This window comes from Trichomycterus rosablanca, chromosome 5, assembly GCF_030014385.1.
Source record: "Trichomycterus rosablanca isolate fTriRos1 chromosome 5, fTriRos1.hap1, whole genome shotgun sequence".
In the NCBI taxonomy this organism is placed as follows: Eukaryota; Metazoa; Chordata; class Actinopteri; order Siluriformes; family Trichomycteridae; genus Trichomycterus; species Trichomycterus rosablanca.
In genome coordinates, this window is record NC_085992.1 from 23,188,152 (window position 1) to 23,247,133 (window position 58,982).

At 39.9% G+C, this 58,982-nt stretch overlaps 2 protein-coding genes across 2 annotated transcripts; one reads left to right on the forward strand and one right to left on the reverse strand.

The window, feature by feature from the left end:
- Positions 1-1,974: 1,974 nt before the first annotated feature.
- LOC134314998 (kelch-like protein 31) lies at positions 1,975-11,953 on the reverse strand. The gene is made up of 3 exons (XM_062995870.1): positions 11,869-11,953; positions 5,706-6,908; positions 1,975-5,014 (listed from the first exon to the last, which is right to left on the reverse strand). Exons 2-3 carry the CDS (start codon positions 6,878-6,880, stop codon positions 4,282-4,284), a joined length of 1,908 nt encoding a protein of 635 aa, XP_062851940.1. The 5' UTR covers positions 6,881-6,908; positions 11,869-11,953; the 3' UTR covers positions 1,975-4,281.
- A 4,388-nt stretch (positions 11,954-16,341) lies between these two features.
- LOC134314753 (elongin-A-like) lies at positions 16,342-48,092 on the forward strand. Its single transcript, XM_062995447.1, has 11 exons — positions 16,342-16,413; positions 24,195-24,251; positions 24,347-24,459; positions 27,109-27,787; positions 32,105-32,207; positions 34,223-34,381; positions 34,499-34,609; positions 44,192-44,199; positions 44,286-44,323; positions 46,367-46,473; positions 47,898-48,092. Exons 1-11 carry the CDS (start codon positions 16,342-16,344, stop codon positions 47,957-47,959), a joined length of 1,509 nt encoding a protein of 502 aa, XP_062851517.1. The 3' UTR covers positions 47,960-48,092.
- Positions 48,093-58,982: the final 10,890 nt, after the last annotated feature.

A 58,982-nucleotide genomic window follows, 5' to 3' on the forward strand; every position in this document is an offset into this window, starting at 1 on the left:
TCAGCATCCGAGTCTCCATGAAAATGTGTTAAAAGGAAAAACATCCAACACGTTTTCCTTTATATTTCTGAATGAAGAACTTAAGAGGACATTCATTAGACCTTACTTTATAATATACCAATTGAATGATTATATCATATTCCATTATTGTTTCATTTCTCTGTATTACTAAAATGTAATTTTATGCACTACGTGTGTCATGGTTGGTCCTACATGCATTTAAAATGCCTTAAAACAGTTTACTAAACATTTAAAAAAAAACTGTTTACACCATGCCACATTTCTAATACAATAGACCCTTGACTTACGAATGTAATTGGTTCTGAAGGGCTGAAGTCAAAGTGTTCGTTAGTTAAATCTATTTTTCCTATAAGCAATAATGTAAATAGAATTAATCCCAAACCACCCCCTTACCTAACCTTTCTAATGTCTTAAATGGTCTTTTTTGTTATAAATACAACTATATTTTCCCTTAAATCTTAAATGATAGAATCTACATTCCTGTAATAAACAATAATAAACAACAATACACAGTAGTACTGTACATAAAACACACACCACATTTCAGTACAGTATGTGTGCTGTACCATACATCATAATAAATTTCCTTCTTTTTATATAAAATGTATCTTCCAGAAACAACAATAACTCATATTTCCCTATTATTTCCCTCTTTATTTCAATAGTGATGTATTTTGTAGGTGTAATTGAACGAAAGAAAGAATACTTTACTGAGCCGAATTCCTTCTTCTCTCTCACTCACTGTCTTCTCTGTCTGATACACAGTGACAGCTACTGGCAGGAGTAATTATACAACACATCAAATAGTGATTTTTTCATTTTCTCACCACTGCACTTTCTCTGCATCTTCTTTGGGGACATTTTAATATAGAATTTTACAAAATATAAAGAAAACACTGGAAAAACACCGTCCGCTGTCCGAATGTTCGCTCACTATATATATATATACAGTATATATAGAGAGAGAGAGACGGTTGGAGTCAACTTGTTCGTGACGTCACGTGTTTCATGAATTTCTATTCGTAATCCGAAATTTGTTTGTACGTTAAGTTGAAAAAGATCGTTCGTAACCCAAAATGTTCGTATGGTAAACCATTCGTAACTCAAGGGTCTACTGTATGTATGTACTGCCTTTGTCTGTCCTGTATAAAAAGTTTGTAAGTGTGTAAAAAGTCTAATCAGCGACCTCTGTTCTCACAGGTTTACAGGACTTCTCAGCTACTAGGTATATTATCTCCTAAAAATGTGAGTGACAGTTCATCCAGGACCACTGATCACCAACCTCAGAATCACATTTTTGGCTCAACCTCTGGCTGATCCCATGTCCATTTCAGTCTCCCCCAATCTGACAATGACCAAGGGGGACCACGCAGACTCATTTTTAGTCAACAACCCCCAGAAGATCTTCTTTACCTACCATCATAAATGTTGGTAAGGTGGTTTGTTATATAAATTCAGTAGAATTTTAAATCTTAAGATTTGTCCACATTTTATCAAGTTTACTATACATATAAGTTAATTCAACTAGTAATGCTATTTTTTCATTACTAGTCTTTAATTCATTTTCACTCAGTCTATCCCATTTTGAGAAGTGTTGTTAATAGAACTGGTACTCTATTAATTAAATATTATTAACATAAAATAGTCTCTCATATTCTATTTATAGTAACAAAGTTTCCCTGCATTTACTAGAGGTTCAGTTATACTGGTATCTGAGTTGAAAATACTACACCTTTCTGTCTTCAGGGATGGCCAATTATGTCTAAGACTCATATTTGACTTCATCATAATTATGAAAACAATACACAAAACATTCTTTAAAGGTAAAATCATATAAAAATGCTGGAGAAAATCAGAGCTTTCGTATTTGGGTAACAAGTAAATTCTAAATGAGTAAGAAGATCTTGATAATATCTACATCAGAGAATCAACTACAAAAAAGACAACTAACACTTATAGGAACCTTTTAATAAATATGTAGAACTTGGACAAGTACAATGAATCGGCATAAATACAAAATGCTTTTCATTTAAAATGAGTCAGTTTAAAAAATCACAGTGGTGTGCAGTTGTCGCAATACTTTGTTTCCAAGAACCTACAATTAATAAAATCATGAGCTGTCAGGAGTTCATCATGACGATCCAGAAAGCTCAGGCACATAACTTAGATTTCAGTAGCCCTTCAAACGTTTTACAAAACATACCATCACTGTCACCCTTTGTGTCCCTATTCAACTTTCATCATGACTCTTGTAATGTTTCCTGTCTTTGATGTTTGATATTGCTATATCCAAAGCAGCCATCATGCACACTTCTACTCAAGTGTCAAGTGGGAGACACAACTTTCATCGCAACTACTTCTGGTAAGTGGGATTAAATTAATTAGCAGTGGATGTTTAGTGGTTTAGGTAGTAAACTAGTATTCAGAAGGTTGCTAGTTCAAGCCCAAACACCACCAAGTTGCCACTGTTGGGCCCCAGAGCCAAATAAGTCTCTCTGGATAAAAGTGTCTGCTAAATGTAAATTAAAATCCTCAATTCTCACCACATTCTTGAAAAGAAACATATATCATGATAAGCTTATCTCATTATGGAAAACAAAAATTTGTTAAATAATTGTTCACTTATGTCTATCATTGGCATCATTGAAAGTTCTTGTGTACAAACAATTTTGTATAGATTAGTTCTATGCACCCAATGCATGTTACATTATTGAGAAGGGCTGAATAAGCAATTATAGAACCCTTGGCCCCTTTCAAAAGTAACTGTATAATAAATAACCTCTAAATCATTTTTTTATTCTTTTCACATCCATTTTTCAAAATAAAAGACAAAAAAAAAACTACCTTCGAAAACAAACCTAATTATTTAATAGTATTCTCCCAACCTTTGAACCACTTTAATACTTTCAGATTCAGGCAACTAATTTAACACACAGGGTGCTCGGATGGCGCGGCATTCTAATGCGATGTGAAGACCCAAGTTCCAGTTCCAGACTGACAGCAGTGTCAGTCTTGTACTCTCTTGGTTGTGTTTTAGAGAAAGAGAGCTGGTAAATAACCTTGCTCCTGTAACATCAACTCCTGGTTTATAAGAGCGGCACAGTGGCTTGACATGTAGCACTGGGTTTGATTCCCAGGTGGAGCAGTCCAAGTCCTATTTGTGTGAAGTTTGCTTGTTTACCCAGCGTCTGTGTGGGTTTCCTCCAGGAGCTCCAGTTTCTTCCCACAGTCCAAAGACATGCAAGTTAAATGAATTGGAGATACAAAATTGCCCTTGACAGTGTTTGACATTGAACTTCAGCTGATGAATCATGTTTAACCTGTAACTACCTGTCCTGTCATTAATGTAACCAAGGTGTATGATATAACATTAAAATCCTAAGAAACAAACCAAGGTCCATTATGAAGTGATTATCACTATGCCCTAACACCAAAGAGCCTATAAGCTCACTCTGAAGGGGGAATAAAAATAACCATTTGTAACAGACTTCCAACTTTATTTTTAAAGTCTGTAAGTTATAATCACATTTTTTAATTCAAATTGCATCTCTGTTTAATCTTGCTGGTTGTCGTAGAACTTCTAAGGCCTAAAATGTTCAGTACGTTCCTTGAAAAACTGCTGATGCAAAATGCCTGTAAAAGATTGGAATGACTCCATCAAGCAGTCCCACTTCAAACTGCCACCTAATATTGGAGGATGATTACTTCAGATTGGACTGCAGCCCTACTGCCTGAATGAGGTGCCAGCACAAGCTGCAGTAAAGCTCTCTGTAAGAATCTGTCACCGACAGGTGTGAAGGAGCGGGTACAATTTTTATAGCAGGCACGTGCTAGCATGCTGTCCTTGGTCAGCGAGGCTGTTATGCAAGCAGCAGAGGTCACCAGAATGCATAAAAGTATGTACTAATTAACACAAAATGTGAATAACCTTGCATTCAGACTAGCAGCCACCATGTCACTGGTGTTGCTTAAAGTCTCCTTGATTGTGTATTGAACCACGGGCTCTGTCCAAGAATTAATAATGACCTAAATGTATATGGTCTGTTGTATGTGTAATTATGACATACCATTGTTACTTTCATTAGCTTATGTATGATTGTTTTCATTTCATTTGGGGCAGCAATAAATAAGAAATGGTTGGTCTTAATGTGAACAGTAACCTGAAGCAAACAGAAACCTTGGGAATTTATTATCTTTTTTAGAAGGATCAAGTGAAGTATATTTCCCTATTCTAAATCCTATATTAGCTTTATATGCCACCTATATACTGACAGGAGCAGATGATACTGAGCTAGCCCTTGATTCTCTTGTTTTTCGGGTGGGGATGGTAATAACACAGCATGAGATGCCCACTGTGGCCTCAGGCAGCTCATCCTCCTCAGTCCATTCATTAAGGTCAGGGTTGTACACCTGAATGCACTTCTTGTACTTCTTCTCCACCTCGTTCCATCCACCCAAGAGGTAAATCTTGTTATTCAGAGTGGAAACACCGGCTGTGCTCACTCCCGTGTGCAAGGGGGCAACATAGCTCCACTGACCCGAATGTGGGTTAAAACATTCGACTGGCAAGACATCTACCCTCTCTCCGCGCCCGCCAAGTTGGCTGCCACCAATAACATAAGCCCGATCACCAATAGTGGTGGAACAATGCCATCCTCTTGGGGTGCTAAGGCTGTTTTTATCTTGCCAGCTGTCTGTTGACGGGTCGTAAGAACATACTGCCCTAGAATAGGCGTTGTTTATGTAACCTCCGGTTACCAAGATCTTGCCATCAATGACTGTGCTAGCATGACAGCATCTGGATACTTCCATGGGGGCCTTCATCTGCCACTGATTCGAGGATGGAACATAGCACTCAACAGAGGCCTGGCAGCCATCCGAGTTACGGCCACCCACAGCAAACAGGAGACCATTGAACGTGTTGAGGCTGAAGTGTGTACGCTTTTGAATCATGCTGGTAAGATGGAGCCATGCGTTGAATCGGGGGTCATATCTGTAAATAAAAAACACAAGTAATTGCTTAGTCAAGGCAAAACACATGCAAAGAACCATTATAACTGTTCATGATGCACACAAAAAAGTACAACAGTGCCAGAAGGTTCCCACTGCCCAGAGAAACTGCCCTCTTCTTTTTTTTTATTTTTATTTTTTTTTTCCCCCTTTTTCTCCCCCTTTCTCCCCCTTCCAACTGTTCAATTTGCATCGTGCTTCCTCTCTGTCTATGCCGAATCCTGCCCTGACCGAGGAAATCAAAGCCAAGCCATATCCCCTCTGAAACATAGGCAGCAGCCGGATGCATTTTTGCCACCCACACATTGATGAGTTTGGCGCCACCTAGTGTTGCATGCGGAGAGACACACCCTAAGGGCACTCTTTCTCATCTCTGTGCAGGCGCCTCTAATCAGCCGGCAGAGGTCGTAATCGCATTCTGACAGAGAGAGACCCACATCCGGTTCTTTGTCCCACCCCCAACTGAGCAACCGGCCAATCGTTGCTCATACAGCCACTCAGCCTCGAACCGGTGAGGCAGAGCTGGATTCGATACGAGGTACTCAGAATCCAGCTCTGGTTGCAGCGTGTCTTTTTACCGCTGCGCCACCTGAGCAGCTTGAAACTGCCCTCTTCTAAATGTGAGTGTGTTACTAACCAGTTTCATGTAGTGCCAAAACTTGAGAAACATTTACCTGCAGAAATTGCTAACAGCATGTTTTGCTTGGTTCCTTGCATCATTCTGGTCTTCACCACCAGCCACATAGAGGAAGCCATCCAGGACAGCAACACATTGGTTAAAGCTCTTTGCAGGCATCTCACTCAGACGATTCCAAATGTTGTCCTCATCTCTATAAAGAATGTCCTTGCTGAGGGACTTTTCAGTCAAAGCAGGTCGTCCTCCCACCGTAAGCAGTACTTTCTGGCCACCGCGAACCTTGGTTCTTCTGGACTGAAGAATGTTCTGTTGATATGGCAGCAGATGGTAATTCATGGCATCTACCAGAAGACGGTGGCACTCTGCATCCTGCATCATCCTGGGAACGCTCTGCACGTGGCTAACCAGGTCCTGAGGAGAGATGGTACCAAAGCGAATGTGTGTCAGCAGGTCCGGTGCATATTTTAGTCTCTTCTCATCAAAGTCCAGCCACTTGACTGCAATCTGGAAGGCCGTGAGCTCAGACGGCAGCTGCAGGGAGTCATCTGTAAGAAAGTCGCTGATCTGTTCGTAGGTGAGCTTCAGGAATTGCTCCATCTCTGAGAACTCAATGAAGTTCTCATGCATAAACTTTTGAGCTGCTTCTTTGGTGTCTTTTAGGTTGTATGTATCAGCAATGTTGACTACATACATACAATTTTCCACACTTATTTCTTGCATTAGGAAGTCACTGCACATTTTGACCAGGGTTTGGATCTGCAGAAACATGGCTGCTGAAATCGTGCTACCGATGGTGTAGAGTGACAGGGTCAGTTTTCCAGAGTAGGCATATGTGATGGCTGTGGCCAAACCAACTGGGGAAATCTCATTAAGGTCAATTTTTTGAAGTGTTGGTTCCTTCTTTAACATGTTGTGTACATACTCACTACAAGAAGCCATTACAACTTTGTGAACGTCGAAGGCCTTGGATTTAGTTGCTAGTGTCAGATCACACAGGAAACTATCTTGTCTCATGTTACTGAGGCCCTGCAGGAGGTTAGGGGCATAGACAGCATCTGTAACCTCTGTCGAGATACAGCTAAAGCCATTTGCACCTTCTAAAAGAGTGTTCAGCCCATTGATTTTGTTTACCGGGCTGTCCTCCACCAAAATAGTCATCTCATTGATGTCTGCTTTATTCTTCTTTGCGGCCTTGTTCTTTTTGGGTGCCATGACTGTTGCAGCTGGTCACCGCCCAGACCTATAGATAAAGAGATGATAATACACAACTGATGAGCCAAAATATTAAAACAACGTGCACAGCAATGTCTGTTTTATAACAATAATGCATGCCATAGTCAAGACTATATAAAAAGTTGAGCTGATGGTAGTTACTGGTAATACGGTAGAATGAAACAGATTTTGGCAGCATAAAGACCTGAGTGACTTTGATGAGGGCCAAATCATTATGGCCAGATGACTGGGTGGAAGTATTTCTGAAACAGCTAGGGGTGTCCACAGGAAGCATTGGTGAGAACCCACTGACAGTGATATAATAAAGACAAGCCATATACTGACGACAGGTTTTTGGGCGGCCAAGACTCATTGATGCCAGAGGACATAAAGGCTATGGCGTCTGGTATGGAACTACATTGGCCTCAGTTGCAGATAATCTTAATACTGATGATGGAGGAATGTGTCATAACACAGTCAAAGTGCAGATGCTTTCTCCTGTCCACCTTCAAAACCATCTACAATAAGCACAGAGGCATCAGAACTGGACATCGGACCTGTTTTCTCTAAGACCATTTCCAGATTTTCAAATGCTGCTGGAACATCCATTGTTAAGTAAGCTTTACACTAATCATCCATAACATTAAAACCACCTCATTGTTTCTACACTCACTGTCCATTTGATCAGCTCCACTTACCATATAGAAGCACTACGATTACTGAGTGTAGTCTATATATTTCTCTGCATGCTTTGTTAGCCCATTTCATGCTGTTCTTCAATGGTCAGGACTCTCCCAGGACCACTACAGAGCAGGTATTATTTAGGTGGTGGATGATTCTCAGCACTGCAGTGACACTGACATGGTGGTGGTGTGTTAGTGTGTGTTGTGTTGGTATGAGTGGATCAGACATAGCAATGCTGATGGAGTTTTTAAACACCTCACTGTCACTGCAGTGCTGAGAATGATCCACCACCTAAATAATACCTGCTCTGTGGTGGTCCTGTGGGGGTCCTGACCATTGAAGAACAGGGTGAAAGCAGGCTAAAAGGTATGTAGAGAAATAGATGGACTACAGTCAGTAATTGTAGAACTACAAAGTGCTCCTATATGGTAAGTGGAGCTGATAAAATGGACAGTGTGTAGAAACCAGGAGGTGGTTTTAATGTTATGGCTTTTTTTTTTTCCCTTTTTCTCCCCCTTTAGCGCATCCAATTGTTCAATTTGCATCGTGCTTCATCTCTTCGTCTATGCCGAACCCTGCCCTGACAGAGGAGATCGAAGCTAACCCATATCCCCTCCGAAACATGAGCAGCAGCCGGATGCATTTTTGCCACCCACACATTTATGAGTTTGGCGCCACCTAGCGTTGCATGCGGAGTGACACACCCTAAGGGCACTCTTCCTCATCTCTGTGCAGGCGCCTCTAATCAGCCGGCAGAGGTCGTAATCGCATTCTGACAGAGAGAGACCCACATCCGGTTCTTTGTCCCACCCCCCAACTGAGCAACCAGCCAATCATTGCTCATACAGCCACTCAGCCTCGAACCGGTGAGGCAGAGCTGGATTCGATACGAGGTACTCAGAATCCAGCTATGGTTGCAGCGTGTCTTTTTACCGCTGCGCCACCTGAGCGGCCCTATTTAGTCTTTTGACTGGATTAGAAACATTTTCATTAGACACGCTCCAAAATCTATTTTAATATTCATGGTTATTAAATAGGGTGTTCAACAAGCTCATGGCCAGGTGTCCACTGTGCAAAAGCCTAGACATATTTTTTTTCTGGGGAAAATTTAAATTTAAAGTTGAAGAGAATTGTCTGGGCATTTAAGGAGACAATAATTAATTTAGTAGGTGTCTAGCTCAAAGCATGAATAAACAAATACAACAAACATGTTAAACAGGAGAACTGAGGTAAGCCCTCCAAACTGCCCAAAGCACATTAGCTGATTTACTTATTAAACTTCACCACACTATTAAAGGAGCAATAATGCTTTTCTTGAATGCAGATACACATTTTTGCACCTTACTATACACCGATCAGCCATAACATTAAAACCACCTCCTTGTTTCTACACTCACTGGCCATTTTTCAGCTCCACTTACCATATAGAAGCACTTTGTAGTTCTACTATTACTAACTGTAATCCATCTGTTTCTCTGAATGCTTTGTTAGCCCCCTTTCATGCTGTTCTTCAGTGGTCAGGACTCTCCCAAGACCACTACAGAGTAGGTATTATTTGGGTGGTAGATCATTCTCAGCACTGCACTGACATTCACATGGTGGTGGTGTGATAGTGTGTGTTGTGCTGGTATAAGTGGATAGGTCACAGCAGCGCTGATGGAGTTTTTAAACACCTCACTGTCACTGGGCAGTGTCCTGTGACCACTGATGAAGGTCTAGAAGATGACCAACTCAAACAGCAGCAATAGATAAGTGATCGTCTCTGACTTCACATCTACAGGGTGGACCAACTAGGTAGGAGTGTCTAATAGAGTGGACAGTGAGTGGACACTTTAAAAACTCCATCAGCGCTGCTGTGTTTGATCCACTCATACCAGCACAACACACACTAACACACCACCACCATGTCATTGTCACTGCAGTGCTGAGAATGATCCACCACCTAAATAATACCTGCTCTGTAGTGGTCCTGTGGGGGTCCTGACCATTGGAGAACAGGGTGAAAGTAGGCTAAAAAAGCATGCAGAGAAACAGATGGACTACAGTCAGTAATTGTAGAACTTCAAAGTGCTTCTATATGGTAAGTGGAGCTGATAAAATGGACAGTGAGTGTAGAAACAAGGAGGTGGTTTTAATGTTATGGCTGATCAGTGTAAATCATTCAGCAGAATTTTTGAAGAGGTATTTTTGGCTGCATACTGGCTAGACTGCCCTAAATGTACTTATTCCAGTATTTTATTAAAATATAAAAAAGTAACACATTTTTTTTTAATATGAAGATTTACTGAATTTATGTGATATGATAAATGTACGCTTGTACGGCCTGAGTAAAATTTCACTAGTACTGAGTGCTGAGCACATTATCAGACCATTCCCTCATGTTTTTGGCAGTGATGTAGGTTTTTCAAAAATATAAAAAGCTTGGCATCTTAACAGGGGTATTTAGACCTTTTAAAACCAATGTGAGTGGCCAAAGTCCTGCAATGGATTGGCACCAGGGTATTCCTGCCTTGCGTCAAGTGATTTCAGGTTGTTTTATTTATTCATTAAGATTTTAATGTCATGTTTTACGCTTTGGTTACATTTCTGACAGAAACGGTAGTTACTCGTAACACATGATTCATCAGTTCAACAGTTTAATGTTTTTTTTTTTTTTTTTCAATTTTCTCCCCTAATCTACCCTTCACTGCTGACTGAGGACGCCTCTCAACTGACATACGCCCCCTCCGGCACGTACAGTCAGTGCAGACTGCATTTTTTACCTGCACGAGTCAAATTTATACACCCACGGGCACTGTGTACGGAGGGCCACACCCCTATCAGCATTATTCCTCAGCCCTGTGCAGGCGCCATCAGTCAGCCAGCAGGGGCCACAGTTGCACCAGTTATGAGGACCTATGATCTGACTTTTTACCCCTAACACCGAACAACAGCCAATCGTTGTTCATGCTGCCGCCCAGCCCAGACGGAAGGCAGAGCTGAAGTTCGATACGATGTATTCGAATCCCCAACTCTGGTGCACTAGTGTACTTTACCACTGCGCCACCTGAGCAGCTCAACAGTTTAATGTTGAACTGATGTTTAGTGCAGCTGTAGCCTAGTGGTTAAGGTACTACACCAGTAACCATAAGGTTGTCTGTTCAAGTCCCACCACTGCCAGGTTACCCCTGCTGGGCCCTTGAGCAAGGCCCTTAACCCTTAATTGCTTAGATTGTATACTGTCACAACTTTAAGTAGCTTTGGATAAAAGCGTCTGCTAAATGCCGAAAATGTAAATGTTAAACACAGTCACAGGACAATTTAGTATCTCCAGTTCACCTCACTTGCATGTCTTTGGACTGTGGGAGGAAACCGGAGCTCCCGGAGGAAACCACACGGACACGGGAAGAACATGCAAACTCCACACAGAAAGGACCCGGACCGAACCCAGGACCTTCTTGCTGTGAGGAGACAGTGCTACCCACTGAGCCACTGATTTCAGGTTAATTGGACCCGCTGTGACATTGACCAGGATAAAGCGATTGATGAAAATGAAGTGAAAAACATGTTACACAAAAGAAAAATAAATTTTGTAAAACATAATTTAATTTACTTGAACATGCCTATCAAGATTGTGAAAAAGTAATTGCTCCCTTGGTTACTTGATTTGACTACCAGGACAGATTATAACTATATTATATAACTAGATTATATAACTATAAAACTATAAAATGCTAAAACTGAAACAAGGTCTGTCTATATTGTCCTCAGAATACACTTCTATGTTGTTTCAGCATGCTACAGCATATCAACAAGTCTTTCAGTGCATCTGTCACAGTTTATCACAGCTGTAGCCAGGAATAGCAGCCATGCATCTCTCCCCCCTCACACTCCTTTTATAGGCTTTCTGTCAGGAACCACAATCTCTCTAGTACTAGACCTTTTACTATTTAAAATATATTAATTCTATTAAGTCTTTTATTCTCTATTCTTCTATATTTGCCTTAACAATTACAATGATCTGTGATCGTTTAAACTCAAGCCTGAATACGTCTGCCTGTACGTCTTGTACTCATTTTATTGTAAATAATTATGATTTCAACAGTGACAGTTATTTTGAGAAATAAAATTTAAACATGAGGGTATTATCAGGATGGCTGCAGTCTGTTTCTATAAATAAGATCCATGTATTTGCAACAATTCAAGAATTTAAGTTCTTTAAGTCTACAAGTCCTCCCAATGCAAAAATTAAAAATCAAAACTTTATTAACAGCAGTCAATTATTTAAAAGTAGTGAAAAAGTAAAATATAAAAGTTAAACATACCTATACGAAGATAATATGGGTGCCGGTAAGGAAAGGACTTGCACCTCCACGTTGGTGTGCAGGAGAAGAGAGAGACAGAGACAGAGACAGACAGAAACACTGAGACACACACTGAGTACGGTAGGTGGGTAATGATCAACTCCTCCTTTATCCCTCCACACTAGTGCTGCTCGACTCAGTGATTCATTCTAATTGATTCAGTTCACGACTCATCAACAACAACTGTGAAAACATCTCACCCTAACAAAAGGGGAGAAATCCAACCTTTATTTGAAGTAAATTCATTCATAGAAAAAAATGCCCTATCAAAAAATAGTTATTTCTAAACCACAATATTTTTTCTTCTAGATGTTCTTTAAACAATGAAACTAAAGCATTTTTAAACAATTTAGCAGTTTTATTTACTTTTGAAGGGGTCAGAGTAATCCATTAAATACCTGTTTCACTGGGGTATATACACTGATCAGCCATAACATTAAAACCACCTCTATATGTTTCTCTACATACTTTTTTAAGCCTGCTTTCACCCTGTTCTTCAATGGTCAGGACCCCCACAGGACCACCGCAGAGTAGATATTATTTAGGTGGTGGATCATTCTCAGCCCTGCAGTGACAATGACATGGTGATGGTGTGTTAGTGTGTGTTGTGCTGGTATGAGTGGATCAGACACAGCAGCACTGCTGGAGTTTTTAAATACTGTGTCCACTCACTGTCCACTCTATTAGACACTTCTACCTAGTTGGTCCACCTTGTAGATGTAAAGTCAGCGATGATCGCTCATCTATTGCTGCTGTTTGAGTTGGTCATCTTCTAGACCTTCATCAGTGGTCACAGGACGCTGCCCAGAGGGTGCTGTTGGCTGGATGTTTTTGGTTGGTGGACTATTCTCAGTCCAGCAGTGACAGTGAAGTGTTAAAAAACTCCATCAGCACTGCTGTGTCTGATCCACTCATACCAGCACAACACACACTAACACACCACCACCATGTCAGTGTCACTGCAGTGCTGAGAATGACCCACCACCCAAATAATACCTACTCTGTAGTGGTCCTGGGAGAGTCCTGACCATTGCAGAACAGCATGAAAAGGGGTCTAACAAAGCATGCAGAGAAACAGATGGACCACAGTCAGTAATTGTAGAGCTACAAAGTGCTCCTATATATTAAGTGGAGCTGATAAAATGGACAATGTGTGTAAAAAACAAGGAGGTGGTTTTAATGTTATGGCTGATTGGTGTATATGAAGTGACAAAGTGGTCACATTCTTCAACATGGAAAGACAAGAGAACACACAATTTAAATGAAATGAAATGTGTATTGACCTTCACAAAGCAGAGCATTACTATACAAATAGCTATTCACCTGAAAATGCCAATCCCTACATTTAGGGCAGTAATTAAAAAGGTCCAGTTAACTGTGACAGTATGGTAAAAGAGGTAAATGAAAATTCCTAAGGATCACTTTTGGAGAGTTCCTTGGGAAAAAACAGCATCTTAGGGTGACCAAGTCTTTATTTGGAGGGCTTGCCAAGAAATAGCCTGTTCCTGGGAAACAGGTAGTGCCTACCTCTTGGACTCCATGAAATACCAAGACATTTTAAATCAAAATCTATCTGCCTCTGCCAAGGAACTAAAGTAGGTCATCCTTAGATCTTCCAGCAAGACAATGATCCAAAAGATGTCAACACTAAAATGGTTCACTGAGCACAAAATCAAGCTTCAGCTCTGGCCATCTTAGTCCCCTGATCTAAATCTCATACTGTACTAAACTTTACTAAAAGAATATCAGTTTACTGCAGAACCCATGGTGTCAATAATATTCTGACACACCATGTGAAATACTGTTTAAGTGGATGCAGCCTGTTGCAATAGCATAACACCTTTTCCAGAAAAGTTGGGATGTTTTGTAAAATGCAGTAGAATGAAGAATCTGTGATTTGTTATTTCTCTGAATCTAAATTTTACTGACAAAAGTAGAAAGAAAATATTTCCAACGTTTTCACTGATCAACTATATTGTTTTTTGTAATTTTAAACACATTTAGAATTTTATACCTGTAGCACACTCAAAGTTGGGGCAAAGACAAAAAAGTAAAAAAAAATAAGGTAACAGTATTTTCAAACACTCCACAATAAGCAGATGAATATGTTCTAATAGGTGAGGGAATCATGATTGGGTATTAACAAAAGATACTAGAAAACTATGTCAAAATGTTTCATATTGAGCAGCTGGCAGGATAGTCGTCTCCAGAGCTTATTGAAAGATGTGTAACTGTGCAGGGGCCAGATCAGGTTGGCAATTAGCCAGCAAGTTTATCACTAATTAACTTGCCTAAATTGGGCTTTTAACTTTAGAATTTTGATTTGATTTTCATTAATATTGTAATATTCTATATTCTATAAGAATTTGTGAAGTTAGCAGGCAAAAAAGTGTAGGCTGGCACAACAATCTAATTTACTATGCCACCAGCCCATTGGAAATAACCATTAAGCTAGTAAGTATAAAAAAGTAGATGGCAATTTTACTTCTTTACACACACAAACACAGAGAACGCACACAGATAGCCGCAACTTATATTTACACAGAATAAATGATAACCGTCAACTAAGTGGTTAATCAGTGGGAAACAAATAAACAGATTCCTCTTTGTGGAGTGATTATTATATTGGTTGCCACATCCTAAGCATGTAGCTACAACACCTTGTGAAATGAAATTTTTACGAACAGTGATATTTTCATATTAACGATACATGACAACTTTAGTTTAGTAGTTTAGTATTCATTTATGACCAAGTTCAACATTGATTATCTGTTTTTGCAACCGCAAGTTACTAACAGTGTTTGTAAAGAATTTTAAAATTTGATCAACATATGCTCTAGTTATGGGCAAAGGTACAGAGGTTCCGTTTTGACTAACAGTGTACACAAGTGTGTGTGTGTGTGTGTGTGTGTGCGTGTGTGTGTGTGTGTGTGTATACTATACTACATACTAAATACATACTGTGTATGCATGTTCACTATATGGCCAAAACTATGTGCACATCTGTCATTAAGCTTGTTGGACATCCAATTTCAAACTTTTAATATTAATATAGAATCTTCCCTTAGTGCTATTACAACCTACACAAGATTGTGGAGCGTGCCAATGGCAATTTGTGTTCATTGTGTCAAACGTGCATTTTTTAGGTCTGGCACTGATGTTGGCAGAGGATACATGGCTCACAGCATGCCAAAGTCTTCATGTCATGTCTTTATGAGCCATGGTTTGTGCATAGGGGCAGAATCATGCTTGAACAATAAATCTACTTCATAATTGATTTAACTTGATTTTATATACTTGTTAGCAACGGTAATGGCTGAATTACCTGAACTCAGTGTTTAGAAGGTGTGTCCCTAACATACAACAATATATAATATATAACAATGTATATATAACAAAATATATAATTTATAGGTGTACACCGATCAGCCATAACATTACGGCTCCTAGTTTCTACACACATTGTCCACTTTATCGGCTTCACTTACCATATAGAAGCACTTTGTAGTTCTACAATTACTGACTGTAGTCCATCTGTTTCTCTACATGCTTTGTTAGCCCCCTTTCATGCTGTTCTTTAATGGTCAGGACTCTCCCAGGACCACTACAGAGTAGGTATTATTTGGGTGGCGGGTCATTCTCAGCACTGCAGTGACACTGACATGGTGGTGGTGTGTTAGTGTGTGTTGTGCTGGTATGTAGTGGATAAGACACAGCAATGCCGATGTAGTTTTTAAACACCTCACTGTCACTGCTGTACGAAGAATAGTCCACCAACCAAAAATATCCAGCCAACAGCGCCCCGTGGGCAGCGTCCCGTGACCACTGATGAAGGTTTAGAAGATGAAAAAACTCAAACAGCAGCAATAGATGAGCGATCGTCTCTGACTTTACATCTACAAGGTGGACCAACTAGGAAGGAGTGTCTAATAGAGTGGACAGTGAGTGGACACTGTATTTAAAAACTCCAGCAGGGCTGGTGTCTGATCCACTTATACCAGCACAACACACACTAACACACCACCACCATGTCAGTGTCACTGCAGTGCTGAGAATGATCCACCACCTAAATAATACCTGCTCTGTGGTGCACAGGACAGAGTGAAAGCAGGCTAAAAAAAGTATGTACAGAAATAGATGGTCTAGTCAGTAATTGTAGAACTGTACATGTTATACATGTATATGATCATGTATTCATCCTAAAATACACACATAAAAGCGTTATATTTGTATATCTAGTTGTGGATAATATATTTTTCATTAATTTATTCGTTCTTTAGATAAAAATGAATAGCTTGTATACTTTAATAATAACTTGGAAATTGTTTCATGCTTGGTCTCCGCCTTTATAAAAAAGCCGGTCAGTGTGGGTCGCGTTTTCTCTCAGAAGGAGAATGAGAGTGAGCGTGGGAGAGAGTGCTTCTTTCATTCAGTATGGCGTCTACAGACGTGAAAAAAGTGCTACAGCTGAAACATCAGCTAAAAGAGTGCACCGAGGGAACCACGGTATTGTTTTCTTCACCGACATGTTGCACACTAGCTAAAACTAATTACATTAAGCTCACGGTATTCCGTGCGTTTTTATGTGAACGTGCACCCTTGTGTTTACAGTTACACACGCCAGTTTTCTCACAGCTGCAGGAACTGACCTACATATAAGACACGATTATTTAATTTCACTCAGCAAAAACACCACAATCCATGCAACCCTGGTTAAGCTTTACCCCACCTGAACCCTCTCTCACTTTTTACAGCTCATTTACTCTTTTTATCAAGAAACATATTAAACGAGAAAAGAATTTTACTCGTTTTAGTGGTAAAGAACTACTTTTTAATGAACCACATCTAATGAAATAAAATGTAATGATAAAAGGTAACTAGGGGAACCTGTGTCGCTCGGATCACTGCACGGAATGTGCTTTATTTGGATCTAGGTATATGTTGTAATTTTAATGTAACAGAATAGTCTATGTAACATTTAACTAAATCCAGATTGTATGTAAATACAAGTATTTGTGGGGTTGTGATGTCTATAATTTATTGTTCATAATTTTGCAAATCTAAAACTGAAAAACATAAGACACAAATATGTTAAAACAATAGGATTTATTTATAATAAATATGGAGAAAATGTCACATCAGTAAAAGTCCAGACAGACAAAAAATCCTTGATGATAATGTTATTTACATTTTTGGCATTTAGCAAATGCTTTTTTAATCCAAAGCGACTTACAGTACTGTGACAGTATATTGTATAAGCAATTGAGGTTTAAGGACCTTGCTCAAGGGCCCAACAGTGGCGACCTGGTAGTGGCGGGGCTTGAACCAGCAATCTTTTGATTACTAGTCCAGTACCACTAGGCTACTACTGCCCTATATACCCCACCAAAGGCTCTGCATGCTTTAAACACAAGCATGGTGGACTCCTGTGATAAACCACCAGTTCCATGAGGTCAGAAATGAGTTACACATTTTAATCATTAACCCATTACAGTACAATACAGTGGTGTTTGAGATACTTAGATGTCTTTGGTATTGTATTGTAAAGTATTGTAGAATTATTTTTGTTAATTATCTTAAAATCCAACATTAAAATTATACCAGGGCATCATTGCATTGGTTACCAGTAAAGTATAGGATAGAATTTAAAGTTTTTTTGAATATTTGTTAGGTTGTCATAGCCATCTTTGTTTTAGTGGTTTTATTTTATTTATATGTTGGTGCGTACATATGTTATTTTGTATGTATGTTAATGATCTGCTAAATGTTGCATAGTTGAGTGGTATTTATACTTGATTTTAATGTACAGCACTTTGGTTGACACACGTTGTCTTTTAAATGTGCTATAAAAATAAAGGTGACTTGACTTGACAATAAGACAACAGTTTGTTTACATTCATAAACAGCATATAGGGATTTTTTTGCTTTCGCTGTGGAGATTTGCAGTGTATTGGGGCACCAAGTCTCCAAATATACAATTAGATGCCTGCTCTATGCCAACATTATTTGAAAGACATGCCAGAAAACAGACGCCTTGATCAACTGGCAGAAGTCGTAGTCGCAGCAGTGATGAGCATTGAGCCTCGACCATTGTCCATCATTTTACAGACATATGGCCCATTGTGTGTCTGTGTAGGCTGGTTGATAGCACTGTGATTCAAACCCTATAGATTTAGATCCCAGCAGTGGTGGGCTAATGTTGCTTTGCTTTGCCAAAGTTCTTCCACTGTCAATAATATTTAACACATCTTTTCTGAGTGTGCCAATACATAGAGATGACTAAGTGGACATCTGAACATGGTTCTTCTTCTGGTCCTTTGGGCATTAAGACTGCCAACCCTCCTTTAATTCTTGGAGAGTCTTAACAGTGGGCAGATTAAATATAAGAGACAGCTACAAAAATTTATAATCTTAAAATGTTTCAAATAATGTAACTAATTACAAGTCACCCCGTAACACTGGCATATTTTAGTAGGTGACGTGGGGAATAACCACCCAGAGAAAATCCACATGGACATGGGTAGATCATACAAAACATACAAACTCACATTGACGGGTGGTGAGGCTTGAGCCCAGTCCCTTGTTACCCATGGTGCTTTGTGGGGACTGGTATACCAGCTGCACTACTTTACCACCAGTCATAGGATTACCAGTCAGTTAGCAATCCTAAAATAACAGATTATGTGTTCCTACCAAATACAGTAGACCCTTGAATTACGAACGGTTTACCATACGAACATTTTGGGTTACGAATGATCTTTTTCAACTTAAAGTACAAACAAATTTCGGATTACGAACCAAAATTAGCGAAACACGTGACGTCACAAACAAGTTAACTCCGAGCTTCTCTCTCTCTCTCTCTCTCTCTCTCTCTCTCTCTATATATATATATATATATATATATACAGTATATACAGTGTATCACAAAAGTGAGTACACCCCTCACATTTCTGCAAATATTTCATTATATCTTTTCATGGGACAACACTATAGACATGAAACTTGGATATAACTTAGAGTAGTCAGTGTACAGCTTGTATAGCAGTGTAGATTTACTGTCTTCTGAAAATAACTCAACACACAGCCATTAATGTCTAAATAGCTGGCAACATAAGTGAGTACACCCCACAGTGAACATGTCCAAATTGTGCCCAAATGTGTCGTTGTCCCTCCCTGGTGTCATGTGTCAAGGTCCCAGGTGTAAATGGGGAGCAGGGCTGTTAAATTTGGTGTTTTGGGTACAATTCTCTCATACTGGCCACTGGATATTCAACATGGCACCTCATGGCAAAGAACTCTCTGAGGATGTGAGAAATAGAATTGTTGCTCTCCACAAAGATGGCCTGGGCTATAAGAAGATTGCTAACACCCTGAAACTGAGCTACAGCATGGTGGCCAAGGTCATACAGCGGTTTTCCAGGACAGGTTCCACTCGGAACAGGCTTCGCCAGGGTCGACCAAAGAAGTTGAGTCCACGTGTTCGGCGTCATATCCAGAGGTTGGCTTTATAAAATAGACACATGAGTGCTGCCAGCATTGCTGCAGAGGTTGAAGACATGGGAGGTCAGCCTGTCAGTGCTCAGACCATACACCGCACACTGCATCAACTCGGTCTGCATGGTCGTCATCCCAGAAGGAAGCTGACGCACAAGAAAGCCAGCAAACAGGTTGCCTACAGTCAAGCATGGTGGTGGTAGCATCATGGTCTTGGGCTGCATGAGTGTTGCTGGCACTGGGGAGCTGCGGTTCATTGAGGGAAACATGAATTCCAACATGTACTGTGACATTCTGAAACAGAGCATGATCCCCTCCCTTCGAAACCTGGGCCTCATGGCAGTTTTCCAACAGGATAACGACCCCAAACACAACCTCCAAGATGACAACTGCCTTGCTGAGGAAGCTGAAGGTAAAGGTGATGGACTAAACCCAATTGAGCACCTGTGGCGCATCCTCAAGTGGAAGGTGGAGGAGTTTAAGGTGTCTAACATCCACCAGCTCCGTGATGTCATCATGGAGGAGTGGAAGAGGATTCCAGTAGCAACCTGTGCAGCTCTGGTGAATTCCATGCCCAGGAGAGTTAAGGCAGTGCTGGATAATAATGGTGGTCACACAAAATATTGACACTTTGGGCACAATTTGGACATGTTCACTGTGGGGTGTACTCACTTATGTTGCCAGCTATTTAGACATTAATGGCTGTGTGTTGAGTTATTTTCAGAAGACAGTAAATCTACACTGCTTTACAAGCTGAACACTGACTACTCTAAGTTATATCCAAGTTTCATGTCTATAGTGTTGTCCCATGAAAAGATATAATGAAATATTTGCAGAAATGTGAGGGGTGTACTCATATATATATATATACAGTGTATCACAAAAGTGAGTACACCCCTCAAGGCAATTGTCATCTTGGAGGTTGTGTTTGGGGTCGTTATCCTGTTGGAAAACTGCCATGAAGCCCAGTTTTCGAAGGGAGGGGATCATGCTGTTTCAGAATGTCACAGTACATGTTGGAATTCATGTTTCCCTCAATGAACTGCAGCTCCCCAGTGCCAGCAACACTCATGCAGCCCAAGACCATGATGCTACCACCACCATGCTTGACTGTAGGCAAGATACAGTTGTCTTGGTACTTCTCACCAGGGCGCCGCCACACATGCTGGACACCATCTGAGCCAAACAAGTTTATCTTGGTCTCGTCAGACCACAGAGCATTCCAGTAATCCATGTTCTTGGACTGCTTGTCTTCAGCAAACTGTTTGCGGGCTTTCTTGTGCGTCAGCTTCCTTCTGGGATGACGACCATGCAGACCGAGTTGATGCAGTGTGCGGTGTATGGTCTGAGCACTGACAGGCTGACCTCCCACGTCTTCAACCTCTGCAGCAATGCTGGCAGCACTCATGTGTCTATTTTTTAAAGCCAACCTCTGGATATGACGCCGAACACGTGGACTCAACTTCTTTGGTCGACCCTGGCGAAGCCTGTTCCGAGTGGAACCTGTCCTGGAAAACCGCTGTATGACCTTGGCCACCATGCTGTAGCTCAGTTTCAGGGTGTTAGCAATCTTCTTATAGCCTAGGCCATCTTTGTGGAGAGCAACAATTCTATTTCTCACATCCTCAGAGAGTTCTTTGCCATGAGGTGCCATGTTGAATATCCAGTGGCCAGTATGAGAGAATTGTACCCAAAACACCAAATTTAACAGCCCTGCTCCCCATTTACACCTGGGACCTTGACACATGACACCAGGGAGTGACAACGACACATTTGGGCACAATTTGGACATGTTCACTGTGGGGTGTACTCACTTATGTTGCCAGCTATTTAGACATTAATGGCTGTGTGTTGAGTTATTTTCAGAAGACAGTAAATCTACACTGCTATACAAGTTGTACACTGACTACTCTAAGTTATATCCAAGTTTCATGTCTATAGTGTTGTCCCATGAAAAGATATAATGAAATATTTGCAGAAATGTGAGGGGTGTACTCACTTTTGTGATACACTGTATATATATATATATATATATATATAGTGAGTGAACATTCGGACAGCGGATGGTGTTTTCCGATGTTTTTTATATTTTGTAAAATTCAATATTAAAATGTCCCCAGAGAAGGTGCAGAGGAAGCGCAGTTTTTTGTTGTTGAAATTACACCTACAAAATATAACGCTATTGAAATAAAAAAGGAAATAATAGAGAAATATGAGAGTTATTGTTGTTTCTGGTAGATACATTTTATAAAATAATGTGATGTGTGTTTATGTACTGTACAGTACTACTGTGTATTGTTGTTTATTACAGGATTGTCTATTCTATAATTTTAAGATTTAAGGGCAAATATAATTGTATTTATAACAAAAGAAAAACATTTAAGACATTAGAAAGGTTAGGTAAGGGGGTGGTTTGGGAGGTCTGGCACGGATTAATTCTGTTTACATGATTTCTTATGGGAAAAAATAGGTTTAACTAATGAATATTTTGACCTAAGAACAGCCCTTCGGAACCAATTAAATTCGTAAGTCAAGGGTCCACTGTACTGGCATGTACACCCAATTTTTCTGATATGCAACTGTTACGTTGAACCAACTGTATAAAGTTTAGCATTAGGACTAATCTTGAGCTGAGACTAATTTAAAGCTATTAGGCGGCAAGGCCGTCTTTAATGACTGCTGCTGTTAAAGATGCAGGGTTGGATTTCTAGTCTGTCCTCATGCAGGTGGCCTACTGAGTGTCAACAGGGCATGGGGGTTGGGACATTAGTGTTCCTGGCCTAAAAATACTTCTGCAGTTGTGCTTCCCCTTGCGTAGCTGTCAATCTGAGGAATAACATTTAAAAGCCATGAGGCAATAAGTTACTCTGTATTATTTTGATAAACTGCTTTAATTTGTTTAGATTACAGTTTAGTTTTCTTAATCTTTCTTCAGGTCAGTGACTATTTTAAACTGTGACATTTGTTTGTCACAAATGATTTTTGTAAGCACATGCACAGACTCTGGGCAACCTATGGGGTGTGGTGATATTGCCCAATTATAGTACTTTGCCAGTGGAGTAGCTTTTTGCCATACATAGTGACTGCTGCTTCTGCTTGGTCAACACAATCTGGCTTTCTTATAGCGTGGAACTGGTGGAGTGTTTCCTTAAATGGAGTATGATAAATGCCCTAATTCTTTTAATGTTAGATTGAAAGTTATGGCTGTAAATAGGTCCAGTAAATTATCTATATTAATAAACATAAACATTTATACTACAACCCCAAATCAGCAAAAGTTGGGACAGCATGGAAAATGCAAATAATAAAAAACACAGAGTTTCTTACATTTACTTTGACTTTTATTTGATTGCAGGCAGAATTTTTATGTTTTGTCTGCTCAACTTCATTTCATTTATTAATAAACATCCATTCCTGCATTTCAGGCCTGCAACACATTCCAAAAAAAGTTGGGACAGTAAAGCATTTACCATTTCACCACACTTAAAAGACGTTTTGTCACTGAGGATACCAAGTGATTTAGTTTTTTAGGTTTTATTTTGTCTCATTCTTCCTGCAAACATGTCTTGAGATGTGCAACAGTACGGGGTCGTTGTTACATTTTTCCTTTCAAAATTCTCTATTGGGGACAGATCAGGACTGCAGACAGGCCAGTCCAGTACCCGTACCCTCTTCTTTCGCAGCCATGCCTTTGTAATGTGTGCAGCATGTGGTTTTGCATTGTCTTGTTGAAAAATGCATGGACTTCCCTGGAAAAGATGACGTCTTGAAGGCAGCATACGTTGCTTTAACATCTCAGTGTACTTTTCTGCATTAATGCTGCCATCACAGAAGTGTAAATGACCTTTGCCAAGGGCACTGACACAGCCCCATACCATGACAGACCCTGACTTTTGGACTTGGTAACTGATATCAGTCTGGATGGTCCTATTTTTTCCCCCAAAAAAGACCTGGAATGCTGATTCATCTGACCACAATACATGTTTCCACTGTGTGAGGGTCCATCCTAGATGCCTCCGAGCCCAGAGAAGCTGATGCCGCTTCTGGACATGGTTAACACAAGGCTTCTTTTTTGCACAGTAAAGTTTTAAGTGGCATTTGTGCATGTAACTCCGTATTGTTGTGCTTGACAAAGGTTTGCCAAACTAATCCCTTGCTCATGTGATTATATCAGCTATTGTTGAGTGGTAGTTCTTGATGTAGTGCCATCTGAGGGATCGAAGATCACGGGCGTTCAGCTTAAGCTTGCGCCCTTGGCCTTTACACACTGAAATTCCTCCCGATTCCTTGAATCATTTAATGATATTATGCACTGTAGAGGGAGAAATATGCAAATCCAATCTTCCAATCTTTCTTTGAGGTACATTGTTTTTAAACATTTCAATAATTTTCTCACGCATTTGTTGACAATCTGGAGATTCTCTGATCATCTTTGCCTTTCCTGGATGCTGCTTTTGTACCAAACCATGATTACAATCACCTGTTAACATCACCTGTTTGGAATCACATCATTATTTAGTTTTTTCACCTCATTACTAGCTCTAAATTGCCCCGTCCCAACTTTTTTTGGAATGTATTGCAGGCCTGAAATGCAGTTAAGCAGAAAAACATGAAACGTCTCAGGCTCATTCTGTCTGCAATCAAATAAAAGTGAAAGTAAATGTAAGGAACACTGCATTTTTATTTTATTTGCATTTTCCTTACTGTCCCAACTTTTTCTGATTTGGGGTTGTAGCTTAGTCATTATGTCTTTATATTTATATGTATTTATATTTGTGTGTTTTATATTTCAGCTGCTAAAAACTTTAAAAAAGCTTCAAGAACTGGACATTACCCTTGATATTCTGGCTGTAAGAGGCAATTCTCTATATCGAAAATTGTAAACACAAGGTGCTATTTAGTTCGTGTGTGTTTTGTGACTAACACAATTGTATCATTTATTTAGGAGACTGGAATTGGTAAAGTTGTGAACTCCTTTCGCAAGCATGATGATGCCGGTGAAATTGCTAAATCGTTAGTACATCAATGGAAAAAACTGGTTCCGAAAGATCCCTCATGGTAACATATCCTATCAAGTAATCATGTTTAAGACTATTTTTAAAAATGTAATGGTATTACAGAGCTGGGCAGATTACTCGAATAGTATTTATGAGCGGGTTATATATAAATGCTGTTTGTTTGTTTGTTTATTAGGATTTTAACGTCTTTGGTTACATTCATGACAGAAACAGTAGTTACTCATTACACAAGGCTCATCAGTTCACAAGTTTAATATCAGACACAGTCATGGACAATTTTGTATCTCCAATTCACCTCACTTGCATGTCTTTGGACTGTGGGAGGAAACCGGAGCTCCTGGAGGAAACCCATGCAGACACGGGGAGAACATGCATACTGCACACAGAAAGGACCTGGACCGCCCCACCTGGGAATCAAGCCCAGGACCTTCTTGCTGTGAGGCGGCAGTGCTACCCACTAAGCTACCATGCCGCCCTATATATAAATGCACTGTCTCAAATGGATTAAGTGATGTAATCTATGAATCATATTAAAAAGTAAGTTCCTGCCATCCAAGTTTCCTAACGCTGGCAGTAGTCTCACTTTGTTATGGTCCTGGGTTTGATCCCCAGGTGGGGCGGTCTGGGTCCTTTCTGTGTGGAGTTTGCATGTTCTCCCCCTGTCCATGTGGGTTTCCTCCAGGTGCTCCGGTTTCCTTCCACAGTCCAAAGACATGCAAGTGAGGTGAATTGGAGACACTAATTTGTCCAGGACTGTGTTCGATATAACCTTGTGAACTGATTAACCTTGTGTAATGAGTAACTACAATTCTTGTCATGAATGTAACCAAAGTGTAAAACATGACGTTAAAATCCTAATAAACAAACAAAACTTCCTTATGGTCCCCTAAAGCTTATATTGTTTTATTAAAGTAATTTATTTTGTGGCGATATAGCCCCTGTGGGGACCCGGGGTAAAGCAGGTCCCCAGCACTTTCCCCCTTGCTGATGGTAAACGACAAATGGGGGTGGCTTGTTTGCTGTGAGCTGCGACCTGTAATGGGAAGAAAGAGATCCAGGTGTTTGAGGAATAGGATAGACTGTAGGTATTTCAATTCCAACAAACAATACTTTGGCTCCTACTTACCATAAGTCCCCAGAAGGCACTGGCTGAATGTCAGTCCCAATAAACCAAATACAAATCACAAATATAGAAAGTATGATTAAAAAGAAACGAATCTTGCAGCAGAAATCATGCCTAGAAAGTGCTAGAAATAAAAGTGGGAATCCAAAGGATGTAGAATTACAACCGCTCTTCATAACACTTAATCCCATTGCTCTCAGTCTTCAAGAAACACTGTTGAACTTAAATCCTTCAAACCACAATTAAAAAAAATACACCTTGTATAACACATACACTGACCAGGCATAACATTATGACCAAATAACAGGTGAAGTGAATAACACTGATTATCTCTTCATCACGGCACCTGTTAGTGGGTGGGATATATAAGGCAGCAAGTGAACATTTTATCCTCAAAGCTGATCTGTTAGAAGCTGAAAAATGGACAAGCGTAAGGATTTGAGCGAGTTTGACAAGGGCCAAATTGTGATGGCTAGATGACTGGGTCAGAGCATCTCCAAAACTGCAGCTCTTGTGGGGTGTTCCCGGTCTGCAGATGTCAGTGTCTATCAAAAGTGGTCCAAGGAAGGAACAGTGGTAAACCGGCGACAGGGTCATGGGCGACCTAAGCCAAATCACTGATTCTTTTTTATTGCATTTTACAAAACACCCCAACTTCTCTTAAAATAGGATTTGTGTATTTTTTATTTTTTTGCATATTCTCCCCATTTTCCTCCCGATTTAGCACACTCAATTTTGTCTTCCGCTGCTGACAGATACCAGATTGCTTCCAAGGAGAGCACGTCGCTGTACACGCCTCTTTCGACACGTGCACAGCCCTCCTCTTCTCACACCTGCTTTCTGCACAGGTGTCTCTTCCGCCAATCAGGGTCCTCACACAGCGTATGAAGACACACCCACGCACACATAGTCCGGTCCCCACCCTGCAGATCCGGTGGACAATTAGTATCTGCTGCAGGCACTGCCAATTATGCCCGTCAGATGGCGCCCAGCCGACCTGTGGCAACACCTGGTGTGCTGGTGTGCTGGTGTGCTAGCAGAATATCCCGCTGCGCCACCTGGGCGCCCAGGATTTGTGTATTCTAAATGAAAATTGTTTACTTCTGTTTTGTAGAAAACCATACACCGGGTAAAGCTGCCATGATGTGTGAAAAACCAGACTTTTTAGGTTTAATGGTCATAATAACTCAAGGTGAAATGTCAAGCAGATAAAACAGTCAGTGTGAAACTAAAACTGTGAATCTGTAAAACTGCAAATCACAGTTAAACAGCATCATGGGCTTGTTTTTAAACTATATAAATAGATGAAATGGCCTTACAAAATGTATTTTCAGCCAAGAGGTGAAGTTATTATTATTATTATTAATATTATTATTATTATTATTATTATTATATGCTGCCAAGTGGGTTCAGACTCCTAGTGACAAAAAGGACATTTTTTTTTCAGATTAAGTCTTTAAGCTTCTTAATATTTATTTTATTAAGAAACATTTAGCATAACTAAATAAATTATGGTGTGCTGAATACAGAAACTTATTTTGTATTTGTGTATTCTTTTTTAAGTAGTGTGCAGCCTCACCCTCCCTCGCTAAAGGAACCAGCAAAGCCAGAAAGTGAACAAATGAATGAAGAAGAAGAGAGTCAGGCTTCAAAAAGGACCTCACCTGAACGGAATAACAAACATGAAGATTTTGGTCCTGAATACAAACCATCAAGGGATCTGGATGCTAAAAGTAAAGTAAAACCAAGCACTAGCAAACTGAGAGACGGCACTGATTCTGAAAATAAGGATAGTACAAAGAAAGACCCTGTGGACCTTGTGTTGCAGACTTCTAAGAACTCTGTCCAGTCAATTGAAAAATCAACCAGTTACCACCACTCTGAGCCTAAAGAAGGCAGACTTAAAAAAGTTTCTGATATAACAAATAAGCATAGATCCAGTATGTCCACAAAACGAAAACCTGACTCTATAAAAGAAGATTTCATTCAGAGTCGAGATGTAGGGAGAAAAGACAATCAAGGGAAGAAAAGGAAAGAAAAGGACATTGAAAATGATGACTTTGAAGTGCCATCCATGTCCTTTGAGGAATACTTGAGTTATGATCTCGAGGCCCCCAAGCGAAAGAAGAAATCATGTAATGCAAAGGACCTGAAAGGTCTCAAACCTGACCAAAACGAGTTCGTCAAACAGCATTCCTCAAGCAGGAAGTCAAGCAGTCCTGTAACAGAAGCACTACCTACATTGGTAAGGATTATATACAGTACAGTTGTATGTAAAGGAAAAGCAAACTGTTTAGGAAAAAATATGTATGCATTCACTGAGTGATATTGAATGGATATCATTTCAGTTATTACCAATCAGTTCACACTTAATCACCCATAGTGATAAAGTGAAATTTTTTTTTTTGAATTTTTCACTAAATATTATTTATCATTATATCAGATCTTTTCCCCCCAATACTTTAAAGAAAGGCACAACTAAAGGATAAAGCAAAGGGTACACCTGATGACTAATTTGATTTGTAATTAATTTTTGAGAGTGTGAACATATGTTTTGACATCATTGTGTGATTAAGTGTAGATTTATTTATTTATAAAACATTAAAACCACCTCCGTTTCTACACTTACTGTCCATTTTATCAGCTCCACTTACCATATAGAAGCACTTTGTAGTTCTACAATTACTGACTGTTGTCCATCTGTTTCTCTGCATGCTAAATAATACCTGCTCTGTGGTGGTCCTGTGGTGGTCCTGACCATTAAAGTACAAGGTGAAAGCAGGCTAAAAAAAGTATGTAGAGAAATAGATGGACTACAGTCAGTAATTGTAGAGCTTCAAAGTGCTTCTATATGGTAAGTGGAGCTGATAAAATGGACAGTAAGTGTAGAAACAAGGAGGTGGTTTTAATGTTATGGCTGATCAGTATATACTGGTGCTGGTCATAAAATTAGAATATCATGAAAAAGTTGATTTATTTCAGTAATTCCATTCAAAAAGTGAAACTTGTATATTATATTCATTCATTACACACAGACTGATATATTTCAAATGTTTATTTCTTTTAATGTTGATGATTCTGACAACTAATGAAAACCCCAAATTCAGTATCTCAGAAAATTAGAATATTACTTAAGACCAATACAAAAAAGGATTTTTAGAAATGTTGGCCAACTGAAAAGTATGAAGATGAAAAGTATGAGCATGTACAGCACTCAATACTTAGTTGGGGCTCCTTTTGCCTGGATTACTGCAGCAATGCGGCGTGGCATGGAGTCCATCAGTCTGTGGCACTGCTCAGGTGTTATGAGAGCCCAGGTTGCTCTGATAGTGGCCTTCAGCTCTTCTGAATTGTTGGGTCTGGCGTATCGCATCTTCCTCTTCACAATACCCCATAGATTTTCTATGGGGTTAAGGTCAGGCGAGTTTGCTGGCCAATTAAGAACAGGGATACCATGGTCCTTAAACCAGGTACTGGTAGCTTTGGCACTGTGTGCAGGTGCCAAGTCCTGTTGGAAAATGAAATCTGCATCTCCAGAAAGTTGGTCAGCAGCAGGAAGTGCTCTAAAACTTCCTGGTTGACCTTGGACCTCAGAAAACACAGTGGACCAACACCAACAGATGACATGGCACTCCAAACCATCACTGACTGTGGAAACTTTACACTGGACCTCAAGCAACGTGGATTCTGTGCCTCTCCTCTCTTCCTCCAGACTCTGGGACCTTGATTTCCAAAGGTAATGCAAAATTTACTTTCATCAGAGAACATAACTTTGGACCACTCAGCAGTCCTTTTTGTCTTTAGCCCAGGCGAGACGCTTCTGACGCTGTCTCTTGTTCAAGAGTGGCTTGACACAAGGAATGCGACAGCTGAAACCCATGTCTTGCATACGTCTGTGCGTGGTGGTTCTTGAAACACTGACTCCAGCTGCAGTCCACTCTTTGTGAATCTGCCCCACATTTTTGAATGGGTTTTGTTTCACAATCCTCTCCAGGGTGCGGTTATCCCTATTGCTTGTACACTTTTTTCTACCACATCTTTTCCTTCCCTTTGCCTCTCTATTAATGTGCTTGGACACAGAGCTCTGTGAACAGCCAGCCTCTTTAGCAATGACCTTTTGTGTCTTGCCCTCCTTGTGCAAGGTGTCAATGGTCGTCTTTTGGACAACTGTCAAGTCAGCAGTCTTCCCCATGATTGTGTAGCCTACAGAACTAGACTGAGAGACCATTTAAAGGCCTTTGCAGGTGTTTTGAGTTAATTAGCTGATTAGAGTGTGGCACCAGGTGTCTTCAATATTGTACCTTGTCACAATATTCAAATTTTCTGAGATACTGAATTTGGGGTTTTCATTAGTTGTCAGTTATAATCATCAACATTAAAAGAAATAAACATTTGAAATATATCAGTCTGTGTGTAATGAATGAATATAATATACAAGTTTCACTTTTTGAATGGAATTACTGAAATAAATCAACTTTTTCATGATATTCTAATTTTATGACCAGCACCAGTGTATGTATATACATATACAGTATATATATATATATATTTAATGTTCTATTTGTCAATATATATATATATATATATACATACACAATATATATATATATATACACATACACAAGTTTTGTTCACAAATATCCATGTTAAACAGCTTTTTGTCTTGAAAATCTGTAGTCATTGGTTTCGTTATAGCGTCTGACACCTCTCTTAAAATAAGAATCAGATTTGTTGACGCACAAGGTTTTATTTTTCAGCTTATGGTGTCTCTCTAGTATTATATGCAATATACATACAATGTACATATCAGTTATATGCAGTATGCAAGCAGTAAGCAGACCATATATGGCCAATAACATATAAAGATGATGTTTCAAACACAAAAATTATACAAGCATGCTACAGAGTATGTAGTGACAAGCTATATACATAATTGTGTGTGGTAGTCCAAACTGTAGTGTGCACTGTATTGTAGTTATTGAAACTGTACTATACAGTGTTATGGGTTCGAAGTAGGGTGTAATAACTATGTGGATAAAAACAGAAGTAGCTATAGACTAGCAGATACTATTACTGGTCAGCTATTTATGAGGTTAATGGCATGAGGATAGAAACTGCTCCGGTGTCTGATACTCTTAGTAATCTGGGATCTGCAGCGTCTGTCAGAGGGTAGGAGTTGAAGAAGGTTGTGACGGGGAGCAAGGAATCTGCAGTGATTTTTCCGCAGAGTTTGAAGATTACAAGTCCTGGAGGCTGGACAGAAGAGCAGCAGTGATTTTTTACATCTGTCTTTTGTTGCTCTTCCTGTTTTGTGACTGCCCTGAACCAGACTATGATGGATGTATACAGGATGGACCTAATGACCACAGTGTGGAACTGGCTCAACAGCTCTTATGACATACTCATTTTCCTCATTTGCTGCATAAAGTACACCCTCTGGGACTTTTTGAGCATGGAGTTGATGTTAGGCCTCTGCTTCAGGTCAGTAGTGCCCAGATACTTGAAGGACTCCATGATTGACACCGGATTGTTGGATATTTTGAGAGGGAGCAGTGCTGAAGGGTGTTTCCTGAAGTTCACAGTCATCTACACAGTCGTGACTGCACCAGCCGTTTAACCTCCCACTGATATGAAGCCTCATCCACCCTGAGTCCATTGACCGTAGTGTCATCTGCAAACCTTAGGAGTTTAACAGAAGGGTCCTTAGAGATGCAGTCATTGGAGTAGAGAGAAAAAAGTAGTGGGGCGAGTACACACCTTTGTGGAGCACCAATACTGACAAAAGGAATCAAATTTAAAATGTGTTTATATTTACACAATATATGTAAATTGGTCTGCTGAAACATTAAACGTAATTTCTTCATAGTTTTTTCAGCTGAATGAAAGTTAATTTTTAGGTCACGTATTGTTGTTTTTATTGCCTTTTACAAAATGCCCAAACTTTTTTTTTGCTTTATTTTAATTTTATACTTTTCCAGTACAAATATTAATTTAAGATTGACCTCCTGTTGGTTTTGTATTTATATCTGAAGGAAAAAGCATTTGTTTTTTGACAAATAGAACATTAAAACCACCTCCTTGTTTCTACACTCACTGTCCATTTTATCAGCTCCACTTACCATATAGAAGCACTTTGTAGTTCTACAATTACTGACTGTAGTCCATCTGTTACTCTGCATACTTTTTAGCCTGCTTTTACCTTGTTCTTTAATGATCAGGACCCCACAGGACCACTACAGAGTAGGTAGTGACACTGACATGGTGGTGGTGTGTTAGTGTGTGTTGTGCTGGTATGAATGGATAAGACACAGTAGCGCTGCTGGAGTTTTTAAACACCTCACTGTCACTGCTGGACTAAGAATAGTCCACCAACCAAAAATATATCCAGCCAACAGCGCCCCGTGGGCCGTGTCCTGTGACCACTGATAAAGATCTCAAAGATCTCAGTGTATTTTTCTTGTATAAATAAAATATATTTTTGTATATATATATACTGTATATACTGAATGTATATAGTTACATATTGCGGATTTAAATTAAATGGTTGAATTTTACTTCTCAGGCCCCAAAGCCAAATGTGATGGACCTACTGAAGGTTCCTTTGCCTACAATTTTACCAGAGGATGAGGATTTTTCTCAGCATCGGGATTTCATGGATAAGAGAGGTGAGGTATTGTTACCGTAGAGCTTAAAAGGTTGTATCCTTGTAATGTGTAAATCATGTGATTTTTTTTTTTTTTTTTAATACACCAAAGGCTCCAAAACATTCAATACAATTTGATTAATAATGTTTTTTTTCTAATAAGAACCTAAAGAAAGTTTTAGCAAGAGCCTTTTGGTCTCCAGACTGACTGAAGACGGTAGATGGCAACTATCAGAATGAATTAATATAAGTCAGCAACCATTGTCCAGTAAATCTAGCAGATTTAGAACACATGGGGAGGCTTATCATTTGTTAATCAAACACTGCTTTGATCATATAGAAAGGCTGAAAGTAGTTCTGAAGCAGAGGAGGTGGGTTATTGTCATTTAATTTATTATTTTAAGGTACAAATGTCTTATTTTTTTATTTGTATTTTTTTCCCATCTCTTTTTCTCCACACCCCCCCCCCCCCCCATTTTCTCCCCTAATCTAGTCGTATCCAATTACCCTGATTGCATTACGTTTCACCTCTACCGATACAACCCTCCACCGCTGACTGAGGAGCTTCGCAACTGACACACGTCCCCCTCCGACACGTGCAGTACCGACTGCCTCTTTTCACCTGCACGAGATGAGTTCATATGCGGATCAGCCTTGTGCACGGAGAGCCACACCCTGATCAGCATTATTTCCGAAGTCTCCCAGCTGGATGGCAGAGCTGAGATTCGATACGATGTATTTGAAATCCCAGCTCTGGTGCGCCACCTGAGCGGTGTCTTTCTTTTGTTTATTAACAACTTTATCCCTGTCAGGGTTGCAGAGGGCCAAGTTTCACCAGGAAACACTGGGTGCAAGGCAGGAATACCCTGTACAAAGTGCCAGTTCATCGCAGGACTTTGGCCATACACCTCCGATTCCCCCTTCAGACATGAATCATGTCTGTCGATGCCCGGCAAGCTGATAGCACCACTGAGATTCAAACCTGGATCCCAGCAGTGGTGAGCAAACATAATAGACCACTGTGTCACCAGAGCTTGTCTTTTTTTTTTTTTTACTGTTAATATCTACACATACTTGTGTTTAAGGTTTCACTATTAGTCTTTTATTGGTTTATTTGTGCTAAATTAACATATTAACATTGTTCATATTATTATTAAGTGTAGAAAGTTTATGCAAATTTAAAGCAAATGTTAAGCATCAAACATTAACGGCATACTTTATGCACTGTACGTTTTTTGGGTCAATGTAATTGTGTACTATTTCTTTTTTAGGACTAGTTTTTTGCATGTAGTTGTGCTTGTCCCCTAAACTGTCTTTGTTGTTTCATAATTGTTTTACTAAATAACATTGGATCATAAAATATGGCATAAAAGTAACTCAGTTACAGCAATAATTAGTTATTGATCAACCATATAAAATCACCCCATGAAAAAATAATTGCCTCCGAACTTAATGAGCAGTTTCACCACCTTTAGCAGCATTGATTGCATCTAAAAATAAGCTTACATTTTTTTGCATAACTGGATTGCTATTGGGTTTGAAGCAGTTCTTGGCCTCTCTAAAAAAACATTTTAATACTGTTTTTTTTACAGTCTTATAGCCTGGCTGTGTTCAATTAGGTAAATTGGTTTACCAATTAAATAAAGTTTGTGATTAAAATTTACAAAACTGATATGGCTGTTGGAAAACTTTGCTTCATAAATGAATGGTTATATGATCTGGAATCATTTTGTCATTCGCAACAGTATATGTATTTATTTCAAATGGAAATGTATTACTGAATGGTTATATTATTTACCATGAAAGCCATTTACAAGAGAAATTTGGACAGTACCATGCTCAGGATAACTTCCACAAATCAATATGGCTTTACAAACTACGAGTTGCATTATACTGTATTACATTAAAAGTATTTGAGTTGGATTTTTTAAAGCTACTACAAAATGCCATTTCCTTTACAAATAAAACGTTCAGAAAGCAATCACAAGATTACACAGCATGTTTACAGATTTAAACCCTGAAGTTTGGGTCTTGCAGTTGAAGAGAAGACCGCAGATGTTTGTGAAGCCCCTGTGTTTACTGGTCAGCGGATGAATAAAAAGATGCTGGTGTACTCTGGAAGTAAGACTGCGTATCTTCCCACCATGATGACGCTGTATCAGCAATGCATCCGGACCTTACAGAACAACATTGATTGTGAGTGTTCCTCGATAACCGACTTGGCTTCTTATCCCAAGTTGTTTGAATGATGTCTAGTATTTCTGACTTTTTACTTCGTTTACATGACTTGATTTTTTCTTTCTTTCTCTGTAGTGCTGTATGAAATTGGAGGTGTTCCATTTGAAATTTTGGAGCCTGTGCTGGAGCGCTGTACGCCAGAGCAGTTGCTGCGAATCGAAGAGTGCAATCCTGTAAGAGCGAGACGTAACCAAATGTTGATGTGAATTCAACTGGAAATAATGCTAGCATCTGATCTTAATTCTGCCTGAAACTACCATGTAACACTAACATTTACATGAAATGATGTTTTCCCTTGGCAGATGAGCTGAGCAGTGGATGGCTAAGGGACTCCCTCAAGGGCTCAACTGTGCCAGTTTGACAGATCTAGGATTGGAACTCTTAGCCTTTAGAAAAACAGTCTAAAGTTAGATTTACATTTAGTCATTTGGCAGATATTTTATCTACGGTTTATCAGCTAAGACTTGATTGTGCAAACTATTTAAAGGTCAAATTTGTAACTAAAAGGAACCCAAATGAATAGTTAATAAGCAACAGAAGATTAATTATTCATTAATACTGCAAGAACCTGTCAGAACACAATGTGCACAAAATGGTAATGCTGTTACTCTTGGAATTGTTCAAAGCATGAGGGAGACAACAGGCTGTATGGTCTGGAGGTATAAACTCATTCCAATCCCATCACTAATCAACCTGAATGCAAAGGCTGTGAGCTTTGAGGCTTTATGGCTGTACTTGCATGAGCTTTGACACTAAAACTGTAGCTGACTGGTTTATTGTCTAAAGAAAATCTTCATACCCCTTTAAAATGGTCAGTTTTTCCTGAAATACACAGATCAGCCATAACATTAAAACCACCTTCTTGTTTCTACACTCAATGTCCATTTTATTGGCTTCACTTACCATATAGAAACACTTTGCATGCTTTGTTATCCCCCTTTCATGCTGTTCTTCAATGGTCAGGACTCTCCCAGGACCACTAAAGAGCAGGTATTATTTAGGTGGTGGATGATTCTCAGCACTGCAGTGACACTGACATGGTGGTGGTGTGTTAGTGTGTGTTGTGCTGGTATGAGTGGATCACCTCACTGTCACTGCTGGACTGAAAATAGTTCACCAACCAAAAATATCCAGCCAACAGCACCCTGTGGGCAGCATCCTGTGACCACTGATGATGGTCTAGAAGATGACCAACTCAAACAGCAGCAATAGATGAGCGATCATCTCTGACTTTACATCTACAAGGTGGACCAACTAGGTAGGAGTGTCTAATAGAATGGACAGTGAGTGGACACGGTATTTAAACACTCCAGCAGTGGTGCTGTGCCTGATCCACTCATACCAGCACAACACACACTAACACACTATCTAAATACTACCTGCTTTGTGGTGGTCCTGACCACTAAAGAACAGGGTGTAAGCAGGCTAAAAAAGTATGTAGAGAAATAGATGGACTACAGTCAGTAATTGTAGAACTACAAAGTGCTTCTATATGGTAAGTGGAGCTGATAAAACAGACAGTGAGTGTAGAAACGAGGAGGTGGTTTTAATGTTATGGTTGATCAGTGTATGTCTTCACGCTGTATTTTTGTATGCATGTTGTGCTGTGTTCGGTTTTCTCCAAACATACGGCTTGGAGTTCAGTTCAGAAAGTTCAAATGTGGTCTCATCTGACCATAAACTTTTGCTGAATGTCATTTCAATCTTTAAAGTCTTATAGCAAAGCACTTGTTTGGGAGCATTTTTTCTTGCCACCCTGCCATAAAGGTCAGCTTTGTGTGAAGCTTGTAGGTTTTTGTCACATGCACAGACCAACAAGTTTCAGCTATACAGACTTTAAAGTCCTTCAAAGTTGCATTTAGCCTCTTAGTAGCTTCCCTGATCAATGTCAAAATCAAGAATTTTTACTTACTTTACCTGCCAAAAGCTTCCAGTTCAGACATAGTGTTGAACCGTGTTGCATGTACAGCATGTTTACAATCTACCAACAGATTTTCAAGTCAGGTGACTGAGGGCCAGTCCAAAAATGTTCCATCTTTAGCCTTTTTTAAAGGATTTTAAGATGAATACTGAGTGAAGTTTTGGATCTGCTAATTTGAACACAAAGTTTATCCCTGTTTTTTATGTAAAACCTTTGGAATTTGCTTTGCCCTCTTTTTATGCTGTTTGTTGGCAAATGTGATCATTTTGCATTGCTAATGACTTAGCCTGATTCATCTTATTTCCATGTTTTACCACCACCATCCTAGTGGTGGTGGTAAAACTTCCCCAGGTGGGTTAGGCTTCCCCAGTGTTACTGGGCACAATGTAGCACACCCCAGACAGGACACCTTCTTCATCGCTATAGCCAGTCATGTTTGTAGGTAGACGCACGATTGGCTAATAGTACCGGTGGGATTGGAACTCTGGATCCCAGTGGTGGCAGGCTAGAGTAATATACTGCTAGGCCATCCAAATGTGGAAAGCATTGGACAACTTAGACATTTTCTTTGAAAATACTGTATTTTTGAGATGCTGAATTGTGCAATGTGTCAGTTTGCAAACAAAATTGGCATTTAAGCTGCTCAGGTGGCGCAGCGGTAAAAACACACGCTGTTCACCAGAGCTAAGATCTCGAATACATCATATCGAATCTCAGCTCTGTCTGCCGTCTGAGGCTGAGTGGCCACATGAACAACGATTGGCCTGTTAGGGGTGGGATTAAGTCGGGTGGGGACTGGTGCGGGTCTCTCAGACTGGTGCGATTACGACCTCTGCTGGCTGGTGGCGCCTGCACGGAGATGGGAAAGGAGTGCGGTAGAGGGTGTGGCCCTCCGTGCACAGCGCTGTACTGCACTCGTCAAGTGTAGGTGATAAGATGTTCGATTGCTGTGCACGTGTCGGAGGGGGCGTGGAGCAGCCTCGTCCGCCCCAATCAGGAGCAGGGACCAGCATTAGTGAGAGGATGATTGACGGGCAGGAATTGGATGCGCTAAAGTGGGAGAAAAAGGGAAAAAATTAATAAAAAATGGCATTTTGAACATTGATTTCTATTTATTTATTAGCTTTTAAGCTCCAAAGTGGACTTACATTTAGCTACCTACTTCTTCTAAAACTATACATCCATAAATCTCCATGCAGCTGCCTCATTTGCATCCAGACAACATACTACTGTACTGAATAGACTGTAAGTATAGTAAAACCACCATGACTATAGGTATTGTTGTAGACCTCATGTGCAGGCTTGTTGGAAAAATTGTGGGTATACTAAGGTCACCAAAGGATTGCTCACATTGTATATAATCTTTAAGAATACATTAACAGCCACTCAGGTGGCGCAGCGGTAAAAACACGCGCTGCAACCAGGGCTGGATTTCGAAGGAGCGTCGTTTCGAATCCAGCTCTGCCTTCACCGGTCGAAAGGCTGGTCGGCTATATGAAAGAATACATTAACACTTTAAACATCTAATTATTACCAGTTATCTTCATTTTTATATTATCCCCTAGCTAGTTTCGATGCCTGATAAAGATTACTGGCACTGGGGTGTCTTGTAAGTTGATTAGCATTTTCTTTCAGTATCATCCAGGTGATTTGCTTTTGTCCCACAGACATGCAGTTGGTGGCTTTTGTTATCAAAATCAGCCCTAGGTGTGAATGAGAGGGTGTGTGTGTGATGCTCTGTCACGGACTGGTGTCCTGCCTTGAATCTTGTTTGTTTGGGTGATGCAGGACAGGACCCCCTGCAATCCTAAAGAGGTGGTCAATGAGAAATGAATTTCTGTCAGAGAGCATGTGGTTAACAGAACAATCCTGAGAGGAAGTTTTATATTGCAGGAGACTATGCTGCACTTAAACTCTTATCTCACCCTGAAAGTGTAGCATGTGGCACTCTGGCATACATTCAGCTGTCAGCCAAATGCCTCCACTGCTGCATGACCTTTAGGTTGTGACTCCTTTACAAGATCCTTGTTAGCATCGCCACTTTACTTGGTATTTAACAGCTGCTTCTACTTGCTAATGAAGTAAGGGTTTGTGGATTATTAAGATTAGTGGGGAACAGTGTGGTGATTAGTGAGGAGTTTGTGAGGTGAGTTTTACCAAGCTGATCTAATTTGTTGTTCATATTTAGAACGGTGAGGAGAAACAAGTATTTAACCACTGCTGTTTTTATTTAATGACCTATATGGCCAAAAGTATGTGGACATCTCTTCTAAAGTTTGAATTTAGTTGTTTCTGTCACATCCATTGTTACAGCATGACTATTCCTCTGATTATAAAGCAAGGTCTATAAAGCCATAGTTTTACCAGTTGTGTGCAATGGAGTTCCAGTTGCCTACACAAAGCCCTGGTCTCAACCCAACACTTAAGATGAATTAAACTTAAATTGTGAGTCAGGCCTTCTCTTCTTATATCAGACCTCACTGGCTCTATAGACTGAATGGTAGGGCTGCAACTAACGATTATTTTAGTAGTCGAATAATCTGACGATTATTTTTTTCGATTAGTCGACTAGTCAACGATTATTTATGTCATACCCTCCATCTCTGCCTTAACATAACAAAGCCCTGTTATGTTATTTAAGTTCCAATATCAAATTAAAATAATGACCCATGAAACATGAATATGAAACTTAAGCTTGATAGTTGAATTAAATAGATTTGAAACATTAATACACAATCACAATAAAAAAATGCAATTTAATAAGAAAGCTTTGGACAGCATTAGAAACTGTTATGTTTCAGAAGTTATCACTCTGGAAGTCAAAAAACATTTATAACATGTCGTTGAGAAACATGTGAATGCTGTCTGTAAAGACCTCAGCCATTTGAGGGGTGCATGAACTTCTCTTCTCATCCACACTCCATTGCTTAGTGCTATTAATAGAAAGAGCAAACGAGAAAGCTGTATTAATTATCACAAACTGAAGGCTATGTATCATAGTTTATTACAAATAGTGTACTGGCTATGCCAACTAAACCATAACAGGTTAAATATCTTAACTGAATTATCTGCTGAGCTAACTAGCTATCATTAAGTAGAGGAGGCTTATTATTTAGAATCAGTGCTCTCATTAACGAGAGCAAAAATATGGAAGACGAGACAGGGTAACGTTAGGCTATGATGTTAAGTTATATAACGTTACTCATATAAATGACTGATTAACTATTGCACTTAATGCGTTAGCTAGCTAACAAACCTGAAAAATAGCGAACTCTTAAATAGTTTTCCGACAAGTACTCTAGCTATAACAAACATTAACTACGTTGGTTAAAGCACAAAGCGGTGTAAAAACTTTGCTGCAAGGCATTTCACCGTAGTGCTGGTGTGAAACCTTAACTCTGCTTTGTAGTGTCTGCGTCCAGCTCGTTTCTTTGGGTTATTTTGGCTGAAATACTTTAGAAAGTTTCGGTCTCTCTATCTTTGCCTCTCTGTCTTCATAAACTCCCCGCTGCGCGCCATGGAAGCGATGCTGCGCCCCCTGCAGTTCCTTTAGTGCATTGCAATAATAACGACGCGTCGACAATGAAATTCCACGTCGACAAATTTTTATAGTCGACGTTATCGAATACGTCGACTAATCTTTGCAGCCCTACTGAATGGGCACAAATTCCTAAAGACACCCTTTAAAGTCGTGTAGAAAGGCTTTTGCAAAAGAGTGGATGATTTGAAAGCTACAAAGGAATGAGGGAGAAACTTAATACAAATACCTATAGTTTTGGAATGGGATGCCCAACAAGCTCATGGTCAGGTGTCCCAATACTTTTTCCCATATAGTTTATATTCCAGTATGGGCGCTCAAATGGCACAGCAGTAATTGACGCTAGCTCACTACTGCTGGGATCCGGGGTTTGAGTCCTCAATGGTGCTATCGGCCCTTTGAGCATATATGCACATTTGATTGACTGCGTCTGAGGGGATGGGCGACACGGTGGCTCAGTTAGCACTGTTGCCTCACAGCAAGAAGGTCCTGGGTTCGATCCCCAGGTGGGGCGGTCCTGGTCCTTTATATGTGGAGTTTGCATGTTCTCCCTGTGTCTGCGTGGGTTTTGTCTGGGTGCTCCAGTTTCTTCCCACAGTCCAAAAACATGCAAGTGAGATGAATTGGAGATACAGAATTGTCCATGACTGTGTTTGATATAACCTTATGAACTGATGAACCTTGTGTGATGAGTGACTACTGTTTTTGTCATGAATGTAACCAGAGTGTAAAACATGACGTTAAAATCCTAACAAACAAACAAACAAACAAACATCTGGGGGGATAAGTAGTGGTGAAATCTGAAAATAAAATAGAAAAACATTCCAGTGCTAAAATCCTCTGGTCTGGTCTTAACTTTGTTTTAATAAATATATATGAAAAACCATTTGTATTTATAAGCATAACTAAGGACATGTTTAAAAAGCCAGAATGATGGGACACTGGATTTTTCCATGATATAAAAAATGTATACAATGCTGAGCAAAGTCTGAGACCACTAGTGAACATGCTTCTACAGTGTATCACAAAAGTGAGTACACCCCTCACATTTCTGCAGATATTTAAGTATATCTTTTCATGGGACAACACTGACAAAATGACACTTTGACACAATGAAAAGTAGTCTGTGTGCAGCTTATATAACAGTGTAAATTTATTCTTCCCTCAAAATAACTCAATATACAGCCATTAATGTCTAAACCACCGGCAACAAAAGTGAGTACACCCCTTAGTGAAAGTTCCTGAAGTGTCAATATTTTGTGTGGCCACCATTATTTCCCAGAGCTGCCTTAACTCTCCTGGGCATGGAGTTTACCAGAGCTTCACAGGTTGCCACTGGAATGCTTTTCCACTCCTCCATGACGACATCACGGAGCTGGCGGATATTCGAGACTTTGCGCTCCTCCACCTTCCGCTTGAGGATGCCCCAAAGATGTTCTATTGGGTTTAGGTCTGGAGACATGCTTGGCCAGTCCATCACCTTTACCCTCAGCCTCTTCAATAAAGCAGTGGTCGTCTTAGAGGTGTGTTTGGGGTCATTATCATGCTGGAACACTGCCCTGCGACCCAGTTTCCGGAGGGAGGGGATCATGCTCTGCTTCAGTATTTCACAGTACATATTGGAGTTCATGTGTCCCTCAATGAAATGTAACTCCCCAACACCTGCTGCACTCATGCAGCCCCAGACCATGGCATTCCCACCACCATGCTTGACTGTAGGCATGACACACTTATCTTTGTACTCCTCACCTGATTGCCACCACACATGCTTGAGACCATCTGAACCAAACAAATTAATCTTGGTCTCATCAGACCATAGGACATGGTTCCAGTAATCCATGTCCTTTGTTGACATGTCTTCAGCAAACTGTTTGCGGGCTTTCTTGTGTAGAGACTTCAGAAGAGTCTTCCTTCTGGGGTGACAGCCATGCAGACCAATTTGATGTAGTGTGCGGCGTATGGTCTGAGCACTGACAGGCTGACCCCCCCACCTTTTCAATCTCTGCAGCAATGCTGACAGCACTCCTGCGCCTATCTTTCAAAGACAGCAGTTGGATGTGACGCTGAGCACGTGCACTCAGCTTCTTTGGATGACCAACGCGAGGTCTGTTCTGAGTGGACCCTGCTCTTTTAAAACGCTGGATGATCTTGGCAACTGTGCTGCAGCTCAGTTTCAGGGTGTTGGCAATCTTCTTGTAGCCTTGGCCATCTTCATGTAGCACAACAATTCGTCTTTTAAGATCCTCAGAGAGTTCTTTGCCATGAGGTGCCATGTTGGAACTTTCAGTGACCAGTATGAGAGAGTGTGAGAGCTGTACTACTAAATTGAACACACCTGCTCCCTATGCACACCTGAGACCTAGTAACACTAACGAGTCACATGACATTTTGGAGGGAAAATGACAAGCAGTGCTCAATTTGGACATTTAGGGGTGTAGTCTCTTAGGGGTGTACTCACTTTTGTTGCCGGTGGTTTAGACATTAATGGCTGTATATCGAGTTATTTTGAGGGAAGAATAAATTTACACTGTTATATAAGCTGCACACAGACTACTTTTCATTGTGTCAAAGTGTCATTTTGTCAGTGTTGTCCCATGAAAAGATATACTTAAATATCTGCAGAAATGTGAGGGGTGTACTCACTTTTGTGATACACTGTATCTTGCATTTTTCTCAAATTAAATTTCTCAAATTTACTTATGTTTTTTTTTTTTTATTACAAATCATATAATCAGCATAATAATGTGTCTTAAATCCTTAATCCTTAATATTTAGGGGTCATCACATTGGATTTGGTATGCATACCAGTGCAGAAATGCACCTCTCAACGGCCATCCCGCCACCAGACATAGCCAGTCAGAGCCGACCAGCCGTTAGCACGCTGAAATTCAAACCCCAGATCTCAGTGGTAGAGGCTAGTGTACTACTGCTGTGTCCCCTGAGCACCGTAAATCACTACAAATGTTTGTATAAAATTAAAAATTTTGTGTATTGAGCTTCTCATAAGTAAAATTTTGCAGCTCAAAGTCGTCTGAACATGTGCTTTAATGGGCAGGCTAAGTCTTAAGAAATTCTAATCTTTTGTCAAAAGAATTGACATGATCAGTCACAAATGTGCTTATTCGCTTTTCAGTAGTGCCAAATACTAACAAATTCTAAAAACTTCAAATTGTAATGCTGTTTAAATTATTAGAAATAAAAATGCAAACTGGAAGCATTTTCACTAGTGGCTTTAGACTTTTGGCGTTTTTGATGTCAGCATTGTGGTAACACAGAGGTTTAAAACTCTAGCCCACCACCATAGAGACCTGGGTTCAGTCATAATGTCTGAAAGAGAGAAGAATGGATGCGGAATAAGATTGCTGCAAGCAATACTAATTTCTAGTGTCTGGTTAAGGTGCCGGCATGAGTTGTGGCCTAGTGGTTAAGAAACTGGACTAGTAAGCAGAAGGTTCAAACCCCACCACTGCCAGGTTGCCACTGTTGGGCCCTTGAGCAAGGCCCTTAACCCTCAATTGCTTAGACTTAGTAAGTCGCTTTGGATAAAAGCGTCTGCTAAATGCCGAAAAGTGTAAATGGATAGCAGTGTGTATAGCAGGTAGAGTCTTCTGTAGGAATCTGCTACAGGTTGGTGTAAAAAAGTCATCAGCTGCTTTATAGAGGATTTTGAAATAACGAGTGAGCCTAGTAACGGTAGATGTACTTAAAGCTATAAATGGTTTTTGTAACAACATACTAATTAATTTGTGTCTTCTTTCTTCTTTCAATTATTATAATCATGTCTTTGTTTATGCTTATAACTACATATGTTTTTGTTCGAACTTATAAAGCAAACAATCTAACCACATTATGTTAATACTGTAGTTGAAGAGGATATCTGCATTGACTAAGTAAAATGGCAAAAACAATTAAATACATGTTTACCCTCAATTAGACTAGCTTTATAGGTTTTTAATTGGAGTAAAATATGTTATCAACAGCCCTGGGTGTTTAATGGTCAATTACCCTAGCTTAAATTTCCCCACTGATCAATCAATGTGCTTTTATTCCCACGTGTTACTGTAAGCAATGCGTATTCCTTAAAATGTTAGCAATGTAATTGTATTAAAAGCTGAAAAATGTTAATCATGGGTGTCACAATCTCATAGCTGTTGGATTATGACCTCACCTGCACCCCAGGCTACTGGGTTAAAAAATAATTCTTTTTAACTTTCAGCTCCTTACTTTGTATCATTATTTTTCTGCTGGTAGATGTATCTGCTTATTTGCATGTGTCTTACCAGCTGTGTGTTTTTCGGTATCTCCTCAGGAAGACAGGTGAAGATGGCATTTATGAGCTTCTTCAGCCACACACACACACACACACACACACACACACACACACACACACACACACACGAAAATGCATTTACTGCTGTCCTGTTGCAAAGTTGCTTGCCAGGTGTCTATTGTGTGATATGATGTAAAGGGGGAAAATACATACAATTAGCTAGTGACAATACAGCTGATAAACATTAGTGTATTTAAACATAAATTCTAACAGATCTGAAGCATTTTGTACTGTAATGCATCATTGTTTGTACCAGATACTGTAGCTTGTATTTCACACAAGTGTAGCAGGGCCAAATGTGCAAACATACAGTGGGTGTGAAGACACCATGTTAAATAGAGGATGAACAGACCATACGCTTTATTAAGAAGTTGTGATTTTTACAGATTTGCAGTGTAGCACTTTTACACTCATTGTGCTAGTATTAATGAGTTGCTGTATTTTCCAGCAAAACAAAACCCATTACAGTGGTACCTTGTAACTCTAAGAAATTTGTACCCTTAAACTCAGTGTTTCCCTTAAACTTAATGTGTGCGAGACTGCTGCTTTGCTCAGTGCTCGGCTTCAGCGGTGCCGTAAAACATCATGCGAACATGAGACAAATCTGCATTTGTGTGGAATAACCGTCAAATTTACTCTGAAAGCTCCATGTGTATCTGTGTTCAGCTGTATTTTTCTCCTGTTTCACTTTTAAACTTGTGTTATAGCTCGGGGTTCTGAGAAATTGTAAAAATCAGCTTTTCCGAGAGAGTCTAAAGCGCTTAACGTAAAAAAAAAAAAAAGTAACTTAATGTATTAAAAGAACGACATAAACACTATAAACCTCTCTTAATTATTACTGCTTGTTTGTTCTCTCCACTAATTCAAAAGCATAAGAAAACTATAAAGAAGTAAAGGTAAAGTGCAGGTTTTGTTGTATTTTTAACTGTTTTAAATTCTATTTCAGTGTTATTTCTTATTATATTTGTGTTATTTTTAGTGTATAATTGTTAAAAACAATCCCATTATTTTACATTAGCCTAAAATATATGCAGTTCCAGTTCCCCATACATCCTCCTGGGAAAAAATACCTTACAACTCAATGCCTCTTAAACTCAACGCCACTACCAGAACCAACTGACGTTGAGTTTTGAGGTACCACTGTAATTCTATGTTTAATACATTTACATTTGGAAGCGACATATTGTACAAATGTAATTTCAAACCAGGTGATGCTGTTCTTCCAAAAGGGTTGATTTGGTTTATTTTGCTATTTAAAATGGTTTTCGGATACCCACCAGTCACAAAAATAAAAAATAAAAAACGACCGGAGTCTTCAGCAGCGGAAGACAAATTGACTACACTAAATTGGGAGAAAGGGGGAAACATGCATAAAAACAAACAAAAAATGTACAACCAGTGCAGGTGTTTAGGTAGCACTGTGGTAAAATCCGCTAGAACCCCAGAGCTTGACATATCAGCTCCTCTAGGGCAGGCCAGGCGCCCATACGGACAGTGATTGGCTCGTCTGAAGGGTTGGATTGCTGGAGGGAATTCTTCATAACTGCTGCAATTACGACTTCTGCTGGTTGTTTGATGGTGCCTGCACAAACAACAGAGGATAATCGGGATAGGTGTGTGACTCTCCGCACGCAATATGGATCCCCATATGAACCTGCCTTGTGTGGGTGAATAGAAGTGGCCAGCTCCATGCACATATCAGAGGGGGAATACGATTGTTGTGCCACTCCCAAGATTGAGATTGGAGAATTGCAACAATAGAGGACGAAATCCAAATCGGGTTATTGGGTATGACTGTGTTGGCACAAAATTTTGAGGAAAATGTATAAACTACAACCGCAGAGACCGATAAACTAACCCAGTCTTACATGTACAAACTTTCCCCACCATTAATGTTATAGTTTGTGTATGACTGCAAGTCCACTTTCTTCACTGTAGATTTGTTTAAATGCTAATCATCTAGTTAAATTTCCTGTCTCATATTTAATAGAGAACCCCCCTCTTTTTGGGTCCTTTTTTTCAGGTCGAGTTGTACCGAAATCTGGTATGGGTTGTGGTCTAAGTCAATTTTTTTGAGCCGGGTTTGATTAATCTGTAGAAAAAAATTTATGGAATGATCCCAAAGTCAATATCATTGTGACCGTTTTCACTTAGTGTGAAGAGTAATGAAAATAAGGGAAGACCATGTGTCAATGAGCCTGCTATGCCCTCCAGCACCAGCTCAGGATCCAGCCAGCCTCAAGAACCCAAAAAGATCAAAAGTAAGATTGTTTTTTAAAATATAGTACTATACTTCTAGTGGTGTGTTCTTCGGGTTGATGCAACATGTGGGGTTTTGCATAGAAATATTAGTCTAATCTTTTAAATAATTCAGTTTTTTTCAATAATTCAATTTAATTTACAAAATTGTTTTACAGATTGAAATATAGAATATTATGCTCACTTAGGGCAAGTCGGTTGGGGGCTCTTGAATGGCAAAATTTTAGAGATCATTAATTTGAGCCATAATACTGTTGCAATGTGTTACCTTGAGGAAGATCAGAGTAAAAATTGTCTAACAATAACATGAGAACTTGTCATTGCTTTACAGATCAGAACATTCCACATGATTAGCAGATGTAGGATGAAAACAAAAATTGTTTTGTGGAAAATTTATATCGATTTTGATACTAAACACAGTCAGAATCAAGGTTTAGCTGAGGGTTCTTACTGCGGTAACTTTAGTGTTGGTATGAGTTGTAATTTGGGCATGCTGTCATTCTAAATCAATGTAGGCACTTTGATTTGTTTGTTTTAATTTCCTGTCCTCTCTCATGAATGCACACTGATCAGCCATTACATTAAAACCACCTCCTTGTTTCTACACTCACTGTCCATTTTACCAGCTCCACTTACCATATAGGAGCACTTTGAAGTTCTACAATTACTGACTGTAGTCCATCTATTTCTCTACATACTTTTTTTAAAGCCTGCTTTCACCCTGTTCTTCAATGGTCAGGACCCCCACAGGACCACTACAGAGTGTATTATTTAGGTGGTGGATCATTCTCAGCACTGCAGTGACAATGACATGGTGGTGGTTTGTTAGTATGTGTTGTGCTGTTATGAGTGAATAAGACACAGCAGCACTGCTGGAGCTTTTAAACACCATGTCCACTCACTGTCCACTTTATTAGATACCTTGTAGATGTAAAGTCAGATACGATCGCTCATCTATTGCTGCTGTTTGAGTTGGTCATCTTCTAGACCTTCATCAGTGGTCACAGGACACTGCCCATGGGGCACTGTTGGCTGGATATTTTTCGTTGGTGGACTATTCTCAGTCCAGCAGTGACAGTGAGGTGTTTAAAAACTCCATCAGTGCTGCTGTGTCTTATTCACTCATACCAGCACAACACACACTAACACACCACCACGTCAGTGTCACTGCAGTGCTGAGAATGATCCACCACCCAAATAATACCTGCTCTGTAGTGGTCCTGTGAGGGTCCTGACCATTAAAGAACAGCATGAAAGCATGCTAACAAAGCATGCAGAGAAACAGATGGACTACAGTCAGTAGTGCTTCTTTATGGTAAGTGAAGCTGATAAAATGGACAGTGAGTGTAGAAACAAGGAGGTGGTTTTAATGTAATGGCTGATCAGTGTATGTTTATGCTTTAACATTTTATGTTTTTACTCACAGGAGTGGCACCCATGATGGCCAAGTCTTTAAAAGCCTTTAAGAAGCAGCTTGGACGCAGATAAACAGATTTTTGATGACCAATTATTACACACCAATGTGAACAACTGTAAGCTACTTTCATTTTGTTATAAAGCCTTAGCAGACTGAATCTGCATTACTTTTCGTTTGGATTAACTACATATTTTTTTATATAGAAAGACCGGTATGCACTTATAAATGACTGAAGCAAAAATGCTCTAGCTAAATAAATACATCTAAATTAAAACATTTGTAACGTGTATTGTTTTATTCAACGTGTTGTGTACTTTATTGTAAATGCTTTGCCTCCATCTAGTGGGTATTATGATAAAAACAAATTACGTTTTAGTTAGAAATGTAATGAGAATGCACATTAATAAACAACAACTGTCTGGTGTTTAATAGCCACATCTTTCTAAATACACCGACGAGGCATAACATTATGACATTATGAGGTGAAGTGAATAACACTGATTATCTCTTCATCACGGCACCTGTTAGTGGGTGGTTATATTAGGCAGCAAGTGAACATTTTATCCTCAAAGTTGATGTGTTGTGCCAAGTTCACACTACATGATTTTCCAAGTCGTCAGGTCGCTGTACAGTTCACACTACACAACTGGATCTCTAGTAATCGGGAGTCTTTCAAGTCGGTGTGGCTTTCACACTACACGACTGATCGGTGATAGGGGGTTTCACACTACACAATCCATCACCAACTGGAATCACAGGCGATCTTCTCTGGTCTTCCAAACTACGTTCTGTCATGAAAACAAACGCGAGAAGTAACAAGGGGTTAAATGATACCACGTCTAAAAATGCTCGTCAACAAGTAGCGAGCGATTAAAGTTCGTGCGCTGATGGTGCAGCATAAAATCAAGTAGGAAAAATAGGAGCAGCATGGATTGTTCTGTAGTGAGTTGGAGGTTAATAAATATTTTTTGCAATGCAACGTTGGTGTTATGTTTTGTAGAGAATGATCAGGTCAGAAATACTGTAAAACTTGTGTGTGCCGATGTATTCTGATATAAACTATATTACGCCCCTGTCCCATCTTTTTACAACACCTCCCCTGCGTTTTCCCTCACCGTATCTTGCGTTCTCACTGGCTGTTCAAGATAGCACTTATTGCCAGTCGGGCGACTTAGATCCAGATATCTGACAAGCTAGATATCTCTCTTCGGTCGCCGAGCACTCTGCGAGTGCTTGGCAAGCTGCTCGGATCGAGTTGTTGAGTAGTTCACACATAGCGATTGAGAGCAGAGTTTTGATCGCCGAGCAAACACAGAGTTGCTCCCGAGCCGGCAAATCTAGCGCTGACCGGTTGTCGAGCGAAAAAATAGTGTAATGTGAACTAGGCATTAGAAGCAGAAAAAATGGGCAAGCGTAAGCATTTGAGCAAGTTTGACAAGGGCCAATTTGTGATGGCTAGACGACTGGGTCAGTATCTAACAAAAGTGGTCCAAGGAAGGAACAGTGGTAAACCGGCGACAGGGTCATGGGTGGCCAAAACTCATTGATGCACATGGGGAGCGAAGGCTGGTCCGTGTCCAATCCAACAGATGAGCTACTGTAGCTCAAATTGCTGAAGAAGTTAATGTTGGTTTTGATAGAAAGGTGTCAGAATACACAGTGCATCACAGTTTGTTGTGTATGGGGCTGCATAGCCACAGATGCCAATCTGCCCCATGTCCACTGCTGAAAGCACCAACAGTGGGCATGTGAGCAACGGAACTGGACCACGGAGCAATGGAAGAAGATGCTCTGGTCTGATGAAGCATGTTTTCTTTTACATCACGTGGATGGCCAGGTGCGTGTGCGTCGCTTACCTGGGGAACACATGGCACCAGGAGGAACTATGGGAAGAAGGCAAGCTGGCGGAGGCAGTGTGATGCTTTGGGCAATGTGGATGTTACTTTGACACGTACCACCTACCTAAGCATTGTTGCAGACCATGTACACCCTTTCATGGAAACGGTATTCCCTGATGGCTGTGGACTCTTTCAGCAGGATAATACGCCCTGCCACAAAGCAAAAATGGTTCAGGAATGGTTTGAGGAGAACAACAACGAGTTTGAGGTGTTGACTTGGCTTCCAAATTCCCCAGATCTCAATCCAATCGAGCATCTGTGGGATGTTCTGTACAAACGAGTCCGATCCATGGAGGCCCCACCTTACAACTTACAGGAGTTACAGGATCTGCTGCTAACATCTTGGTGCCAAATACTACAGCACACCTTCAGGGGTCTATTGGAGTCCATGCCTTGACGGGTCAGGGCTGTTTTGGCAGCAAAAGGGGGAGCAACACAATATTAGAAAGGTGGTCATAATGTTATGCCTGATCGGTGTGTAACAGCGGCAAACAAGATGTAAAAACAGTTATTCACGTAAGGTCCTTTACTACCTCATCATAACTGTGCCCCTGTGCACAAAGCGACATCCATACACACATGGTTTAAAAAGTTTGGTAATTTGGTTTGAAGGACCACACTAAAAAACCTTCATGTTATCTTGTGCTGTTGTAGCTCATGGTTAGATCCATTGTGTATTTTGATAAGCTATTCTGCTCACCATGTAATGAATGGTCAGTTGATTAACTATAGCCTTTTAGTCGGGTCATTCATTTGTTCTCCTCAACAAGCATACACTCTATAACTGCAACGCTTTTGAAATTTTTTAGTTCCACTACATTTTGAATGAGAATTTTGCATAATAAAGTTCCACATCAGTAACACTAAATACTACATACTAAAACCACCAAAACAAATATTCTGGTGTTTAATGTGAACATTAAGTAAAGCTCTTGGCCCAAGTATTTATGATATTACACATTACAGTGCTGCAACAGGATGTTCACAATGAAGTGGCTGGTAAGTATTTCTCCAAACTGCTCAAAACAGGTCCTCATCACATAAGAGCTTAGATGTTTTATGACCCTCAACTTTTTTTTTTAAATGCATTTTCTTCCTTTTTCTCCTGATTTTTAGCACGTCCAATTTTAACCCAATTGCGGTATGCTTCATGTCTACTGGTGCTGACCCCCGCCCCTGATTGAGGAGAGCGAACTAACACACTTCCCCTCCAATACGTGAGCAGTAGGCGACTGCATTCTTTTCACCTGCACCAGTTGAGTTCATATGCAAATCAGCCCTGTCCAAGGAGAGCCACACCCTGATCAGCATTATTTCTCTACTTCGTGCAGACGCCATCAACCAGCCATCAGAGGTCATAATTGCATCAGGTCTCCATCCGGCTCCCTAACCTTGTATTAACAACAGCCAAATGATGTTCATATAGCCACCCAGCCCAGGCGGATGGCTGAGATTTGATACGATGTCTTCAAATTCCCAGCTCTGGTGTGCTAGCGTATTTTAGCGTAATTATCTGATAAATAATTCTTCACACATTAAAAAGTAATATGCAGTCAATATGGTACAACATTTTTTTCAGGGAATGTTTCAATATTACAGAATGATGATATGCCCCACTGAAAAAAAAACCTTGGAATGTGAATTGGTTTCTCTAAAAGGCCTTTCTCTAAAAGTTTGAAAGTGCAAACTGTAGAGAAGCTCTTTAACTCTTCTATATATCTCAAAAAATTAAAGATTTTTGCACTCAGGTGGTGCAGCGATCTACCAGCCCACACCGCACAAGATCCCAGATGTGGTTATCTGTGTTTTCTAATGGCTGGGTATCTTACATTACATTTTTACATTTACATTTTTGGCATTTAGCAGACACTTTTATCCAAAGCGACTTACAGTACTGTAACAGTATATTTTCTAAGCATTTGAGGGTTAAAGGCCACCTCTTATACCAACAACCTAGGGTGGCACGGTGGCTGTCGCCTCACAGCAAGAAGGTCCTGGGTTTGATCTCCAGGTGGGGCAGTCCGGGTCCTTTCTCTGTGGAGTTTGCATGTTCTCCCTGTGTCTGCGTGCGTTTCCTCTCCGGGTGCTCCGGTTTCCTCCCACAGACCAAAGGCATGCAAGTGAGGTGAATTGGAGATACAAAATTGTCCATGACAGTGTTTGACATTAAACTTGTGAACTGATGAATCTTGAGTAACGAATAACTACCATTTCTTCATTAATGTAACCAAAGAGTGTAAAACATGACGTTAAAATCCTAATAAATAAACCAGCAACCTCTTAGTTACTAGTCCAGTACCTTTACCGCTCGGCTACAACAGCCTCTTGTGTCTATAGACACGACTTTCTGTGTCGGTTAGGGTTGATGGTTAATCCTCATTACTGCTACAATTGTGGCCTCTGCTGTCTGGTCAAAGGTGACTATGGAGATAAAAAATAGACAGTAGTGTGCGACTGTCATATACAGTCAAGCCGGAAAGTCTGCACACCCCTTTCACCTTCTCCACGTTTTATTACATTACAGACTTATTCTATAATAGATTAAGTTCTTTTTTTTGGTTGTTGTCATGTTGGAAGTTAAACCTTCGCCCCAGTCTGAGGTCCAGAGCGCTCTGGAGCAGGTTTTCTTCAAGGATCTCGGTGTGCTTAGCTGCATTCATCTTTCCTTCTATCAGAACTAGTCGCTCCGGTCCTGCTGCTGAAAGTCTAGGAAGATTTTTGGTGGTTTTAAACTATTTCCATTTACGAATGATGGTGGCTGTTGTGCTCTTTGGGACCTGTAAAACTGCAGCAATTTTTCTGTACCCTTCTCCAGATCTATGCCCTGACACAATCCTGTTTCTGAGGTCTGCAGATAATTCCTTTGCTCTGATATGCACTGTCAACTGTGAGACCTTATATAGGCAGGTGTTGGCAATCCCCAATCATGTCCAATCAATTGAATTTACCACAGGTGCACTCCAATTAAATTGTAGAAACATCTCAAGCAGCATTAGTGAAAACAAAATGCACCTCAGCTCACTTTTGGGTGTCATATCAAAGGGTGTGCACACTTGTGTACATAGGATATTTTACATTTTGATTTTTAATAAATTAGCACTAATGTCTAAAAACCTGCTTTCACTTTGTCATTGTGTGTGGAATCTTGTGACAAAAAAACGAACTCAATCTATAATAGAATGAGTCTGTAATGTAATAAAACATGGAGAAGGTGAAAGGGGTGTGCAGACTTTCTGGCTTGAGTGTATATATACAAAGCCCATTTCCAGAAAAGTTGGGACATTTTGTACAACAATAAAAATAGGAATTAATGATCTGTTAATTCTTTTGATCTTATTTTTGATAAAAAATAGACATTAAATTTCCAAGGTCTTTACTGATCAACTTCTTTATATTTTGTAAAAGTAAACACGTTCAAATAGTCATGCCAACAACACACTCCAGAAAGTTGTAGGCGTAATTACTTTCCTATTTCCTATGTCTCTCATTTCCTTTGTAACTTTTTAATTGCTTGTGAACTGAGAACACTAATTGTTGCAGTTGTACAAGTGGAATTTTTGTCTGTTCTTGCTTGATATGTGACTTCAGCTCCTTTACAGTTTGTGGTCCACTTCGTCTGATTCTCCTTCATGCTGCACCACACATTTTCAATATGAGACAGATTTGAACTGCAGGTAGGCCAGTCAAGCACACACATTTTGTGTCTATAGTCTCCACCTTTCACTGATAAGTCTTGACTGTCCTTTTCATCTTTAGCTAGGAGAACTTGACGTCTGTTTTCCCAAAACAAGCTGAACCGTGGACTAATCTCGCCACAGCACACGTTTCCTCTGTCTTTAGGACCATTTGAGATGAAGTCAAGCCCAGACAACTCTGAGGCTCTGATAAATTCGGATCAATTCTTTGACCTAACCGCTCCCATCACTCTTATTTTTCCCCAGTCTCAATTTTTTGGGGTTTGTTTCAGGAATCAAATTCTAAATGTGTTTCTGTTTTCAAAAAGAAGTTGATTCTTAATGTGGCAGGTGATTCTTTTTTGCTTGTTAGCCAAGACCATGGTGATGCAAAGTTTGCTTCACTGTGAACAGTGTCACTCAAGTTTCATCAGCTGCCACTTCATGGCAGACGTGTTTTTGGTGGTTTTTGGATTACATTTGGCCTTTTGCACAAACTTTACCTTCAGCAACAGTGTGGCAGGTGACATTGTTGGGTTTTCCCCAGAGAATTAGTGTCTGCAGTAAATGTAAGCACTAACAAGAAATTTGAAAGCCATGCCACAAAGTTAAATTAAATTGAAGTTTCTACATCAACAAGTTTATATTAGATGTTATTATATGTATACTTTTGGCCCGGATTATTTTATAAAACTATATACAACCCTAAATCAGAAAAAGTTGGGACAGCATGGAAAAAAAACACAGAGTTTCTTACATTTAGTTTGACTTTTATTTGATTGCAGACAGGATGAACCTGAGATATTTCATGTTTTGTCTGCAACTTAATTTCATTTATTAATAAACATCCATTCCTGCATTTCAGGCCTGCAACACATTCCAAAAAAAGTTGGGACAGTAAAGCATTCACCACTTTGTAATGTTGCCATTCCTTTTCCTTGGCACCAAGGATACCAAGCGATTTAGTGTTTCAGCTTTTATTTAGTCTCATTCTTCCTGCAAACATGTCTTAAGATGTGCAACAGTACGGAGTTTCGTTTCAAAATTTTCCACACATTCTCTATTGGGGACAGGTCAGGACTGCAGACAGGCCAGTCCAGTACCCATACCCTCTTCTTCCACAGCCATGCCTTTGTAATGTGTGCAGCATGTGGTTTTGCATTGTCTTGTTGAAAACTGCATGGATGTCCCTGGAAAAGATGACATCTTAAAGGCAGCATATGTTGCTCTAAGATCTCAATGTACTTTTCTGCATTAATGCTGCCATCACAGATCCTGGCTTTTGGACTTTTTGCTGATAACAGTCTGGATGGTCCTTTTCGTCTTTGGTCTGGAGCACACAGCGTCTATTTTTTTCAAAAAAGACCTGGAATGCTGATTCATCTGACCACAATACACGTTTCCACTGTGTGATGGTCCATCCTAGATGCCTCCGAGCCCAGAGAAGTTGACGCCGCTTCTGGACATGGTTAACATAAGGCTTCTTTTTTGCACAGTAAAGTTTTAATAATAATAATAATAATAATAATACATTTTATTTATATAGCGCTTTTCAAGATACTCAAAGACGCTTTACATAAGACAAATAATCAAAACAAATACGTACATACACCATACAAATCATAGTACAAAATCAAAATAGTACATCAACATTTAAGTGGCATTTGTGCATGTAACTCCGTATTGTAGTGCTTGACAAAGGTTTCCCAAAGTAATCCCTTGCCCATGTGGTTATATCAACTATTGCTGAGTGGCGGTTCTTGATGCAGTGCCGTCTGAAGGATCAAAGATCACGGGCGTTTAGTTTAAGCTTGCGCCCTTGGCCTTTACACACTGAAATTTCTCCCAATTCCCTAAATTGTTTAATGATATTATGCACTGTAGAGGGAGAAATATGGAAATCCCTTCCAATCTTTCTTTGAGGTACATTGTTTTTAAACATTTTAATAATTTTCTCACACATTTGTTGACAAACAGGAGATCCTCTGTCTATTTTTGCTCATCAAAGACTGGATGCTGCTTTTGTACCAAATCATGATTACAATCACCTGTTGACATCACCTGTTTGGAATCACGTAATTCTTTATTTTTTTCACCTCAATACTAGCCCTAAATTGCCCCCATCCCAAAAATCTCAGTGGTGCTATAGGGTTGGCCTTCTACACTGACATGATTTCTTGGGGAATGGTCAAAGTCCTGCAATGGATTAGTGTCCTGTCTTAGGTGCTCCTCTAGAACTAGACCTGATGTGACACTTAATAAAGAAAAAAAGGTGAACATATTTTTTTTTAATTAAAAAGACTTCAAATAGTTTAACCATTGAAATCCCAAGACAAACCTACGTAACCTTCTGGCTGTATTTCCTTTTTGATTTGAAAGCCTTAAGAGTTTTTCATGCAAGTGAATATAGCAATTAAAAATGGATATAAGATTTGTACTGTTGTGCCATGAAGCTATACAAAACCTTTCCAGCTAAACACAACAAGCAAGAACCTCTGTAGGGGTGCTGCGGTTACCTGTAAGTTATTAAAGAACAAGCTCCACTTAGAAGAGAAGAGATAATTGGTGTGACAGTTTCTTGAACAAAGTACCTTTCTAGGGCTTCAACAGATCACTCTTTCACCCCAGTCTATTACTGCTTTTTGATAGATTTTGCACTAAAGTTTGAGTCATCTTTATAGAAAAGAAGAAACCATCAAAACCCTAAATGTACAGTTACTGAAAAGACATAAAGCCCAAAGTTTTGTGAGGTCTCTCAATGGAAAGCTCTGTTATAATACAATGAATCAAAAGAAGTCATAAGAAACACTCAAAAGTCTGGGATCTAATAATAAAGAAGCACAGAAACATAGTTCAATACAGCATGAAAAGGTGGAGAAAATGACCTAAATGTCTTAAGTATCTACCTAATCTTACTACCCAAGTCAAAATACAACTCACTCAGTCACTCACTTTCCTAATCGCTTATCCAATTAGGGTTGTGGGGGGCGCTGGAGCCTATTCCAGCTTTTTAATAGGAGCAAGGCACACAGTAACACCCTGGATGGTGCACCAGTCCATCACAGGACAGACACACATACACACACACCCACCCACCCATTCACCTATAGGGCAATTCAGTGTCTCCAATTAATCTGACTGCATGTTTTAGAACTGGGAGGAAACCGGAGCTCCCAGAGGAAACCCACGCAGACATGGGGAGAACATGCAAACTCAGCACAGAAAGGACCCGGACCTCCCCGCCTGGGGATCGAACCCAGGACCTTATTGCTGTGAGGCGACAGTGCTACCCACTGTGCCACCCCAGAATAAAACTATAAACCTTAATTAGAAAGGTTATTGGGTAAAACTGCTGACACCATCTGTCGCTCTTGAATTCTAAAAATCTGTGGCTGCCAATAAAGTGTTGCTGTTAAGACATTAGCCTTAAGAAGTGCAAAATTATCAAAAAAAAAGTAATTGGGTAAAATTGATTGGCTGCATTGGTGGGTGCATTGATCAAAAAGAAGCTGTTAATCAAAAATGACACAAACCAATAACCCTTAGAAGTCTGTGTTGGGTCCAAAAAAGTGTTTATAGACTTCATCATAGATTATCAGACCTATAATAACATTGGCTAAACTTTATGAATCATCGGCCAGACAGCCTTTGTTTGCTATCATAACCAGACAAAATGTCTCAATAGTGAAGGTTAAAGCAGAGAGAAAACAAAACTAAGTCTGTATTTAGGTGTTATTACAGCATATCATATTGGTCCACATATCTGTTTTTTCACTGGATTCCCTTCCTGATGCAACCCTTCTTATTTTATCCTGGCTTGGGACCAGCACTAAGAGTGCATGGACAGGTGCACCTCCCAATGGTTAGGGTGTTTAACCATTCCCCTACCTCGGACATAACTTGTCATATTTGTGTAGATGCCTGACCAGCTGATAGCACCATAAAGATTTGAACCCTGGTTCTTGGCAGTAATGGGCTAATGTGATTTGCCACAGTGCCAACTAAGTAACTCAAAATGTGCAGCAGATAAAATAGCATTTAATACAACAATACAGAAAATGACCAAAATCTGCTGATTTTAGGACTAATAATAAAAATAAATAAAGAAATAATAAATAAAGTCTAAATGTCTACAGTAAAAATGAACTTTTGTGGCATTGTGATTTCATATTGGCCCATCTTTTTTAACACATTGTTTTCAATTCCTCATGATTATGAGGTCCCTTTAATAGACTCACAATTTTAAAATCCTCCACAAACTTTCAATAAGTTAGGTTACGTGTCAAACTCAAGGCCTACGTACAAATCCGGCCCGCCACGTCCTTTTATGTCATTTTATTTTATGATTTTCTTAAAATACACTGTGCAATCGTGCAAACGATGTGGCCCTGTGTTTCCAGTAGTCCAGTGGTCATTTTAATTAAAATGTGGATTCAACTACTTATGCTGTTTAAAACCTTACTGACTATGTCTGCCTATTCCATGCATGGGGTTATTGTAAGTACTAGAGTGGGTGAATAACATTAGCTTCTATTCGTTTTAACGGGGTTTTGTAACTAGTGCATTGATTATATAGCGGTATGGCTCCCGGCCATGTGTTGCCTTGTTTTGCTAATGGGCGCTGTTATTTCAGTGGAACATTATTTCAGCCAGTGACCTAATTTGCAAATAGCATGAGACCTATCACACTACTAATGCTAGTTAGATCATAGTGCTGGGTTCCAGGTTTTCCATAACTGGCTGTGTCTGAGTACAGAAGTCTAGATTGCATATTAAATTATTGCTTCTCTAATAGTAACACATTATGTCTGATCAAGGCACATGCATAAGTGTGGTTGGAATCTACCACTGGCTGGTGAAGAGAAGAGTCTGATGACCTTACACATGTTGGAGGGGGGTGTATCCTCTTAAGACCCTGTAGTCTCATTATATTTTGGCTTTGTTATGCTTTATACACCAATCAGCCATAACATTAAAACCACCTACTTGTTTCTACACACAGTCCATGTTATCAGCTCCATTTACCATATAGAAGCACTTTGTAGTTCTACAGTTACTGACGGTAGTTCATCTGTTTCTCTGCATGCTTTGTTAGCCCCCTTTCATGCTGTTCTTCAATGGCCAGGACCCCTACAGGACCACCACAGAGTAGGTATTATTTAGGTGGTGGATGATTCTCAGCACTGCAGTGACACTGACATGGTGGTGGTGTGTTAGTGTGTGTTGTGCTGGTATGAGTGGATAAGACACAGCGGCGCTGATGGAGTTTTTAAACACCTCACTGTCACTGCTGGACTGAGAATACCAACCACCAACCAAAAATATATCCAATGTATCCAACAGCGCCCCGTGGGCAGCGTCCTGTGTCCACTGATGAAGGTCTAGAAGATGACCAACTCAAACAGCAGCAATACATGAGCGATCGCCTCTGACTTCACATCTACAAGGTAAACCAACTAGGTGGGAGTGTCTAATAGAGTGGACAGTAAGTGGACACGCTGCTGTGTCTGATCCACTCATAC

Excerpts from the sequence above, each read along its gene's own strand:
- LOC134314998 (XM_062995870.1), bottom strand. The coding sequence starts at position 6,880 with ATGGCACCCAAAAAGAACAAGGCCGCAAAGAAGAATAAAGCAGACATC. Across the intron at positions 5,015-5,705 it reads GCTGTTAGCAATTTCTGCAG|ATATGACCCCCGATTCAACG; the intron begins GTAAATGTTTCT and ends TTTTATTTACAG.
- LOC134314753 (XM_062995447.1), top strand. The coding sequence starts at position 16,342 with ATGGCGTCTACAGACGTGAAAAAAGTGCTACAGCTGAAACATCAGCTA. Across the intron at positions 44,324-46,366 it reads GTTGCAAAGTTGCTTGCCAG|TGTGAAGAGTAATGAAAATA; the intron begins GTGTCTATTGTG and ends GTTTTCACTTAG. Across the intron at positions 46,474-47,897 it reads AGAACCCAAAAAGATCAAAA|GAGTGGCACCCATGATGGCC; the intron begins GTAAGATTGTTT and ends TTTTACTCACAG.